This window comes from Capra hircus, chromosome 5, assembly GCF_001704415.2.
Source record: "Capra hircus breed San Clemente chromosome 5, ASM170441v1, whole genome shotgun sequence".
Classification (NCBI taxonomy): domain Eukaryota; kingdom Metazoa; phylum Chordata; class Mammalia; order Artiodactyla; family Bovidae; genus Capra; species Capra hircus.
The window spans coordinates 98211930-98284018 of record NC_030812.1 but is presented as its reverse complement, the minus strand read 5'-3'; the positions used below and the strand labels follow the sequence as shown (position 1 = coordinate 98284018).

The 72089-nt window shown below is 39.9% G+C and overlaps 4 protein-coding genes across 7 annotated transcripts in view; 2 read left to right on the top strand and 2 right to left on the bottom strand.

Annotated features, from left to right (window-relative positions):
* Positions 1-3109, bottom strand: part of CLEC7A (C-type lectin domain family 7 member A) — a 15539-nt gene extending 12430 nt beyond the window's left edge. For all 3 annotated transcript variants that reach the window (XM_018048489.1, XM_013964211.2, XM_005680852.3), the window contains exons 1-2: positions 2908-3109; positions 693-791 (exon numbers count right to left, since the gene is read on the bottom strand). In XM_018048489.1, coding sequence (XP_017903978.1) covers positions 693-791; positions 2908-3010 — 202 coding nt within the window. In that variant the 5' untranslated portion in view covers positions 3011-3109. The remainder of the gene's footprint in view (positions 1-692; positions 792-2907) is intronic.
* On the bottom strand, positions 23680-35233 carry OLR1 (oxidized low density lipoprotein receptor 1). Of its 2 annotated transcripts, none has more exons than XM_005680848.3 (6): positions 35096-35233; positions 32954-33055; positions 31200-31445; positions 25893-26032; positions 25461-25576; positions 23680-24875 (listed from the first exon to the last, which is right to left on the bottom strand). In XM_005680848.3, exons 1-6 carry the CDS (start codon positions 35172-35174, stop codon positions 24731-24733), a joined length of 828 nt encoding a protein of 275 aa, XP_005680905.1. In that variant the 5' UTR covers positions 35175-35233; the 3' UTR covers positions 23680-24730. The 2 variants fall into 2 exon arrangements, with proteins under 2 accessions (XP_005680905.1, XP_005680906.1); XM_005680849.3 differs by having other exon boundaries at positions 35105-35233.
* On the top strand, positions 46311-56391 carry TMEM52B (transmembrane protein 52B). The gene is made up of 5 exons (XM_013964210.2): positions 46311-46944; positions 49189-49232; positions 51615-51653; positions 52204-52370; positions 54147-56391. Exons 1-5 carry the CDS (start codon positions 46891-46893, stop codon positions 54389-54391), a joined length of 549 nt encoding a protein of 182 aa, XP_013819664.2. The 5' UTR covers positions 46311-46890; the 3' UTR covers positions 54392-56391.
* The window catches only part of GABARAPL1 (GABA type A receptor associated protein like 1), a 10690-nt gene continuing 5617 nt past the window's right edge, over positions 67017-72089 (top strand). Inside the window, exons 1-2 of the mRNA XM_005680846.3 lie at positions 67017-67403; positions 71980-72058. Of these exons, the coding sequence (XP_005680903.1) occupies positions 67314-67403; positions 71980-72058 (169 nt within the window). The 5' untranslated portion in view covers positions 67017-67313. The remainder of the gene's footprint in view (positions 67404-71979; positions 72059-72089) is intronic.

Here is a 72089-nt window from a genome sequence, read left to right as displayed (position 1 = left end):
CATCTATTACAAAATAACTACTCAGAATTTCATAAGTGCTTTGAGTATTTCCTGATATTATCCAAAGGAGTTTAAAGATCAGGTGTAAAACAATTTCCTTAAATCATGAGATGCAAAAAATGGCTTAAATTCTTTAGGGAATTTATCTCTTAGGAAAATAAGCACCAATTGCACTTCCCTCACCTCCACTGGTTTCTTTTCATGAATTTATCCTAGGAATTCCACAGCTTTGAAACCAGTTATGCAAAGAGATCTTGTAGATAAGAGTATGAGTTATCAAGACAGATCACCTGCATTTCTAATCATGGTCCTAATGTTAACTAGTTTATGACCCTAGAAATAAAGTTAGAACTCATAACATCAATTCAAAGGGTAGATATTCAGATCCAGTTAGATTATGTTATACTGTTAAAAGAGTGCCTGGGGGACTTCCCTGGTAGTCCAGTGGTTAAGACTTCACTTTACCGTGTAGAGGGTATGAGTTCTATCCTTTGTCTGGGAACGAAGATCCCACAGGCCTTAGGGCCAAAAAACCAAAACATAAAACAGAAGTAACATTATAATAAATTGAATAAAGAAGTTAAAAATGGTCCACATTAAAAAAAAAAAAACCTTTCCTTAAAAGCGTGCCTGAAACATTATAAATGCTTATTAAATGTCTATTGCTGTTCATCTTCCCCACCAATACTTACCCAAGGTACTCAGGACCACAGTTATCACCAGCAGCACTGAGCATAAAATGCCCAGAGTCACAGCAATCAGACGCCAACGAGAGGATGCAGCACAAAGCCCTAGAAAGCCAAAGGGAGCAGAAAGGGAATCAAGAAACAGGATGATAAATCACTGAGCACGCCAGTTTGCAGTTCATCCAAATCTGATACCCAGATAACCTACTCGTCTAGGGTTAGTCTGAATTTTCCTCCCTCTTTAGTGTACCTCTTCTGGGTCAGCAACTGTACTTTGAGCACAGTGCCTTGAGAGCTATGCACTCCTAATTTCAGCTCCACATTGATATCTTTAGGTCTTGACATTACCAGGATTCCCATCCAATCTTAGAAGAGACAGCTTAATGCAGCAGAAATAACACTGGGTAGGAAGGGTAATCTTCCTCTTTCACTTATTTCTTGTCTGTCACTGGGCAAATTACTTCCTCCATTTTTCCATTTCTTTTTGTGAACAATTAGGGTAATGATGCATCGAAGAGTGATTGTGAGGATCAACAAGTAAAAGCACCTGGTTTAGAGACTACTAGCACATTATAGGCAACTCACAGTTTGTCCACACACACCTATAAACACACACACACCTTCATATCTCTTGCTTAACCATGTTTTTCCATTCTTCCCCAAAAGGTTGCCCAAGAAAACAAAACTGTGTGACAAGAGGAAAATAATTGCACAATGGGAATGACCAGAAAGCAGAAGAGAGAAGATGTTGATGTCAAAACCTGCGAATAATCTCTTTCTTGATAACAGGAAACTCACTTTATATTAATATCACCACATCAAGACCGAGAATCAGCAATAGGAGCATGTCAGAAAACTGTCAAATAGAAGACTCATGGAGGAGATTAAATTGCTCACTCAGTGAAGAGAGAAATGTTTTAACGCCCTTCTTCAGATTTCACTTTTTTTACATAATGTCTAAGATTCATGTCCTGATAATGGAATCTTTTATCTAACTCATATATATTTCTTCACTGTTATACAAAAACCTTTTTGTTTAAAAATTTTTTTCCAAATCAATCTCATGATAAACATAAAAAAATCAGATTTGGGATTCTAAACCATATGACTTCTTTTATTTTGAATTAAACTTTTCATTTTGTATTGGAGTATGGCTTCCCTGGTGGCTCAGTGGTAAGTAATCTGCCTGCAATGCAGGAGCCATGGGAGGCATGAGTTCGATCTCTGGGTGGGGATTATTCTTGTCTGGGAAATCCCATGGACAGAGGAGCTTGGTGGGCTGCAGTCCATGAGGTTGCAAAGACTCAAATACTACTGAGTGACTAAGCACAAAAAAATGAATATATTGAAATATAGTCAATTAACAATGTTGCGATATTTCATGTGGGCAGCAAAGAGACTCAACGATACATACACATATATCCACTCTCCCTTGAACTCCCTCCAGTCCAGGCTTCCACATAACGTTGAACAGAGTTCCCTGTGCTATACAGTAGGTTCTTATTATCTAAACCCTGATTTCTGACCTCCCTTTGACCTTTTCCACAAAATCCTGTTGTTTTTCTTGTCTTCTTTCTTTTCTTTTCTAACTCCAATATCCTGATGTTGTCCATCTGCACTTCTTTAGGTTTCCTTAACCTTCATTCTACAATTTACTTTTTTCTGTCAAACAAGTCACTCATTGAAATTCCTTCATCTTTGCATTTCATCACATTTATCACCAACTCCTTACTTTTGAAGTGTCTGTCTCTATAGAACAGAGAAAGTGTGAGTATTTTTTCTATCATCATAATAATTAACTTCAATGCAGTTGATCCTTGAACAACACGGGGTTTAAGGCACAGGTCCTCCCCACACTATACCTTATAGTTGGCCCTCTATATCTACAGTTTCTCCATAGCCACAGTGTGACATCCATGGATTCAACCAACTACAGATCGTCTAGTAGTGCGCTATTTACTTTTGAAAAACATTCATGTATAAGTGGATCTGTGCAGTTCAAACCCGTGTTATCCAAAGATCAACTGTGCTAGTGATTAGCCATTGAATGGTTGCCCAGAGAACAGTCTTAGTCCTCATTCAAATTATCTTCAGTGACTTCTGAAAACCTTTAAAAATATATTAATAAAAGCCTGGAAAACCAGAAGTCTGTCCAGTTTTTTCCACTTCTAGTTTTAGTTATAAGAGTGTGAATGTTGAAGTCAGAAAGAAAAAGATATACCTTTCTCTGAGACTACAGATCTCCTGGTGATGCTGCGAGAGCTGAAGTCTAATTGAGTATATCCATCTTCATCCAAATTTTCTACCGAAGATTGGCATTCCATTGTTAAACTGAGTTTCTGAATTGACACAGCATCTGAGAGCTTTCTTCTCTCTCCTAAGACAACCGCCTGTGGACAAAAGAGGATCTGTGAGTCAAGTCATGTGGGAGACGCATTTACTAGGCTTAAACAAGTTGAGCTAAAGTAGTCCAACCAGATACCCAAAAGCAGGAAATGAAAAACTATACTGTGGTAATTTCCCATTGGTACCTTTAGATCCTGTTTCAGAGACTGATGACTCTTCAGAAAATTATAAAGTAGGACTTTCCTAGTGGCTCAGTGGTAAAGAATCCACCTGCCAATGCAGGAGACATGGGTTTGATCCCTGATCCAGGAAGATTCCACATGCTGAGGAGCAACCAAGCCCACCCATCATAACTGTTGAACCTGTGCTCTAGAGCCTGTGCTCGGCCACAAGAGAAGCACTGCAATGAGAAGCCCGCACACAGCAACTAGAGAGTTGTCTCTGCTCTCTGCAACTAGAGAAAAGTCTGTGCAGCCATGAAGACCCAGTGTAGCTAAAAATAAATAAAATAAAATAAAATTTTAATTATTTAAAAAATTATAATGCAACACAGTAGATAGATCTTTGTTTCAGATCAAACATAAGAAAAATAAACCATTTAATGTTTTATGCTGCTTTCACTATTCTCACGTCTGAATTGGACATCATTAAAGGATTTGACCTATGTAAACCTAACTTATATGCAGAGGACATCATGAGAAATGCTGGACTGGAAGAAACACAAGCTGGAATCAAGATTGCTGGGAGAAATATCAATCACCTCAGATATGCAGATGACACCATCCTTATGGCAGAAAGTGAAGAGGAACTAAAAAGCCTCTTGATGAAAGTGAAAGAGGAGACTGAAAAAGTTGGCTTAAAACTCAACACTCAGAAAATGAAGATCATGGCATCCGGTCCCATCACTTCATGGGAAATAGATGGGGAAACAGTGGAAACAGTGTCAGACTCTATTTTGGGGGGCTCCAAAATCACTGCAGATGGTGACTGCAGCCATGAAATTAAAAGACGCTTACTCCTTGGAAGAAAAGTTATGGGCAACCTAGATAGCACATTCAAAAGCAGAGACATTACTTTGCTGACTAAGGTCCGTCTAGTCAAGGCTATGGTTTTTCCTGTGGTCATGTATGGATGTGAGAGTTGGACTGTGAAGAAGGCTGAGCGCCGAAGAATTGATGCTTTTGAACTATGGTGTTGGAGAAGACTCTTGAGAGTCCCTTGGAGATCCAAGGGATCCAACCAGTCCATTCTGCAGGAGATCAGCCCTGGGATTTCTTTGGAGGGAATGATGCTAAAGCTGAAACTCCACTACTTTGGCCACCTCATGTGAAGAGTTGACTCATTGGAAAAGACTCTGATGCTGGGAGGGATTGGGGGCAGGAGGAGAAGGGGACGACCGAGGATGAGATGGCTGGATGGCATCACGGACTCGATGGACGTGAGTTTGAGTGAACTCCGGGAGTTGGTGATGGACAGGGAGGCCTGGCGTGCTGCGATTCACGGGGTCACAAAGAGTTGGACACGACTGAGCGAGTGAACTGAACTGAACTGAACTGAAACCTAAAACAATTTTAATTCCTTGAGTTCACCAATACTGTGTTATAACCATTCATTCGTTCATTCATGTACTGGCTCTATCAATAAACTTTTATCAGATGCCTATATTTTAAATTGACAGTAGCTTGGGGGCAAAAGGATCAATGATACCTGTGAAGAAGCTCACTGAGTAAGAGAGCAAACCCGCGGACGGGCGTACGGAGGACGCCGCGGACGGGTGTGCAGACGGGCGTACGGAGGACGCCGCGGACGGGTGTGCAGACGGGCGTACGGAGGACGCCGCGGACGGGCGTACGGAGGACGCCGCGGATGGGCGTACGGAGGATGCCTTAAGGAGGTACATTGTTGTAACAACAGAGACAGGAAGCAAATCTCTTCAGCGCTGATCAGAGGTTAATGATACAAAGTAGAAAATTACTTATTCAATAACGAGCTTAATACTATCCATTGCACATGTGTTCTTATACAATTTCAGTTTTCCAATAAATCTAGGAAGTAGGCACCTATAAATTAGTACTATTTTCTTTTTTTAAAAGCATAGTTGACTTACAATGTTGTGTTAGTTTATCATTTACAACAACTCAGTTATATATATATGATATGCATATAATATATATTATTTTTCATAATATTTTCCATTACGGTTTATTACAAGATATTGAATATACTTCCCTGATCTATACTGTCAGACCTTGATGTTTATTCTTCTTTTCAAAACTGAGACATAGAAATTTTATGACAAAACTGAGACATAGAAATTTTATGACAAAACTGAGACATAGAAATTTTAGTCCCTTGTATAGTTTTAAGAAGCTAATAAAAATATTGATGCAAGGAATCAAACCAAACTTTACGCTTACTGTAAAACTCATGATCTTTCCTGTTATGCTACACTGCCTCCTTCACCATTCTGTACACTTATATTGCAAGTGACAGCTTATGGAGAATTCAGGAAATGAAATATTGTGTTACATGCTTAATGTTTCCTCTTTTCCAATTTCCACAGAAATGCCCAAGTTAATGAGATATGGAAAACACTTGTCATTGCTAGAAACTAGAGAGGTACCATCTGTTCACAAGAGTTGGAAGCAGGCAGAAAGAAGCAGACATCTGGGTGTTATCAAAGATAAAGCCAGACTTCATTAAAGCAGTTGGGACATTAATTGTTTCAGTAGCACAGTTACAACAGAAAAGAGGGCCCAGAATAAACTGAACTCAACTTCCCCAAAACAGAAGACAAGAGACTTTTTAAAGGCTGGAGTGTGCTATGGAACAGGCTCTGAGGGTTAATCCATGTGACTAGACCATTCAGATTTGTTAATTGCTGCTTCTTCAGAAGAGAAACAGACTTCCCTTTTTGACAGGAGACAGTGGTTGGTGTTGAAGCAAGGTGGTGCCCCTACCCAAGTTAGACACTTTCCTCCCTCCCATGGGGACTGGGCATGTTATCTCCCTAACTTCCTGGATATTTGCTTTCAGAGATGGCTGTAACAACCCTGAAGAATGTTTTAGGTGGTAGATTTACATCTCAAAGGGCAGAGAGAGGACTTTAATTGCAGGATTTCTGAAGTAACTGCTCTGCGAGGGGTTTCAGGGGTCTATTTATCACCAAGTTTTGACTGGAGCAAGCAGTAAATTCTCCTGGAAACATCGAGTTTTCTCAGGCAGGCATTTTAAAGGGACCTGGGATCATTCCAGGACACAGCCTTAAACTGCTGGAAACCAAGTCAGAGTCTGTCAAATTCCTTAGTGCAGAGGTTTGGATAGAATTGTTCTATTCCAAGAGTTCTAAGAGAGGTTAACGGGAAAAGAAAAAAGAGAGACGTTTCTCCCTCATACCTACTTGCCATGAAAGTTTTATTAACTTTTCACAGACACATTGCGAAGTAGTGGGATGGAGCTAATCTCAACCTCCAGCTCCATGATGCAGCCCTTGAGAAAACAGAGGAGAGCTGGAGAACAGAGGATTTTTCTGAATGAATAAATTGGTTCAAAGAAGAAAGTTCAGTTAACTAAGTAGAGCTAGAGCATAGCAGTGAGGAGAGACTCTTCTACACAGTAACAAAAAGATTTTACTATTGATTCCTACACCCACCCCCCATGCCGCGCATGCACACTCAATGGGAGAATCTTTACAGATTAGTTTTAGATTCTGTAACTGATACTCTATTCAATCACAATCCCACAAAAACAACTGGCTTTCTAAATTGTCAAAGAAAATTTTCCATAAATGTAAACATTAGCCTTTTCGTTTGTCTGGGAAACAGTGAATATGCAAATCATTGACGAATTAGGAAACAATAATCCCTCATCATTTTAAAAGGCAGAAGGGGAAATTCCCTGGCAGTTCAGTGGTTAGTATTCAGAGCTTTCACTGCCATGGCCCGGGTTCAGTCCCTGATAGGTTAGCTAAGATGCTGCAGGCTGCAAGTCATGGCCAAATTTAAAAAAAAAAAAAAGAGCAGGAGAGAGTAAGAGTTTGCATGTGCTGTGTTTTAGTGGCGAGTCCGACTCTCAGCCGTGCACTCCTCCAGGGATTTTCCTAAACGAGCGATCAAACACAGTTCTCGCATGCAGGCGGATTCACCACTGTCTGAGCCACAGGGAAGTCCGAGAGTTTGCATATTCAGAGAAAAATACCCCTGGTCCCCTGGTTAAACTTTAATGTAAGAAACAGGTTAAACATTAATGTAACAAAGCGCCTAACCAATAAACAAACAAAACCCAGCAAATAACAACAATCTTAGTGAGAGTTAATGAAAAACTGTATTTCTACAGCAAGTTTTTTCTTCGAAGAAAAATGAAAAATCTGAGAAAAGTTCTTAGAAGTGAAAATATATATATTTTATAAAATAAAAAGACAATTAATTGAATCGAGTCAAATTGAAAACTGCACCAAGAAAACAACATACATTCAGTACAGTTGAGTTAGCCTGGGAGTGGCAGCCCACTCCAGTATTCTTGCCTGGAGAAGCCCATGGACAGAGGAGCCTGGCTGACTACAGTCCATGGGGTGGCACAGAATTGGACACAACTGAATCGACTTAGCGAGCATGAGAGTTCTCTCATTTCTACATATGTTAAACTGTTGTTAACCCTAGTGTTTGCGCCCAGAACTAAATCTCGAAAATAATAACCTTCTTAAATAAATACCTATTTTGATAGGTTTACCAGAATGAGTGTTACCTCAGGAAAAGGAACATAGGAGATCCTGAGGCATAAGCCCAACGTGACTTTTTGGAAATTTTATATAAATAAATGAGCAAAGAGAAATAAATATATAAATATGTAGAAATAAATGTTATATAGAAAACAAGATTATTAAAAATAAACTAGGCATTCACTTAAGAACCATTGTAGAAGAAGAAAATATGTCTTCAGGACACATTTCAAATAACTTACCTATCACAAATTTAAAAAAAAAAATCCTCAAATTTCACCTCTAGTTTGAATGCAAACTTGGGTCTCCTTCTTCTTTTCCTTCCTCCATTCATAGCAATTAAACATGAGCTGAGCATTTACCATATTTTCAGTAACCAGGATACAAAGAAACATAAGCCCCAGTCTCCATCCTAACTGGTTTCAGATTATATCTGGAGGGTGAAGACCTAAAAAGAAGTTACTTAAATTAGTTAAGAATCCTCTGGTTTGGGCAGACCATAAAAATCACTTAACTTTATTCACAACACTCTTTCCAGTGTTAAATTTATGCTTACTTAAATAACATAGAATGCTTTCTAGATTCCTTAAATTTTTCAATTGAGGCAAAATTCTATCTTTTTTTTTTAATTGGTATACAATTGCTTTACAATGTTGTGTTAGTTTCTGTTGTACAACAAAGTGAATATGCTATATGTATACATATCTCCTCCCTGAAACAGAAGAACACCCTGCGGTCCTTGTTCCGCATGTCTTCAGCCTGCCTCTTGTCTATGGAAAAACTTTAGCCAGGATAAGTTTAATAAGAATAAGTTTAATCAGAGAAGTGAAAACACGCAGCAACAAAGGAAAACAAAGAGACCAAACAATAATAGTTCAGTCTGTGAGCAAAGTCAAGGACTTTTAGTTCCTTTTCAAGGACTATAGATAATATTCTGAGCCATATCCTGTGAGCTATCATATACAATAAATCCTGAAACTCCCACCACGTGAAGAAGTTAACTACATAATGATCAGACTGTAACCATGACATAAGCTTCCACAGTTCCTAGAACTGGCCTCAAGGAAATGGGAACAAACCTAAAACAACCAAGTTGATGCTGGGCAGACTACCAATTGCCAGTTTCAAGACTGGTCTGTCTGAGCTGACTGTGCCGTTTTCTGCATGTAGCCCCCTCCCTTGGGTGGGGGTGGGAGGAAGACTTCTAGACAGACGTCTGTCTCACCACTCCTCACTCCTCCACCCACAGTTGCTGGCATCCAAAATTAAGCAAACTTTCCTTTCCCCCAAACTGACCTCTTTATTAGCTTTTGGCTAGCAAGCAACCAGACTCTACTTTTGGTTACAAATTTGTTGATTAAAACGTTGTGAATAGACACTCAGAGGAAACTAATCTTGTGTTTCCCCTGGAAACAATGGTTGTTCAGTATTCTCTGTGGCTGTATACAACATAACAACCATGAATAATAAGAACTGTGTAGATAAATAGATAAACAGAAAGCTAAAATTCAACTGTTATCACCATAATTGTTTAAAACTTTGGGCAACAAAAGACATTTTCAGGGAATAGTTTATCACTGACGTTGTTTAGTATTGCTGATACATGATAATTATAAAAAGCAAAGTGACTTCTAGAAAATGTTATTATTTTACTTCTCCTCAGACCATTGACCACCTCCTTATTGCCTGCTGAACACTCATTGGCTTTATCTTCTCTATTCTATAAGGGTCTAAATAATCTGATGTCTGACTATCTTTTTAACTTCATGCCTTAGCTGTCTCCCCCTCGTTAACCATGGTCTTGAAATACTGGCTTTAAAAAATAAAAAAAAGTATAGTTGATTTACAATGCTGTGTAAATTTCAGATGTATAGCAAAATGATTCGTATATATGTGTGTGTGTGTGTATTTGGTTTTTTATTCTTTTCCATTACAGATTATTATAATATACTGAATATAGCTCCCTGTGCTTTACAGTAAGTCCTTGTTGTTTATCTATTTTATATATGATAGTGTGGATCTTTTAATCTCATATTCCTAATTTGTCCTTCCCTTATCCCTTCCCCTTTGGAAACCATAAGTTATTTTTCTATGTCCATGAGTCTGTTTCTGTTTTGTAAATGAATTCGTCTGTGGTATTTTTTAGATTCTGCATGCGAGTGATCACAAAAACGTATCAAGGTCAGGGACTTTGCACATATATGTTGGCTGAACTGCTTTGCCTTGAAAACATTGCATGGTGAGGGTTTTCTTGATAATGAAGCAGAATACAACCAGAGCGCCTTCCTTTCACTCTTAATCACAACATATAGCTTTTCTTTTTCTCTTCAAAGTACTTACTGATGTTGAATATATCTGGTCTGTTTATACTTAGACTCTCCACGTCCAGATGTTTGTAAGTCCCATGACTTAGGATTTTGTTTGTTTTGTTTTGGCCACACCACACAGCATGTGATCTTAGTTCCCTGACCAGGGATTAAAACCTCATTCCCTGCATTGGAAGGCAGAGGGAGTCTTAACCACCAGACCACTGGAGAAGCCCCCATGAATTAGAAATCTGCTTGTCTCATTCATACATATAGCCCAAGAAACTAGACTTGTTTCTGATTCCCTGTAGGTTATCAATAAATATATGTATAAAAGATTACGAAGGGGAGGATGGGACAAATTGGGAACATAGCACTGATATATATATATATATTTATATATAAAACCACGTGTAAGATGGCTAATGGGAGGCTGCTGTGTAGCACGGGGAGCTCAGCTCAGTGCTCTGTGATGACCTTAAAGGGTCGGGGGCGGGGGGTAGGGGCGTTCCAAGAGGGAGGGGATGTATATATACATATTGCTGATTCATTTCATTGTACAGCAGAAACTAACACAACATTGTAAAGCAATTATACTCCAGGAAAAAAAGATTATAAGTAAACAAATACTTTAAAAATAATAAAACATGTACAAACATATATAAGGGCCTTCATATGCTATAGTCTAAAACTACCTATATAAACCCCCAAAAAATAAGCATTCTGTCTTTATCTGTGTTCTGCGTCCATTTTCTAAGCCAGCATCTTAACGGTCCTGTCTACTGGGGGAAATAGATAAGAAAGCTAGCAATTATGATTCTTATGAACTAAGAGCTAAGCTATTGGTGATTCCAATTTCTAATCCCAAATCACATCAAGTTGTCTTTAAACTGCCTTTGGAGAGCAAGGAAAAACTAAGTATGAGGGGCGTTATTTTCAAATGAGAGGTTTTTCTTGTATGTGTGTTTGCTTGTGCGTTTTAGATTACATGTGGCATTGTCTCTTTTTTTCTACCCACTGTGGCTCTTCTTTCTCCACTGTATTTGCTTTTGTTAATGGGCCATTAATGTTTTGGTTAGCTATGTTTACTATATTCTCTTCCCTATACCTTTAAATTCAGTATCATCTTTGAAAAGAAGAGAAATATAGCAAAATGTGATGTAGTACAAGTCAAATAGGAAAGTGTCTAGACTGCCCCAGTACCGCTACAAACAGAACATCTCTGATTTTACTGTTTTATATTTGGAAAGTTAATATATAGTTTTATCTAGAAAAAAAAGGCAATTGAACTCATCAAATATTTGGAAGTTCTTCATCTGTTATATGGGCTTTCCAGGTGGCTCAGTGGTAAAGAATGCAGGGGGTACAGGAGACGCAGGTTCAATCCCTGGGTCGCGAATTTCCCCTGGAAGAGAAAATGGCAACCCACACCAGTATTCTTGCCTGGGAAACCCCCATGGACAAAGGACAAACTGTGGCAGGCTATAGTACATGGAATCGCAAGAGTTAGACAGGACTGAGCAACTGAACGCACACACATCCAGTGTATTCCACTCTTTTTTTTTTTTAAGAGGGGAGGCCGCCTGAGATAGGGCAACTGAATTTCAGAGGGGAAAACAATCTCCAAGTTTGGGTAGAACTACCAGATTCAAAGTCTGCATTCCATCTAATGAATTAATCATCTTACCTTGTTGCTTTTTAGGTACCCTTAGTTACAGGGTAACTAAAAAATGAAAATAGATTCCATGTGGTGTATGATCTGAACTGAGTCAATATGAATCGATCAAAAAAATTTAGCAAAATCAGGCAGGGTGCATGAGGTGATGGTGCCCTCTGCTGCTTTGTATTATGAATTTCAAGGCAAGTTAGAGGAAGCTAACGTTTTACTCATTTGTGAGTGAAATTGAATTTTTGCAGGCTGCATTGGACTCCTAATAAAAATGTAACTTTTCAAAAAAAAATGTGGCTTTCAGTCTGCTTAAAGTCATCCATATTTCTTTATTCCTAAGAAGTTATAGCTTTGGGAGTTATTCTATTGTGAGCAGTCACCCCATGGACTATAGAGTCCATGGAATTCTCCGGTCCAGAATACTCGAGTGGGTAACCTTTCCCTTCTTCAGGGGATCTTCCCAATCCAGGGATCAAACTCAGGTCTTCCTCATTGCAGGTGGATTCTTTACCAGCTGAGCCACAAGGGAAGACCCAGTAATTACCAGATATGTTTATTGTATATTTAATTTTCAATGCCTGACAATGTGTTAGTCCCTGGAGGGCAGGAAGCTTGTCTTGTTCACTACAAATTCCCAGCATGTAAAGTAGTGCTTCATACATTAAGAGAATAAAACTGTACATACGTAGCTATTTTTATTTTCTTCCCACACACTAGATTATAAACATCCTGGGAATAAGCTCTCTCTATATTAATTACTACCTACTCTGTTAGCACTAAAGAAAGGAGACATATGAATGAGACTTGTTAAATGAATAAATTCTCACCCACAGTGAGAATAATTTCTAATCGACATCTCTTTGTCACAGTAAATTAGAATAACTCGGGGAAAGCAAAACAGCCTGAAACTATTATTCAGATATTTAGGTCACTTAGGTATATAAGCAGGTATTTTGAAGTGTATATTAGGCATCCTACTTCATTTCCAATATATAACCCACATGCTTAATAAGATAGGCATAATATTAAAGCTGTTCACTTAATTTTTTTTAATGTTTGGGGTTTGTTATAAATAAATAAAAGACAGTGCTGTAGAAGAGTATCCCAGAAAAGAATTTAATAAACACAAATAGTTTGATGCTTATGAATATATTCAGGTAGATTCCTGCTGTCAGCCTTATAGGATGCTTTAGTAAACTTAAATTATTTATGTTCTCTAAAAGGAAAATTATAAATTATCTATCAGTTGTGCTCTTTCTTAATGGAGTAAAAAACTAGGGAAGAGCTGAGTTATGTTCACTGGAGTATAACTTGGACTATTAAGTTTAAATGGGTTCTACAAATGTCCAGTTTAATAATTGTCAAAGTCCCTGAGATTTTCTTATGGTCCATGTACATCAAATGCCTAATACTCTTACTTAAAATTCTGAGTTTTCCCAACTGTGTATATGCTTAGGACCATGTACTTCTGTCTCATTTTAAAAATTTGCTTCCAGGAAATGAGTGGTTGGCTAATTTTCTGGTTTATGGCATCCTTCACAGATTAATACCTTGCACACCACTGGAATGAGTCTGGCTGATCATGGGGGCTGAGTTTGAGGGGATTTTGGAAGTAAATAGAGGTGCAAAGAAGGTATATTTGGAGATATAAGGTATAAAGATTAGATGTTTTATTTTAATCATTTATTTTAAAAAATATTTGTTTATTTATTTGGCTCTGCCCTGGTCTTAAGTATAGCATGTGGGATCTAGTTCCCTGATTAGGGATCAAACCTGAGCCCCCTGCATCGGAAGTGTGGAGTCTTAGCCACACCAGGGAAGTCCCAGGATTAAATACTTTAAATTTGCTCGTTTTACTTGTTAAAATTTAAAAACTTGAACAACAGAACTAGGAAAGCATATATATTCTGCTCATCTCTCCAAACCAGAACAGTTTAACTCTGTGCAATACTCTAAGGTAATTCTATATTTGAAATTATATTCATTTATATGCCATCTATTCCCATTAACCCAAATGCCCTGAAAGCCCTAATAACTCAGAAAATCTCTACAAATAAGAAACAGAAGAACTGTTAAACAATACTCATTATGGTTCAGGAAACAAATGCCAAGTCAAGAGAAGATCCACAGGACACTATTTCAACAACAACAACAACAAATAATAATTCTAAGCAATGTTTATAAACACAGTTAAACCTAAGTTAAGAAGTTATTTGGTCAATTTACTGTATGAGATTAAGAACCTCTACCAAAAACAGAAACACTTGTAGGAGCCTATTAAAAAACAACACCACTAATAGTATAAATAGTTAACATTTCTTGAACTCTAACCAAATCCTAGGCACTGTATGAGTTATTATATAAACGTTAGTTCATTAAATCCTCACATATCTATGAACTACTAGAGAATTTATGAGCTACTGGAGTTATTCCTATTTTTCAGTTAAGGAAAAGATGCTAAATAACTTTCCTTATATAGCAAAGATATATTTTTTAAAAAAGGGATTTGAAATCAGGTAGTCCAAAGTTAGAGTGCATTCCTTTGATGAAAAATAAACATGGTATAAACATAAAGTTGTTTACATCAGGAATCAGCAAACTTTTTCAACAAAGGACGACAGAGTAAATATTTCAGACTCTGTGAATCACTTATAGTCTGCTGCATAATCATTTTTGTGTGTTTTTTTAAACTTTGTATTTTGTATTAAGGTATAACTAACAATGATGTGATAATCTCAGGTGAACAGTGAAGAGACTCAGCTATATATACATGTATCCATTTTCTGCCAAACACCCTTCCCATCCAGGCTGCCACAAAACATATCTGTTTTAATAAAACTTTTAAAAATGTAAAAACCAGTCTTAACCCTCAGGGCATACCCAAATAAACTGCGGGCCAAGGCTGTAGTTGTAGCCCTAATTTAAATAATGACAAAGATAGGAACATGTATATGTTTGGGATTAAGAAGCAGTACTTAAAGTGGAGACATATCCCCAAAATAGATCAGATTAGGGCAATTTCCTCCAAATCTAAAGTTTAGGAAGACAAGTTGCCAATGTCTGGAGGAATTGGAGACAGAAATAGTAGAAGTGACTGAACATTGACTCATAGGCCCTGTCAGCTTGGCTAAAGAAGATAGCTCTGTCACCAACTTTGAAATTTCTATACCAGACACAGAGGCAAGAAATTCATCTTCCAGCCTTGACCATATTCCCCCCCACACACAAAGATCCTTTCAGCTCAACATGTTTTTGTTCAGAGATACCAGTAGTTCCAACAGAAAGAGAAACTAAAGTCCCTACTTAGAAAATCCTTCTCTTGGACATTTGCCTAAAGCCAAATGGAATAACAAATACTATGCCAACTATAAGTTGTCACTTGCCATTTACCTCAACAAGGTTTAAATCATGAGCCACTGCAGCTGCTGACCTTCAACACCCCCTGAAAGGAATTCAGAGGGGAGATTCAGAATAAGGCACTCTGTGTTCTGGGTGAAACTGGCAGAACAGGTCAGGAGAAGATTTTATGACCCCAATTCTTGCATCTCCTTGTATTTAGAAAAACACTAAAATCATTAATGGTGACGTCTGTTCTTCATGACTAGCAGCAAGCATCTGCCATAATGTGTGCTTGACTTGCACGTACTCCTCTTCTCTAAAATCATACATAACATTGATCTTCACCCCCTACCTCTTTGAAGCAATTTCTCAGAGCTACCCGAACTGCTGCCTCTTAAGCTATAGTCCTCATTTTGCCCCAAATAGAACTTAAGTTCCAACTCTCACGTTGTGCAATTTTTTTCAGTGGACAGCAGGATTTACCTTCCAGCCTGATAACAAACAAAACAGACAAAATGCATGATCAGCAGTTTTTAAAACACTGGATATCAAATGACAAAGAAGGACAGTGATCCATAAGAGATGGAAACAAACAAGGTGAGTACCAGGACTGGCCAGTTTATCATGTTTATAGAGTTTGCAGGCCACACACAAGGGAAAGGGGAACTGAGGCATTTGCTGGAAAACCCCTGAATTGAGAAAGACTAAAAGGCACCAAGATTTCAAAGGAAAGTGCAAGAGAAAGGAGAGCTGCACAGAGAGAACCCCACAGACTTGCAGAGAATCTCCTACACATTAGAGCATAATGTGAGAGAATTACCAGAGGGATTGGAGAAGTGAAGTGAAAGTCGCTCAGTCGTGGCTGACTCTGCGATCCCATAGACTATACAGTCCATGGAACTCTCCAGGCCAGAATACTGGAGATTAGCCTTTCCCTTCTCCAGGGGATCTTTCCGACTCAGGGATCGAACCCAGGTCTCCCATATTGCAGGTGGATTCTTTACCAGATGAGCCATAAGAAAGAACTATCAAAAATAAACAAAAGAGGACTTCCCTGGTGATATAGTAGATTAGAATTCACCTGCAAATGCGGGGGACGCAGGTTTGATCCCTAGTTTTGGGAGATTCCACATGCTGAGGAGAAGCTGGGCCCGTATACCACAACTGCTGAAACCCTGGTGCCTTGAGTCTGTACTCTGTAACAAGAGAAGCCACCAAAATGAGAAGCCCATGCATTGCAAGGAAGAGTAGCCCCTGCTCACTACAACTAGAGAGAGCCCAGGAACATCAATGAAGACTTAGTGAAACCAAGAATAAATGAATCATTAAAAAAATAAAGAAAGGAACAAAGGAAATAATGCCTAAAGTTCACATGGGGCAGGAAACACTGCCCTTTCCCGACAACAAGACTAGACAGGATCACAGCTCATGGATTGTTGGATAGGATACTCAGAAAATTCTTCCTTCATAATGGAGAATAATTAACCCCAGACTGAGAACTTCTTTGATACTGCCTGATAATCGTAAAGGCAATAGCCAGAAGCATATCACTGTTTCTATGTAACTTAAATTGTTCCACAATAAAACTCAGGAAGACTTTTAAGAACAAAAAAAAATATCTAACTTTGACCTGATATAACATCATAAGTCAATTATGCAGTAGCCCCTTGAATGACACAGATTTGAAATGCATGAATCCACAAAAACATGCAATTTTTTTTCACTAAATCGATACTACCATACTACTCAATCTGCATTTGGAATGGAGGATGCAGAAGGCTGACTATAAAGTTATACAAGGATACAGGGGACCCAAAGCCAGTGCTTTGTTACAAAGTAGAGGGGCAGGATGGGGAGGGAGATAGGGGGGTGTTTTAAGAAGGAAGGGACATATGTATACTGATGGCTGATTCATGTTGATGTATAGCAGAAATCAGCACAATATTGTACAGTAACTATGCTCCAATTAAAAATAAAATAAAATTAAGAAAAATAAAGTTATATGAGGATTTTCCACCACATGAAGGGTTGGTACCCCTACAACCCCACCCCCATGACTTAAGGGTCAATTGTACTCCAATAAAAAATAAAATTACAAAAGAAAACCCACCTCAGAGTCTAGAATTAAAAGGCACAGACATTAAAACAGTTAATATGTTCTTCATATATTCATAGATTTAAAGTGCTCCATGGGGACATGGAAGGTTCTTTTTCTTTTTTTGCTTTGTAAATGCAGGGTTTTGAAAATTAGTTTTTATCGGAATATAGTCTCTCTACAATGTTTTGCCAGTTTCTGCTGTACAGCAAAGTGAATCGACTATATGTTTACGTATATCCCCTCTTTGGGGGATTTCCTTACCATTTACGTCACTACAAACTGTTGAGTAGATTCGTCTGTGCTATACAGTATGTTCTCATTAGTTATCTATTTTATGCATACTATCAGTAGTGTATATATGTCAGTCCCAATCGCCCAGTTCCTCTGTACCCACCCTTCCCCCTTAGTATCCATATATTTATTCTCTACATTTGCGGACAAGGAAGATTTTTTAAAGCATACTTCTAGAGATGAGAACTACAAAGTGCGAGATGGAGAATATGTGTATATTAATGATAGACACTCAGTACAAGAGATTCACGGACCTGATGATATAACAACAGAAACTATGAAAACTGAAACACTGAGAGAAGACAATTTTAAAAAGGAAAGGAAGGTGTGAGGACAGGAAGGGAAAGAGGGAAGAAAGAAAGAAAGAAAGAAAGAAGAATTAGTATACCATTGTTGTTGTTCAGTCTCTTTGCCACCCTGTAAACTGCAGTATGCCAGGCTTCCCTGTCTATCACTATCTCCCGGAGTTTGCCCAAAGTCATGTCCATTGAGTTGATGATGCCTTCCCACCATCTCATTCTCTGTTGCCCTCTTCTCCTCCTATCCTCAGTCTTTCCAGGCATCAGGGTCTTTTCCAATGAGTTGGCTCTTTGCATCAAATGGTACTGTGGCAGCCCAATATTCATATATTTGGAGTCCTTGAACAGTGCGTGTGTGCATAGTGGCAGGGAGAAGGAAAGAGAGAGAGACGTGGAGTGGAGGCAGGGGTGTTTGGGGAGGCAGGGCAGAAAAAATATTTGAAGAGGTAATGCCAAGCAACTTAAAAATTTTCAAACTTGATGGAAAAGAATAAAGATTTCCTCACAAGCAGACCATTTAAGAAAAATTAAAATATCACATGATGTAATATTGATCTAAAAAGAAAAAGATGAAGAGCACCCAAAATGTTTACTCCATGGGTAAATATTTAAGATTTTTTTGCTTATTGTTTAGATGCCATTAAAAGATGTTTTACTATTTAAGCAAAAATGATAACAGATATAAAAATGTACGGCAATGTTAATGTGAAGGCTGGGAGAAAAGACATGGAAGAATACTAGCTTAAGGTTCCATTCCTAAATGATTCCTATACATGAAGATGTATCATATCTCTTCAACTGCATGCATGCATGCTGAATTGCTTGTCTTGTATGATTCTTTGAGACCTGTAGCTGGTGATGCTTCTCTGTCCATGGGATTTCCCAGGCAAGATTACTGGAGTGGGTTGCCATTTCCTCCTCCTGGGGATCTTTCCAATTCAGGGATCCAACTCACTATCTCCTGCATTTCCTGGCATTAGCAGGAGGATTCTTTACCACTGAGCCACCTGGAAGCCCCATCACTTTAAGATAGATTGCAGTAAGTCACAATCTGTATATAAATCTTGAAACAACTACTAAAATAACAACAAAAAAAGAGTAATGTTAATAAGCCACCGGGAAGATAAAACAGGATAGTAAGCAATATTTCAGTTCAGCCCAGTTCCGTCACTCAGTCATGTCTGACTCTTTGTGACCCCAGGGACTGCAGCATGCCAGGCCTCCCTGTCCATCACCAACTCCCAGAGTTTACCCAAACCCATGTCCATTGAGCCGGTGATGCCATCTAACCATCTCATCCTATGTTGGCCCTTTCTCTTCCTGCCTTCAATCTTACACAGCATCAGGGTCTTTTCAAATGAGTCAGCTCTCTTCACATCACGTGGACAAAGTATTGAAATTTCAGCTTCAACATCAGTCTTTCCAATGAACACTCAGGATTAATCTTCTTTAGGATGGACTGATTGGATCTCCTTGCAGTCCAAGGGACTCTCAAGAGTCTTCTCCAACACCACAGTTCAAAAGCATCAGTTCTTCAGTGCTTAGCTTTCTTTATAGTCCACCTCTCACATCCATACATGACTACTGAAAAAGCCATAGCCTTGACTAGATGGACCTTTGTTGGCAAAGTAATGTCTCTGCTTCTTAACATGCTGTCCGGTTCGTCATAACTTTTCTTCCACGGAGTAAGCATGTTTTAATTTCACGGCTGCAATCACCATCTGCAGTGATTTTGGAGCCCCCCCCAGATAAAGTCAGCCACTGTTTCCCCATCTATTTGCCATGAAGGGATGGGACCAGATGCCATGATCTTTGTTTTCTGAATGTTGAGCTTTAAGCCAACTTATTCAGTCTCCTCTTTCACTATCATCAAGAGGCTCTTTAGCTCCTCTTCACTTTCTGCCACAAGGGTGGTGTCATCTGCATATCTGAGGTTATTGATATTTCTCCCAGCAATCTTGATTCCAGCTTGTGATTCCTCCAGGATTTCTCATTATATACTCTGCATATAAGTTAAATAAGCAGGGTGACAATATACAGCCTCGACGTACTCCTTTTCCTATTTGGAACCAGTCTGTTGTTCCATGTCCGGTTCTAACTGTTGCTTCCTGACCTGCATACAGATTTCTCAAGAAGCAGGTCAGGTGGTCTGGTATTCCCATCTCTTTCAGAATTTTCCACAGTTTGTTGTGATCTACACAGTCAAAGGCTTTGGCATAGTCAATAAAGCAGAAATAGATGTTTTTCTGGAACTTTCTCACTTTTCTGATGATCCAGCAGATGTTGGCAATTTGATCTCTCGTTCTTCTGCCTTTTCTAAAACCAGCTCGAACATTTGGAAGTTCACAGTTCACATATTGCTGAAGCCTGGCTTGGAGAATTTTGAGCATTACTTTTCTAGCATGTGAGATGAGTGCAATTGTGTAGTAGTTTGAGCATTCTTCGGCATTGCCTTTCTTGGGACTGGAATGAAAACTGACCTTTTCCAGTCCCTTGGCCACTGCAGAGTTTTCCAAATTTGCTAACATAATTAGTGCAGCACTTTCACAGCATCATCTTTCAGGATTTGAAATAGCTCAACTGGAATTCCATCATCTCCACTAGCTTTGTTATTAGTGATGCTTCCTAAGGCCCACTTGACTTCACATTCCAGGATGTCTGGCTCTAAGTGACTAATCACAGCATCATGATTATCTGGGTCATGAAGATCTCTTTTGTACTGTTCTTCTGTGTATTCTTGCCACCTCTTTTTAATATCTTCTGCTTTTGTTAGGTATATACAATTTCTGTTCTTTATCGAGCCCATCTTTGCATGAAATGTTCCCTTGGTATCTCTAATTTTCTTGAAGAGATCTCTAGTCTTTCCCATTCTATTATTTTCCTCTATTTCTTTGCACTGATCACTGAGGAAGACTTTCTGATCTCTCCTTGCTATTCTTTGGAACTCTGCATTCAAATGTGTATATCTTTCCTTTTCTCCTTTGCTTTTGGCTTCTCTTCTTTTCACAGCTATTTGTAAGGCCTCCTTAGACAGCCATTTTGCTTTTTTGCATTTCTTTTTCTTGGGGATGGTCTTGATCCCTGTCTCCTGTAGAATGTCATGAACCTCCATCCATAATTCATGAGGCACTCTGTCTATCAGATCTAGTCCTTAAATCTATTTCTCACTTCCACTGTATAATCATAGGGGATTTGATTTAGGTCATACCTGAATGCTCTAGTAGTTTTCCCCACTTTTTTCAATTTAAGTCTGATTTTGGCAATAAGGAGTTCATGATCTGACCCACAGTCAGCTCCCGGTCTTGTTTTTGTTGAATGTATAGAGCTTCTCCTTCTTTGGCTGCAAAGAATATAATCAATCTGATTTCGGTGTTTTCCATCTGGTGATGTCCATGTGTAGAGTCTTCTCTTGTGTTGTTGGAAGAGGGTGTTTGCTATGACCAGTGCATTCTCTTGGCAAAATGCTATCAGCCTTTGCCCTGCTTCATTCTGTACTCCAAGGCCAAATTTGCCTTTTACTCCAGGTGTTTCTTGACTTCCTACTTTTACATTCCCCTATAATGAAAAGGACATCTTTTGGGGGCATTAGTTTTAAAAGGTCTTCTAGGTCTTCATAGAGCCTTTCACCTTCAGCTTCTTCAGCATTACTTGTCAGGGCATAGACTTGAATTATCGTGATATTGTATGGTTTGCCTTGGAAATGAACAGAGATTATTTTGTCGTTTTTGAGATTGCATCCAAGTACTGCATTTTGGACCGTTTTGTTGACTATGATAGCTACACTCCATTTCTTCTAAGGGATTCTCACCCACAGTAGTAGATATAATGGTCATCTGAGTCAAATTCACCCATTCCAGTCCATTTCAATTCACTGATTCCTACAATGTTGACGTTCACTCTTGCCATCTCCTGATGACCACTTCCAATTTGCCTTGATTCATGGACCTAACATTCTAGGTTGCTATGCAATATTGCTCTTTATAGCATCAGACCTTGCTTCTATCACCAGTCACATCCACAACTAGGTGTTGTTTTTGCTTTGGCTCCATCCCATCATTATCTCTGGAGCAATATTTAATTAACATCAAAGTAGACAAGGAAAGCGAGAAAGGCAACAAAGATGAGTTGAAAAAAGTGAAGATGATATCCAGATGATAGACTTAAATCTAATTGCATCAGTGTCACAATAAATGTAATCATTTAAACACACAAACACAGGCAGAAATTGTCAAAGTATATAAAATAGCAAGACTTAACTCTCTGTCGCCTGAAAGAAACACACTCTAAGTACAAAGACAAAAAATGATTAAAAGTAAAAGAATAGGGACTTTTCTGGTGGTAGAGTGGATCAGAATCCGCCTGCCAATGCAGGGGACACAGGTTGGCTCCCTGGTCCAGGAAGACCCATGTGCCGTGGAGCAGCTAAGCCCATGTGCCACAACTACTGAGCCCACATGCTGCAACTACTAAAGCTTATGTTGTGCAGTAAGAGAAGTCACTGCAGTGAGAAGCCAGGCATCGCAAAGAAGAGTAGCCCCTGCTTGTACAGCTAGTGAAAGCCCACATGCAGCAATGAAAATCCAGTGCAACCAAAAATAAATTAAAAACCAGAATTGCCTGTATTCGTTTCATTCAAATAGATTTCAAAGCAAACATTATAGAGCCAAACTGATTTTTTTTTTTAAAGGTAGGGGGAGGCACAAGTAAACAATGTCAGGAATAAGAGAGGTAGCATCATTACAGACTCTAGAAATATTAAAATAATAAGAAAATATAAAGAAAAATGTTAGGCCAAAAACAGAAAAAAAAAATAGAAACTTAGATGAAATGGACAAATTCCTCGAAAGACAGAGCCACCAAAGCTCATTCAAGAATAAGTAATTTGAATAGCACTGCATCGATTAAAGAAATGGACTGTTTAACTGTAAGTAGTTAAAAATCTTATAAAACAAAGAAAAATGTTTGCCCAGATGACTTTAATGGTAAATTGCTTCAAACACTAAGTAAACAAATGGTACCAATCTTACACAAAATCTTTCCAAAACTTGACATGAAGGAGTACTTCTCTGAAGCCTAAACCTGACAAAGCCATTACACGAAAAAAAATTACATATCAGTATCCTTCATAAACGTAGTTGCAGAAATCCTAAGCCAAACTTTAGTGGATCTAAAATTTGGTGATATATTAAAGTGATAATTTTAACCCCAAGAATAATTTTAATCCCAAGAATCCAAATATGGCTTCAGTTCAGTTCAGTTCAGTCGCTCGGTCATGTCCGACTCTTTGCGACCCCATGAGTCGCAGCACGCCAGGCCTCCCTGTCCATCACCAACTCCAGCCTTGTATAATTATACAGTGTAACTTACCTTGTTAAAAAAAAAAAAAAAGAAAACTATATAATGGTATCAATAGATGTAGGAAAAATATTAGACAAATCAATGTGTTAGTCTCTCAGTCATGTCTAACTCTGTGATTCCTTGGACTGTAGCTCACCAGGCTTCTCTGTCCATGGAATTTTCCAGGCAAGAATTCTAGAGTAGGTTATCATTTTCTTCTCAAGACAAATCAATACTCATTCTTAATAAAACCTCTCAGTATTATAGAAATAAAAGGAAAATTCCTCAAACTGGTTAATTTCATTTGTGAAAAATACACAGCACCGTATTTAATTGTATGACACTGAATGACTTATTCCCAAAATCAAGAACAAAATAAAGATATGTACTCTCACCATTCTTATTCAATATTTTACTAGATATTCTAGTCCATGAAATCAGGCAAGGAAAATAAAAAGAAATCACCCAGAAAGGAAAAATATAAAAGTATTTTTTTTCAAATAACAGGATTATATATATAGAAAATCTAATGAAATACACACAGAAAAAACTTACTAGAAGAAATAAGTGAGTTAATCAAGGTTTCAGGGTATAATATTAATATGAAACTTTATTATAATTCTACATACTAGCAGAAGACTTTGAAAATAAGAACTACAAATGATAACAATACCATCTACAGTAGCATAAAAAATGTGAAATACATGATAATAATCTAACAACATCTACACAAAGAACATTAAAAAGCATTCTTAAAGAACATAAGGAATACCTAAATAGAGCAATACACCTTTTTCATGAGTTGAACAAATCAATATTTTTAAGAATTCAATTTTCCCCAAATTTATGTATGGATTCAGTGCAATTCGAAATTTAAAGTTTTTTTTTTTTTTTAGAAATGAACAAGCCAATTTAAGACAGAAATACAAAAGCATAGATTAACCAAACAACTCTAAAAAAGAATAACAATGAATAACTACTACCATGTGATTTCAAGATATATTAAAGACCCATAGAATTCAAAATATCAAGGTGCTGTTGTAAGCCAAGAATAATAAATAAATCAATGGAAAGGAATAGAAAGTCCAGAAATAGACCCAGCTATGTATGGAAAATTGTGGACAAAAGTGCAAAGGCAATGTAGTGAAGGAAGAATAGTCTTTTCAACAAATGTTGCAAAAACAATTGAATCCCCACAAGCCAAAAAACAAAAAACAAAAAAACTTCCATACATCCATATGTCACTTAAAAATTAACCTAAAATAAGTTCTAGATTTCCATGAAAAATCTGAAACTCTACAATGTCTAGAAGAAAGCATAGGACAAAAATGAGAAAAATGCTGTGTGACCTTGAGTTAGGCAACAAATTCTTAGAAACAATGGAAACAGGAAAATTGACTTCTCTGAAGTCCGGCAGGGGAGGACTTGGAACAAGTTAGGGAAAAATATACAGAGGGAATTACAACTTTTGCTATCAAGGTGCCAGGCAGCTGGGCCAGTCTCTGCTAAGGAGTTCTGCACTCAACTAGTAGCAGGCAGTTCCCGAGGCTCTAATGGTTTACACCTAAGTAACGAAGTATAGCTTAAACTCCAGAAGAGAATTCAAAGGTCTTCTCCTTCTTTTCCTCCAGATCCTTCAAATTCACTGTGCTCTCAATATATTCGCCTTCTTTTGACATATACTGAATGCAGTTAAAATACAGTTTTCAGCAAAAACAGTTCGCCTTTGAATATACGCACAGGTCCCTGAAGGATACATATGGGAAACAGCTCCCTGAATTCTAAACCTGCAGGCAGGGAGGAAAAAAAGAGAAAAATCAGATTTACTGCCACCTTGTCTTAAAGCTTCAAGTCAGTAATAAATGTGAGAAGGAAAAGCTTAGAGAAGATCCGAATGGGTAAATGGGCAAGTTGCTGTGTGAGAGAGTTGGAGAGAGAGATTCGGAAATTCCCCAAGATTCTTTCCAGCAAGAAGAGGACACTGCATGGAATGCAGCAGTAACTTCACTAGCAGGTTCAGTGAAGAATAAGAAACTTACAGACTACCCTGGTTGTTCAGTGGATAAGAATCTGCCTGCCAATGCAGGGGGCACAGGTTCGATCCCTGGTCTGGAAAGATCCCATATGTCTTGAAGCAACTAAGCCCATGTGCCACAGCTACTGAGCCTGTGCTCTACAGCCCAAGAGCCACAACTACGGAAGTCCGACCCCCTAGGACCCATGCCTGGCAACAAGAGAAGCCACTGCAGTGAGAAGCCCACGCATCACACGGGGGAGCAGCCCATGCCCACGGCAACTAGGGAAAGCCTACGCAAAGCGACAAAAATAAAAATAAATAAATAAACAACACTGAAAAAGAGCAACAAACTTACAAGTGGGGCATCAAAGGAGTACCATCTTCCCAAAGCCACGAGTAGCTGGGTTTCCTCATTGACAACCCCGTCCAGAAAGGGAAACTGGAATGGGCAATCATTTGCTGGATGAATTCCTGTGGGGAGTAACATTTCTGTGTTGATGAATGAGTGGATGTGGACTTTTTAGATTAGATTCACGAAACTAAAGAACTCAAAGAGAACTTTGACATCCTCTCCATGGCTTTACAGCGATGTCTAGTGGAGCCTAGAAATACTTAGTAACCTGTCCATCCAAGGTCACGCACATATCCAATGGCCACACAAGTCTAGAAATCATGTACGTATTCTGATTCTTAAGCAAGCACTCCTCTTCTGAGGGTCTAAACCAGATCTGCTTACCTATGACCCAATAATCCAGCCCGACACATCCCACACATCCATTACACTCACCAGTTCATCTGTGCTATTAATCTTCAGCAAGTGGGCGTCCAAAGACAAGCAGTTCTCCTGGCTTTTTTCCCAATTAAAAGAGCCAGAGGAAAATTGGTAACAGTTTTCTTCATGCCAGAGCCAGTCTTGGGGACAAGGACCTTGGAAATACAGTATATCTAATCAGTGAGTTGTGCCTGAGAAAAGATATTAATATTTCTACAATTCTTAACTCAGTTCACCTCTCAGGACTCCCACATGCATGCCATCTCTTCTTAGTCAGAATTACACCCAGACTCTGCAAATTCCTAAATAGCCTAGAGTCTTTATTTCTCCTTTTTTTTTTTTTTTTGGAGGAAAAAATATGCATTCTGATTTTAGAAAACTAAATTAAAAAGCAAGGCTTGAGCTGGGATGTAATATTAGATACTGATCTATTTTTTTTAATTATGTTTGGAACTATGGAAATGAGAGGGGATGAATATTTAGTAGCTATTCTGTTACTAAAAGATGTGCTTATATATTTTAAAACTTTAGCTCTTTGAATAGCAAAGTTAGGCTTAGATCCTATAATTCTTACCTCTGGATAGGTAGCCCTATGTGGCTTTTGAGTACTTGAGTCGTGGCTCATCTGCATTGAGATTTGCAGTATGTATAAAATACACCTAATTTTGAAAATTTAGTATAAAAAAAGAATGTAAAATATTGCATGAATAATATTTATACTGATTAGTTTTGCGATAATATTTCAAGTATATTGAATGAAATAAAATATGTCACTAAAATTAATTTCATCTCTTTCTTTTTCATTTTTCCTGTGGCTCCTATTGGGGTGGCCAAAAAGTTTTTCTGTAATATTTTATAGAATAATAGAAGCTTTAATGTTGCATGTGTGGTATCCCCTGTATTTTCTTTTGGACAGAGCTGCTTTAGGGAGAAAGTATATGGAGGCAAAGTGGGCATCTTCATTTCAACAAGATTTCAGTAGGTAGAGAGTTTTCAGCAGCAAAATTCCCAGGAAGTCCAAAAACATCGGGGCTTAGGCGACAGGCAAAAACATCACAGTGTCTGTGTGTCTGTGTGTGTTAGCCACTCAGTCATGTCTGACTCTTTGTGACTGCATGGGCTGTAGCCTGCCAGGCTCGTCTGTCCATGGGATTTTCTAAGCAAGAATACTGGAGTAGGCTGCCATTTCCTTCTCCAGGGGAACTTCCCAACCCAGGTCTCCTGCATTGCAAGCAGACTCTTTACTATCTGGGCCACCAGGGAAACCTGTCTATGTGTTTACAGATATTTTAAACACTCCCCAATTCCTTCTCCTCCTTTCCCTCTTCCTCTCACTTCCCCTCACCTTTTTCTCCCTCTCACCCTTCCCCTTTCTTCCTTTCTTCATTACCATCATCACCATCTCTTCTGTGTGTTAGTAATACTTGGAACCTCTCTACTAGGGAACAAAGCCCTTTGTTCTATGCTGTGACCAAAAATACAAAACTCAAATCCTTGAGAAAGGCAACATTTCAATTTCACTTTGTGGCATAAAATCATCCGATAGTTTTGTAAGAACAGGCTTTATCAGAGAGGACAAAACAGAAGGGCACTGAACTACGAAAGGAGAAAGTGAATGAAAGAGGACATACAGAACACCGGGCTGAAAGCAGAGAATGCAAGATTCTTCTCGGTTTACATAGTCCTGTCCTACTATGTTGAAGGAAAGAGAATACTGGCTTTCTTGAACTAAAAGAAAAGTCTAGGTAGGTTTTCCAAGTCATGAAAAAGTGAAAAAGATGAATCTCATAATGTATTCAAACCACCTGTATTTCTTTAATTATTTTTTATTTAACAAACACAAAAACTGCTAGGTGCCATTAATGGTTGGCAGTAATTTTTATGTATTGGCTCATTTAATCCTCATAACAACAGTATGTATAAGTTCATTCATTTTCTTCATTTGAAAGACAGAGAAAATGAGAATTTGAACTTAGGCAGTCTAAATCCAGCATCTGTGTGTTTTATCAGTATATCCCATGTGTGTGTGTTCAGTCATTTCAGTAGTGTCTGACGCTTTGCGTCCCGCCAGGCTCCTCTGTCCATGGGATTCTCCAGGCAAGAATACTGGAGTGGATTGCCATATCCTCCTCCAGGGGATCTTCCCAACCCAGGGATACAACTGCGGCTCCAGCTACCCCTGTATTGCAGGTGGATTATTTACACACTGAGCCACCTGGGAAGCCCCCATTATATCACATTACCTCTCAAGCTCCTGAGTTTGAATGGATTGAGGAAATACTTCTTGGTGCCTATCAAGATATGTTGATACAGTGTTTCGAGGAAAATCTGGAACTTGCCACTTTTAACAGGCTACTTGGGTGACAATTATGTACACTAAAAGTTGAGAACCACCACTAATTCCAGTGCTAAAATATCTGTTACTTGGAAGGCACTGCATCTTTCCAGCTGGCTGACCTCAAGCAAACTACATATGTGAATTTCTCAGCATCTCGCCCTCTTCATACTTTTATGGAGAATCACAGACTTGTCAGTAAGAAAGATAAAACTTATCTCAAACTTGAGAAAACTGGCATATTTTTCTGCATAGTATTTTGTTGTTGCTTTTGAGAATCTTCTCAAAGCTGCTTGATGAAAAGCATGTCTGCCAGCAAAAGACACATCATCTAGTGTTTTTGATTAGTTGTCTAAACTTGGCATCACTGGAAGATGGTTCTGAACAGTCCTGACATAATTTTAATCCCATATGACTGATAAAAACAAGACTAGTTTATGGCCCCACCTGTGAAATAAACCATTTTTGATATGTAGCTATGTTTGCTTATATAAACATCCCTGTCCTTGATATATTAGGTTCCTTCCTTTAAGCCTTATTTAAGATGGTTTTATTTCCTCAGCTGTTCTTTCCTTAAAGAGATTCAATATACAATTGACACTTGCTTAAAAAAATCAGCTTATCTAAAAATTTCTGCTTATTTTGGAAATTTAAATAACCCTGGTAGAAGAAGCACAAGCTGGAATCAAGATTTCTGGGAGAAATATCAATAACCTCAGATATGCAGATGACACCACCCTTATGGTAGAAAGTAAAGAGGAGCTAAAAAGCCTCTTGATGGAAGTGAAAGAGGAGAGTGAAAAAGTTGGCTTAAAGCTCAACATTCAAAAAACTAAGATCAGAGCATCTGGTCCCATTTCTACTTCATGGGAAATAGATGGGGAAACAGTGGAAACAGTGTCAGACTTTATTTTTCTGGGCTCCAAAATCACTGCAGATGGTGATTGCAGCCATGAAATTGAAAGACACTTGCTCCTTGGAAGGAAAGTTATGACCAACCTAGATAGCATATTCAAAAGCAGAGACATTACTTTGCCAACAAAGGTCCATCTAGTCAAGGCTATGGTTTTTCCAGTAGTCATGTATGGATGTGAGAGTTGGACTGTGAAGAAAGCTGAGCGCCGAAGAATTGATGCTTTTGAACTGTGGTGTTGGAGAAGACTCTTGAGAGTCCCTTGGACTGCAAGGAGATCCAACCCTTCCATCCTAAAGGAAATCAGTCCTGGTGTTCATTGAAAGAACTGATGTTGAAGCTGAAACTCCAATACTTTGGCCACCTCATGCAAAGAGTTGACTCATTGGAAAAGACCCTAATGCTGGGAAGGATTATGGGCAGGAGGAGAAGGGGACGACAGAGGATGAGATGGCTGGATGGCATCACTGACTCGATGGACATGGGTTTGAGTGGACTCCGGGAGTTGGTTTTGGACAGGGAGGCCTGGCGTGCTGCGATTCATGGGGTCGCAAGGAGTCGGACACGACTGAGCGACTGAGCTGAACTGAACTGTACATACTGAGGGCCTCCCAGGTAGCACAGTGGTAAAGAATCCACCTGCCTGCCAATGCAGGAGATATGGGTTTAATTCCTGGGTTGGGAAGATCTCCTGGAGGAGGAAATGGCTACTCATTCCAGTGTTCTTGCCTGGAGAAATCCATGAACAGAGGACCCTGGTGGGTTAAAGCCCATAGGGTCGCCAAGAGTCGGGCATAACTGAGCACATACATACTGAAGGTATTTGTAAACTGCAAAAGTTTACATGAACCTACTTATCATTAAACTTACCTGTGTTTCAACTTTTTGATCTACAAAATTAATGCATGGATATCTGTAAACTGTTACTATGTAATCTTTAGTCAACAAACTTACATGGTTGAGACCATGAGCTGTACAAGCAAGAAGCTAGAGAAATCTCTGTTTATTAAGTGGCAGTTAGGTGCTATTGTCAAGAATAAGATTCTCAGGCACCCCACCAAGAAAGCAAGGTACTACCAAAAGTAACTCCATTTCGCACTTTCTAATGCTCCCTATGACTAAAAGCACATACCTGATTTAATTACACACTGTTGAAAAACTAAATAGTACGTATGGATTAGTTCTGTATTATCAGAGTTCACATTATCCTCTCCTTGTTATAGACGCTACTATTTCTACCTGCCTCCTAGATTCTTAGTTCACTTCGTCGACTGAGATCAACTCAGTTCTTCTCATATGCACTGACTTCCTGGGTCCCTCACATTTTTATCTGATTTGAAGTATCTACTTAACACTTACAAGCCAGCTCACCTCTATTGACTCAACTAATGTTGACGTAGTTGTATACTTTAAGAAACAGTCCCATAGAATAAAGCTGATGAAGAGCTAGGAATCCCCAGGACAAAGGAGACCACTTGGGAAAAGAAATCAGTGATTACCATACACTGGAATGGAAAGAGATGAGAACCTGTACAAAGAAGTGGGAGGATTCTGCCAGAAAATCTCAAAATTAAAATCTTAGAAAGAAAGAGAAGGCTCTTGTGAGGAAGGAAAGCTTAAACCCACCAGAAAGTGTGGTTGATTGAATCAGATAATCTCAAGAATTTGACATGTGATAAAGTGAGAATGACATGGGATAGGGGCTTCCCTGGTGGCTCAGAGGGTAAAGCATCTGCCTGAAATGCAGGAGACCTGGGTTCAATTCCTGGATCTGGAAGATCCCCTGGAGAAGAAAGTGGCAACCCACTCCAGTACTCTTGCCTGGAAAATTCCATGGACAGAGGAGCCTGGTGGGCTACAGTCCATGGGATCACAAAAAGTCGGACACGACTGAGCAACTTCACTCTCCAGAGCAAGGATGACAAAAATAGAGGACCTCTAATGTAGAATCTGAAAAATGAAAAATGACAGATGCATCCATACACCAATATTGTCCTTGGGACACTTCAACAGAAAGGTTAAGATTTACAGATAAGCTTCTACTGTCTCTCTTGACCCCCTCTCTCCCTCATACCTGAATAGTTTGCTGCCTCTTTCAGAACTTCCTGAAGATTCAGGTTCTGGCGATGAAGTTCCATTAGTTTCTTGGATTTCTCATCCAGCTTGTGGGCAAGGGTTTCTATCATTTCTTTGAGTTCCTCCTGTGACTCCTGGGAAGATTTTTCTGATTGGCGCTGGGCTAAAATCTGTCCCTCGAGGATATTTTCCTGGTGAGTAATGTTTGCTTGCTGTTGCTTTAGGAGATCAGACACCTGGGATACTAAATTAGAACTAAATTTAGATTCCAATTCCAATTCCCAATAAAAAAATGCCTCCACTGGATTTTGGTGAAATCAAAGAACAGAATCAAGCCATCTGTTTTGACAACAAAGCAACCCAACTTTACTCAAATTACGGATTTGGAAGTTATTTGATATTTCTGCTATATATATATATATATATATATATTAATGTTGGAGAAATTCTCAGATACTTGTGGTAAAATACAAACAAACAAACAAGAATTTACTTGTTACTGAGAGTTACACACAAGTTAAAAGAAGTCGCAGGTTAAGTCACTCATCAGTGGCATAAGTAAAATGCAGATAATCTAAAACAGTCAGACACCAATCATACTCAGTGACTATTAGTAGCACTTGTCATTAATGAGTTACTGTGTCTTAATTCTGTGTCTTAATTGCCCTCTCTCCACCCTTCCACACTTCCTGATTTTACATAAAAACTGTGACACTCACCCTGTTTTTGAGAAACTCTCCCATGGGATTATTTTAAGCTGCTTTCGCAAGAATATGAAAACAGTTTTTCAATTTTAGCTTGTTTTTTTTGTTTGTTTTTAGAAAGGGTGAAAATGAAAGGAAGGTTGCGAAATCAAGCAGGCAACAAATGTTAAGGGTCCAATGTCTCAATTCTATATAAGTCTGATGGTTCAGTACAAAGTAGACCCTTTGGCTTGAAACCCATATTTGACCCCGTTAAAAAGTGGTCAGAACCTCAGAGGAAGACTCTTCCAATGACCACCACTGAGTCAAGGGCTCTTCTCCCACATCATTAGGAAAAGATTTACAGGTCCAAAGTGTTCATAGATTGAAAAACTAAGTGGTTTGCGACCTTAAACACCAATTGAGGAACAAATTAGCACTTCAAAGGCCTTCATAACTTGGATTCTAGGATTCTAGAGAGCCAAAATAGCTCAAAGCTATAACCTAAATACATAGGTGGATTAGATGTATGATCATAGCCATTTTTTTCCCTTCTTGGTCACTTTCACCTTTTCACTTCTTTTCCTCTTGACATCCCCTCTTTCCTAAATGGCCATATTGTAAATCCGAAGACTGTTATATTTTAAATATTGTATTTATGAAGACTGTGTTTCTGAGTTAACTTTAAATTGGTATTTAACCACTTGTATTAAAACTCAATGTAAACTAAATGAAATGTCTTTTTATGGGGTCCCTCAGGTGATCTTATGGGTTAGTAACTTCAAATTATTTCCCTCCTCATTATTCTGGGATTTAAATGGACTCTATCTATGAAGTTCTGGAAACAAAATCAAACAAAAACCTAATATCCATAATCTTCACCCCATGCCTCAATCTATTTGAGGGAAGAACACAATAAACTCATTCATCTTCCCATTCACTCCTAAAAATAGTCTGCCTCAAATGTATCTAAATCAAGGTGGTTTATAGTTACTATGAAACCAACTAATAAACCGTGTTTATAAGCCCTCATTTTTTTTCTCCCTTCTTTCCCTGCTTCAGCACTTACATTGCAGTATCAGCAATATAACAGTCACCAGTAATCCCAGACAAAGGACCCCTAGGGTCACAGCAGCAGGGTACCACTTCCGAGAAGAAACAAAATGAAGACCTAGAGTGATTCAGAAAGACAAAAATGATGGAGGTAAGTGGTCAGACAATTCTTTGGATCCAGCCTGTACCTGGCACTTTGCACTACTTACTTCTAGTCTTTCCAATGACTCTGCAAATAATTCACTATCCACATTTACAGACAAAAAATATGGGCAGTTAAAAACTGTAAGTAATTTACCCGTGGTCACACAACTGATGAAATTTAGGAGCTGGGATTCAATATCAGCTATTTGACTCCAAGGATCTGATTCTAGTTAAGTTCAGTTTTTTTTTTCTTTTTTCCTTTGGGCCTTGCCACTCTAAACTTCCCTGCCCAGGGACCAAAGTCATGCCCATGACATTGGAAGCATGGAATCCTAACCACTGGATTACCTGGGAATTCTCCAAGTATCTGATTCTAAAGCATATGCTTTGTCTCAAGAAACTCTCAGTTCAGCTTGATTGGATCAACTTCCTCCACAAGGCAGAGTCTGATATTTATAGTATAGACCATGTGTATGTATGCATATGTGTGCACACACACTCACACCCCCCACACACATAACCACAGTTATAAGTAACATATAATAAATGAATATTAGACATCAAACAAGTAAAGTCTTTAGTCAGTTAACAGACTGAGAAAGCCTCAAAGAACTAACATAATTTTATGCTATTCAGTTTTTATTTCATTAAAAATAAATACATCTTGGACTGGGGTTATAGACCAAAGAAAAAATATAAATGAAACTCTTTATTCACCTGTTTCATATTAATATCACGTCTTACACTCACACCAGCTATAGCACTCTTGTTATGAGAAAAAAAATCCCCATTATTATAAAAGCAAATCATGTAGCTCACAAGTGTATGAATATCTTATTATGAAGCCCATCACCAAAAAAGCACAGATACTATTGGTTCAGAAGGAAAACATTTCAAATAAAGGATTTGGACTCCTCACCTTGTAAGATAAACAAATAAGGCACTGAAAATACTAACTCTCTATATGCAAATAAGGAAACTGACAGTTCAGTTAGTTGCCTAAGATCACACAGATGTTAAGATCCAAACAGAGATCTTTAATCCAATTGCGAGTAGCTACATGGCTTGGACCATCACATCACAAAAGCTCCAGTGTGAATGTATAATGATTCAAATCAATCAATAATCAAATATTACTATTTTCACTGAGTTCTCAAGTGTCAAAAGCACTCTACAGATGAATCAAACCAAATAGAAGTTTTGACAGAAAGGAATATGGTTCATTCACTGATTCAAGAGTGATTAAGCTCCTAGACTATGTCTGGCAAGTTGGCAGAAAGGAAGTTGAAGATAATTATGTGTCTTGCAAATAATTGGTCAATCCTGGCATTAGGAAAAAATATCTGGGTAAATCTTTCAATCGACATTTCCCTCTGGTCAATATTCCTCCCATATTATAGCTCAGTCTTAACTCTACCACTTAATAGCCATGTAAAACTGGGTAATTTAGTTAATCCTCCTGATCACCAGTTGAAAGTGAAAATGAAGTTGCTCAGTCGTGTCTGACTCTTTGCGACTGTGGACTGTAGCCCACCAAGCTCCTCTGTCGATGGGATTCTCCAGGCAAGAATACTGGAGTGGGTTGCCATTTCCTTCTCCAGGGGTATCTTCCTGACCCAGGGATCGAACCCAGGTCTCCCACATTGCAGGCAGACGCTTTAACCTCTGCACCACCAGGGAAGATCACCAGTTAGTCCTCTGTAAAAGGGAGATGATAGTAGTCCCAACCTCAAGGTGTAAAGCTTTAATGCATATAAAGTGAATATCATAGAAACTAGCCTATAGCAAATGATCAATAAGAGTTGGTTATCATCACCCTCTACTATATCATCATTCATACCAAGTTAGTTTATCATCAACTTCTTTAATAACCATTATATCTGACTTGTTTTCCTTTTAAGTAAATGTTATTAACTCTAATATCCTCCCACATTCAGGCATTGTAGTTTCCTGCTCTTATATTTGGTTAGTTTACATGTCTAAATGAACTCTGTCCTTGTATTCATTTACCCACCTCTAGTACCTTTTGCTCTCTCGCCATTTGGCTTCTGATCAAGTTGATCTCTCATACTCTTGTGGTCATCAACAGTCATTTTCAAATGTATTCCAAGAATCAGAGAGTGAAGCTGTTGAGGACTTCTACAAAGTAAAAGTTGGTGAGTTCCTCCTGGAGTGTTTAAATAGCTACTGATATCTGGTGGAATGACTCAATCATTGGTAGGAGGAAGGAGCAGCTTTGCTTCATATTGGGAAGTTGGCTGACGCAAATTCTTGAGATATGTTTATTGCAGGAGGGGAAAGTGGTGAATCTGATAGTGTTTCAGGATATTTCACCAAGTAATTTATGAAAGGGAAAATTGTATTTTCCATGAGCCTTAAGAGGAGTGGATGTTTACTCATGCTTCAGATAAGAAAACTGAAATTTAAAAGAGTAAGTCCCACAAAATTTGTAGAAGAGTGTGGATTTAGACTAGATTTTTATTCCAATATCCATAAATGTTTATTTCACTATAACAGACTATCTTTACACTGGGGTCTTTCATAAGTCTCACATTTTCTTTTTTAATTTTGATTCTTTTTTTTTTTTTTTTGTCAGCAATAGGCTTAAGAATTTGGCAGTTAATCACATGACTCACCTCTCTAGCCATGACAACCTTGGTAATTTTAGAACTTAGAAATACTATTTCATACAGTGGCAGTATAGAGAAATTTGCAGCAGATGGAGCTAGTTTGTGTTTTTTTTCTTTACTATTCCCTTGGTCTATAATCTAGGGGAATGTCTTTAGCTATAAATTGGGACACTACAATGTCTACTTGATAATGTAGATTAAGCTGTTGTAGGGATTCAAATAAGATACTGAGTGAAAGTGCTAAGCTTTGTATTTCAAACACAGTAACAACTCAATAAACGATAGCTATTATTATTAGCAGTAGTAACACAGTTCAGTTCAGTCGCTCAGTCCTGTCCAGCTCTTTGTGACTCCATGAATCGCAGCACACCAGGCCTCCCTGTCCATCACCAACTCCTGGAGTTTTTCCAAACCCATGTCCATTGAATCAGTGATGCCATCCAACCATCTCATTCTCTGTCATCCCCTTCTCCTCCTGCCTTCAATCTTTCCCAGAATCAGGGTCTTTTCAAATGAGTCAGCTCTTCGCATCAGGTGGCCAAAGTATTGGAGTTTCAGCTTCAACACCAGTCCTTCCAATGAACACCCAGGACTGATTTCCTTTAGGATGGACTGACTGGATCTCTTTGCAGTCCAAGGGACTCTCAAGAGTCTTCTCCAACACCACAGTTCAAAAGCATCAGTTCTTCGGCACTCAGCTTTCTATATAGTCCAACTCTCACATCCATACATGACCACTGGGAAAACCATAGCCTTGACTAGATGGACCTTTGTTGGCTAAGTAATGTCTCTGCTTTTTAATATGCTGTCTAGGTTGGTCATAACTTTCCTTCCAAGGAGTAAGTGTCTTTTAATTTTATGGGTGCAATCACCATCTCAGTGATTTTGGAACCCCCCAAATAAAGTCAGCCACTGTTTCCCCATCTATTTCCCATGAAGGAATGGGACTGGATGCCAGATCTTAGTGTTCTGAATGTTGAGCTTTAAGTCAACTTTTTCACTCTCCTCTTTCACTTTCATCAAGAGGCTCTTTAGTTCTTCTTCACTTCTGCCATAAGGGTGGTGTCATCTGCATATCTGAGGTTATTGATATTTCTCCCGGCAATCTTGATTCCAGTTTGTGCTTCCTCCAGCCCAGCGTTTCTCATGATGTACTCTGCATAGAAGTTAAATAAGCAGGGTGACAATACACAGCCTCGATGTACTCCTTTTCCTCTTTGGAACCAGTCTGTTGTTCCATGTCCAGTTCTAACTGTTGCTTCCTGACCTGCATACAGGTTTACACTCAACACAGTTGAATTTTTCATCAAAGAATACATTTTATATGTGTTTGCCTTAAGTCGCAAGGATTTCTATGGAATCTCAACAAAGATACTATATGTGCTGCTGCTGCTGAGTCACTTCAGTCGTGTCCAAGCCTGTGCAACCCCATAGACAGCAGCCCATCAGGCTCCTCTGTCCCTGGGATTCTCCAGGCAAGAATACATTCTCTAGTGAAGTTGCTCAGTCGTGTCTGACTCTTTGCAACCCCATGTAGCCTACCAGGCTCCTCTGTGCATGGGTTGCCATTTATTCACTGATAAAATTCCCACCTATCCCCCCTCCACCCCCAACAACTTCCTAACCAGAAAAGAAATGTCTCCTTGCAGTTATTCTTGCTTAAAAAAAAAAAATCCTTATCTATGAGAGATATGTTTTGAATTATTTATGGGCAAAAATGGTGTGATAGCTAATATATGCTTTAAATGATACCAGAAAAAAATATATATATAAAGAAGGGACTATATAGGAAGGCTTCCTTGGTGGTTCAGTGGCTAAGACTGCATGCTGCTAAGGCAGCGGCCCTGAGTTCAATCCCTGGTCAGAGAACTAGATCCCACATGCTGCAACTAAGAGTTCTCATGCTGCAACTCAGACCTGGTGTAGCCAAATAAATAATTTTTTTTTTTAATCAGGGACTACATAAAAGAAGATTGGAGGAAAGTAAATAAATAAAATATCTAGGAAACCATTAGGAAAACTCACAAATATGATAGTTTAATTAGGATTTCATTTCTGTCCCTAAGTTTTTTGCCCTCCCTTTTTCTGCACAGGGTACCTGGACCAAATTGAAAATAGTTTGTCTATCACTTAAAGGGCTATTCTGTGTGACAGTTCAGGAAGGAAAACTCAGCATGTAGCCAATATGTCCTCCTCCAATCAGCTTGTAACAAATCAGTGTTACTTTCCTTTTAACTAAAGACCCATTCCACCTCCCTTGATTGTGAATGCCAGGAAGCAAGATTAAACACATTACTGCATTTGCCACAGTGACTGTTCACATAAACAGAATCTCAGGAAATTATTTTAATGGTGATTAATAAATACTGAAATGACACCACAATGAAATGGAAACCTTTTCATTTCTCACAGTGACAGCTATTTTGGAGGCCATCAATATCCTAGTGGAGTAATATGAGCCATTATGGGCTTCCCCCATGGCTCAGCAGTAAAGAATCTGCCTGTAATGCAGGAGACACGGGAGATATGGGTTCAATCCCTGGGCTGGGAAGATCCAGGGGATTTCCTGGAGGAGGAAATGGCAACCCACTCCGGTATTCTTTCTGGGAATATCCCATGGACAGAGGAACCCAGCAAGCTACCCTCCATAGAGTCCCAAAGAGTCAGACATGACTGAGCACAAATACACTAGAAGGTGAGACATGCAGGTAACTTTGTTAAGGGAAGGGATATGACACGTGTTTCTTAGAGCATATCCCATCCTCCTAGCCTTTACGGGACGTCCTGGGAAGTAATGTATCAGAAGGATGCATGTGAGTACATAGTTAAAATACCCAAAGAAACACACAAGACCAGAAAGAACTACAGAAGGCCTAAGATTGAGCCAGATCTCTCAGAGTTCTGATATTCACCTCCACACTTCACTTATGAGACCCAGAAAAGCATAATCATCCATTGTCCTTTGGGCCAACACTCACAGGAATCTCCCTAAGCAGTCTGGGACTTGGTGCCAAGCTCTACAAATCTTGTACTTCCTTCACAAACAATTATTTTATGTTTTAATAAATCCTCTCAACTTTTAGAGGTTGGATTGTCATCGTCAATTTCCTTTTCCACCTTCATTTCCTATACTCTAACATGCACTGTCAGTTCAGTTCAGTTCAATTCAGTCGCTCAGTCATGTCCGACTCTTTGAGACCCCATGGACTGCAGCATGCCAGGCCTCCCTGTCCATCACCAACTCCTGGAGTTTACTCAAACTCATGTTTGTTGAGTCTGTGATGCCATCCAACCACCTCATCCTCTGTTGTCCCCTTCTCCTCCCGCCTTCAGTCTTTCCCAGCATTAGGGTCTTTTCAAATGAATCAGTTCTTCACATCAGGTGGCCAAAGTATTGGGGTTTCAACTTCAACATCAGTCCTTCCAATGAATATTCAGGACTGATTTCCTTTAGGATGGACTGGTTGGATCTCCTTGCAGTCCAAGGGACTCTCAAGAGTCTTCTCCAGCACCACAGTTCAGAAGCATCAATGCTTCAGCACTCAGCTCTCTTTATAGGACAACTCTCACATCCACACATGACTACTGGAAAAACCATAGCTTTGACTACATGGACTTTTGTTGGCAAAGTAATGTCTCTGCTTTTAATATGCTGTCTAAGTTAGTCTTAACTTTTATTCCAAGGAGCAAACACCTTTAGCGTTATGGCTGAAGTCACCATCTTCAGTGATTTTAGAGCCCCCCAAAATATAGTGTCAGTGTTTCCCCATCTATTTCCCATGAAGTGATGGGACCAGATGCCATGATCTTAGTTTTCCAAATGTTGAGTTTTTGACTTTCCTCCTTCACTTTCATCAAGAGGCTCTTTAGTTCTTCTTCACCTTCTGCCATAAGGGTTGTGTCATCTGCATATCTGAGGTTATTGGTATTTCTCCCGGCAATCTTGATTCCAGCTTCTGCTTCATCTAGTCCAGCGTTTCTCATGATATACTCTGCATATAAGTTATATAAACAGGGTGACAATATATAGCCTTGATGTATACCCTTCCTGATTTGGAACCAGTCTATTGTTCCATGTCCAGTTCTAACAGGCACTGTGTTGATTTTCAATTCCATTGGTGTTATTCCATCTCTCCATTTAAACTATAAACTCTTGAAAAGTAAGGATTGATTGCCTTCTGTTAAGGAAATCTCATTCTTTTCTATACCAGGCATACTATGTAAATTGTGTTATATTCTGCAAACAGTTAACAGTCAGCACATGAGGTTCTCAACTACCAAGACATCACCAGCATGAACTAGATTTTTAAACTACAAAGAAATTTAAGGAAAATCTATCTCAACTGTATTATTTTGAGAAAGTAGAACTAAAGCCATCCCCCCAAACCGCAACTCTATTAAGTGGTTTGCTGACTATCTTTTTTCTGTTTGATGCTACGCAAAAACTCAGTTCACTGTTCTTTCAGTTATATCAGATTATAAAAGACATAGGTGATTTCTTCTGAGTGGTATTATAAATGCAGTATGCTGCTGCTGCTAAGTTGCTTCAGTCATGTCCGACTCTGTGTGACCCCAGAGACAGCAGCCCACCAGGCTCCCCTGTCCCTGGGATTCTCCAGGCAAGAACACTGAAGTGGGTTGCCATTTCCTTCTCCAATGCATGAAAGTGAAAAGTGAAAGTGTAGTTGCTCAGTTGTGTCCGATTCCTCAAGACCCCATGGACCATAGCCTACCAGGCTCCTCCATCTGTGGGATTTTCCAAGCAAGAGTACTGGAGTGAGTTACCATTGCCTTCTCCTAATGCAGTATGAAACTCTCTCAAAGGATTCAGTGAAAGAGTTTTCAGATCACCAAGACAGAGAATATCAGTTTCACACAAGACTTTAAGCATGTTGTCTGGTAGAAGATATCTGCATTCACTTTCAAACCTTTTCTTTTCATTTGTTTTTATTTTTGGTCATGCCTACCCCTTGCAGGATCTCAGTGTCCCCAGACAGGTGCCTGGAGTCTTAACCACAGGACTGCCAGAGAAGTCCTTCAGACTTTTTCTTGATGTCTCTTGAAGAAGGGACACAGAGCTCACACAGAAGTGCCATCATGTGGACAGTGTGAAAAACTAGATCAGTCACTGTCTTCCACGTGATCTAGCTCCTGAGCACGGCCATGCTGAGAGCCATGTTTTGACTTCTGCTATTCAAGCCCATTAGAAATAAGTGGGTTCTTTTTTTTTTAATTGTGATAAATGTTACATAATATAACATTTTTACCAGTTTAACTGTTTTTAGGTGTACAGTTTCATGGCATTAAACACATTCACATTGCTGCCTAACCTTTCACACTATCCGTCTCCATAACATTCTCATCTTCTCTAACTGAAACTGTATCCTTTAAACAATAACTCCTGTGATGGTTGATTTTATGCGTCAACGTGACTGGGTCACAGCCTGCCCAGATAGTTGGTCTGACATTCTTCTGAGTGTTTCTGCATGGGTGTTTTCGGATGAGATTACCATTTCAATATAGGCTTCCCTGGTGGCTCAGATGGTAAAAAAAAAATCTGCCTGCCAAGCAGGAAACCCAGGTTCGACCCCTGGGTTGGTAAGCTCTGGAGAAGGGCATGGCAACCCACACCAGTATTCTTGCCTGGAAAATCCCATGGACAGAGAAGTCTGGTGGGCTACTGTCCATGAGGTAGCAATGAGTAAGACACGACTAAGCAGCTAACACTTTCTATTTACCATCTCAATCAGTAGAGTAAAGCAGATTTCTCTCCATGTGAGTGGGTTTCATCCAATCAGTTGAAAGCCTAAACAGAACAAAGGACTAGCCTTCCTCCAAAAAAGGAAAAAAAAAAAAATTCTCCAAGAGATAGCCTTTGGACTAGGACAGGAACTCACCACTGACTATCCTAGGTCTGGACCCCACCAGCTCACACTACAAATTTAGACTTGTCAGCCTCCATAATTGAATGAGTCAATTTCTTATAATAAATCTCTTTAGGTATATATACAAATTCTATTGGTTTCATTTCCCTGGAAAACCCTGACTCATACAACACCCCACTTCTTCTTCCTCCCAGTTCCTGAAACCACCATCCTATTTTTTGCCTTTATGAATCTGACTACTCTAGGAACCTCATACAAGTGGAAGTTTATGATACTTGTCCTTTTATATCTGTCTTATTTCACTTAGCATAATGTCTTTAAGATTAATCCAATGTTTTAGTATATGGGCTTTTCAGGTGACTCAGTGGTAAAGATCTCACCTGCAGAGCAGGAAATGCAAAAGATATGGGTTCAATCCCTGAGTCAGGAAGATCCCCTGGAGAAGGAAATGGCAACCCACTCCAATATTCTTGCCTGGATGATTCCATGGTCAGAGGAACCTGGCAGGTTACAGTCCATGCAGTTATAGAGTCAGGCATGACTAGAGCATGGACACAGCAGCAGTAACACTGTAGTAACTGTCAGAATTTCCTTCCTTTTTAAGGCTGAATAATATTCCACTGCATAAGTATGTCACGTCTTATTTATCCATTGATTCACTGAGGAATTTTTGGCTTTTTCCTGTTTTGGAAAGATCCTTGGGGATAATTTCTACAATCTTTATGTGGCAGATAGGTGGACAGACTTGATAGACTGTAAGTGGTTCTCATTATTCCTGTGTAATCTCTTCCTCTTAAATGTGGGTGGAATTTGTGGCTTGGGATGAAGTAAAGGTGATGTAATGTATGTGATCATGTATATGTGGTTACATAAGGTATTGTACCTATCTCAAGAAACAAACATGCATGAATTCTGCCTAGGGGAGCTTAGAAATGAATCCTTTCCCAGTTAAGCCTTTCAGTGAGAATGCAAGCCAGCAAGGACCTTGAGTACAGCCTCATGAGACCCTAAGGAGAGGCTGTAACTAAACTGTGCCCACCTTTCTGAGCCACAGATATTGTGAGATAATAAATGTATATCATTTTACATTGCTGCTTACATAATTTGTAGTAATGTGTTACATGGCATCTAAAACCAGTAATTCTATGATAATCTTAATCCTCCTATTTTGTTAAACTTCCTTGAGTCTAGTCCTATTACTGACTTTCAGTGCCTCTGAGGTCGCCAGTCAGTACTTAAACTGCATATTGGTTTGTAAAATAAAGATACTATATTTTGTCTGCAAGGAGATCCAACCAGTCCATTCTGAAGGAGATCAACCTTGGGACTTCTTTGGAAGGAATGATGCTAAAGCTGAAGCTCCAGTACTTTGGACACCTCACGCAAAGAGTTGACTCATTGGAAAAGACTCTGATGCTGGGAGGGATTCGGGGGCAGGAGGAGAAGGGGATGACCGAGGATGAGATGGCTGGATGGCATCACCTACTCGATGGACGTGAGTCTGAGTGAACTCCGGGAGTTGGTGATGGACAAGGAGGCCTGGCGTGCTGCGATTCATGGGGTTGCAGAGTCGGACATGACTGAGAGACTGAACTGAACTGAACTGAATATTTTGTCTTCCTGGTGGAGCTTCCAGTAGTTGTAAGATAGAACTGGTTTCTCCTGTTATAGTATCTATTTTTGAAGATCCGCTGTTCAGTTCTTCATAGCTCACCCTAGATGCCTCAGAGTAGTAATAGTCCTGGCCTCTGTTTTGCTGAATGCTTCCCTAGTGGTTCAGCAGTAAAGAATCCACCTGCCAATGCAAGAGATGAGGGTTCAATCTCTGTGTGGGGAAGATCCCCTGGAGGAGGAAATGGCAACCCGCTCAAGTATTCTTGCCTGAGAAATTACATGGACAGAAGAACCTGGCAGGCTACAGCCCATGGGGTTGCAACTTAGTGACTAAACAACAACAACAGCAACACTGACCTGACCTAGGCAAGGTCCAAAGGAGAATAATCAGAGGAACCAGACATAAAAAATTCCTTAGCCCCACTTATTATAGATATTGTTTTAACAATTCCCTGAAGCATAGGTGAAAAGACCTGTGTACAGTCCCCTCCATTGGTTCCACACCATGTCCTTAACAACCTGGGTACAAGCTAATGATTCACGAGTGTAATGGAACCACAAAATTGTGTAGGGTTGTAATGAGATCATTCCCTTCTGGCTCAGCCACCTGCCCTTCCAATGCAGACTGTCTTCAGTCTTCTCACTTGCATTCTCTTTCCTCTCTCTTCAGTCCCTACATGATGCTTTGATAGAGACTGAACTCAGAGTTAAAACTGCCACAAGGCATAATCACTTCCATTTGAATAAACAAGAAGTTCTCTTTCACTAACCCAGTGGTGGGGGGAGGGGTGGGGGAGGGGAAGCAGCAGCAGTAATTCTAAGAAAAATAACAAGAAGGTCATTAACAGAATTCCATTTGTTCTAAATTGTTAGGAAGCTGGAAGGCAAAGAGATGATGGCAATCACAAGGCAGGAAAGTGCAACTGGGGTGAAAAACGTCATGTTAATAGGAAAACCTGTTCATGCAGGTGACAGCTGGCATGATTGGGAGAGAAGAGGGCCAGGGTAGCAAGGGGAAATATTCAAGAACAGGAATCCCAGAAAAGCTAAAACAAGGTCATGGTGACAATACATGAAGCAGGAGGACATGTTTTGCAGTCTACTGAGGGTAAAAGTCATTGCTAAAATTGAGTGGAAATCAAAATAATCTTGGCTAACACAAAATATTTTTTTCATATCAAGGTTGTATATGTATCCTGGTGGAATACAGTCCATGGGGTCGCAAAGAGTCAGACATGACTGAGCGATTTTTACTACATTCACGGTATACGCATTTCATACACATTTACATATTTAATCTCTTTAAGTGTATAAAAGTTAGTCACTCAGTCATGTCCGACTCTTTGCAAACCCATGGACTGTAGCCCACCAAGTTCCTCTGTCCATGGGATTCTTCATGCAAGAATACTGGAGTGGGTAGCCGTTCCCTTCCCCAGGGGATCTTCCCAACCCAGAGACTGAATCCATGTCTCCTGCATTGCAGGCAGATTCTTTACCATCTGAGCCACCATAAGTGTATGAAGTAACCTGATGCTTTCAAATTATGGTTCTGGAGAAGACTCTTGAGAGTCCCTTGGACTTCAGGGAGATCAAACCCGTCAATACAAAAAGAAATTAACCCTGCATATTCACTGAAAGGACTGATGCTGGAGCTGAAGCTCCAGTACTTTGGCCACCTGATGCAAAAAGCTGACTCATTGGCAAAGATCCTGATGCTGAGAAAGATTGAGGGCAGGAGGAGAAGAGGGCAGCAGAGAATGAGATGGTTGGATGGCATCACCAACTCAATGGACATAAGTTTGAGCAACTCCAAGAGATAGTAAAGGGTAGGGAAGCCTAGTGTGCTGCAGTTCATGGGGTCACAAAGAGTTAGACACGACTTAGTGACTGAACAATGAACAATAACAACGATTATTATTATTATTACTATTATCCATTTTATATAGGATGAAACTGAGCCAACAGAGAGATGTAATATCTTGCTCAAGATCCCACAGCTAATAAGTGACCAAGTATTTCACCCCACAGACAATGTAGCTGGAGTCTTAGCCATGATGCCCCACTGTCTCTTTAACAAGAGTAAGAGAAGAGCAAGTTTAACGATGCTACATCACACTCTGAATAGAAATACTCTAATCAAAATGCCTCCATGTCTCTGATTGTATTTTCTCTATGAAACAACATCGTGGGCAGGTCTCATGGGCATTCCATTCCTAGTTCATGAATCGGAAAATTGAGGACTGAGAAATTATATGATAATTTAGTGAAGGGCTAAGATTCTGCCACCTTTGTCCTGTAAAATGCCTCCTACCTGGCCCCTCTTCTGCTGAAATTTGGAACATACTGTTATTTTTTTTTTAAATGACATAGTGCTCATTGATTTCTGAAAATGAATGATTTTGGATCATCAGTATTGTACCAACTTTTTCTCTATTTGAATTCCTTGCCTAAGAAAAAGAAAATTGAGTTTATATTCTCCATTCTCATATCACATTGTTACGCTGTTTGAGGGCTTTTAGAACCAACTGCCCCCAATGGCCTTCTCTCAATAACTCAGTAAAATCAGATTTTCAGAATTAGAAAGGATACAAAAGTTTTTTTTTTTCTCTCTCAGTTTTTATGAGATAGATCCCTGTAAACAAATGTCCAATTTTCCTATTAAATAATTTCTTTTAAAAAAAATTCTGAATATTTTGTATTAAAAGATTACTGGCTTAAGCACACATCATTTATACAGCATTCCTTTGTCCCTAGAGAGGTGTATCTCTATAAATATTCTATGTCCTTTCCATGGGTACTTATTTTGGCTCTGACTTTAGATTATATGAGAGAGAGAGAGAGAGAGAGAGAGAGAGAGATCTTGAGTCTTGTTTTAGAAACGTCTGTTTGATTTTTCACTATTTCAATGAGAATTGAGGTCAGTGTGGAGGGCAACTTCAAGGACAGCATCCAGAAATTCTAATTTCCGAACTTGCTTTTCCAAAGATGCTATAGCTTTCCAGTTCATTTGGCAACCTCTCAGCCCTACTCCAGTGTCTAGGAATAAATGACCCAGAACCAGGAGAGTTGATTATCAACATAGTGAAGGGCGGTGGTTTCCAAGAGCAAGAGAGGAGGGCTAATCACATTGAGAGCCGGTGTGAATGGAGGTTGGCAGGGTGACTTTCAACCAGCAACAGTCATCCTAGAGTGCTTGGGTGAAGGGCCAAGAATATTACTCCTTTTCTGATGGAAAAGAGACTTTATCTGGTCTCTCTTTGATCCTCCTTCAAGCCCAGTGTCTCACCACTGCCCAGAAAAATACCTAATTCCCAGGACTTACATGTCCCTCCTGAGAGTTGTCCTTTCGGAGGCAGTGTGGAAAAAACTTCAAGGCATCTAGAAAGGACTAAAAGTAGAATGGAAGAAAAGGAGGGGCAGGGAAGGAAATGTAGAGACCTTAAACCCAGGGGCAGAAGTAGAGAAAGAAGCTAGGATGAAAGGGGAGAGAAAAATTACAGAAAATACCAACTACAGAGAGTGAGAGGACAGAAAGAGACAGAGGAGGAAAAACCAGCTTATTGCTGAGAGAAGTTTCTCTCCTTAAGTCCTCTAGGTCAAAAAGTCAGACATGGCCCGGAGCACAGAAGGGAGAAGCCGGATGCCCAGTGCTTGATCTGGAGAAGTAAGAGTCCAGCCAGATGGGACTGCAGTCCCCAGCCCTGATGGCCTCTGCCCTGGTGTATTTCATCCAGGTGAGTCGTGAAAATGCGGGAATGAGACTTTTGTTTGTTTCTCAGATAAAGCCAGCTTTCAGAAGAACCTGGGGGTAAAATGAATGAGGAGGAAAGACATATACTTTCGAACCAAAGGGGTGGTAGGGAAAAAGAATTAACTGGAATGTTCCCTTAGTGACCTGTGACGAATGACATCAATGAAAAGAAGGACATATATACGAGTAGGATAGCGAAGGCAATTTAGAAGTGTCTGTTATGTGTATTTCTCTCTTTTAGCATCTTACTAGCCCTCAAAATCTCAAGTAGATTATTGAGACTTTCCTGGTGGTCCAGGGGTTAGGACACCATGTTTCCACTGCAGGGGGCAAGGTTCAATCCCTGGTGGGGGAATTAAGGTCCAACAAGTAAGCCACTCATGTGGCCAAAAAAAGAAAAAATGTTCTCAAGTAAATTATTAAAACTAAGGACATAATTCTCCTAAATGGTATGTCCCACATCAGCCTTAATACCACTCTAGCAGTTTAGGTGCCCCCCGGTCAGAGATAAGAGAAAGAAAACTCTTTAAGAGTAATTTGGACCTTTTATTTCTCTCCATTGAGAAGCAGGAGATTCTAAGTAACTCAATTGAGAAAGGGTCATTGGACTGAGGGATTCCAGACCATTGTCAGAGAGAAGTTTATTCAGTTATGAAATCTACTAAGAAGAAAAGCAAATGATGAAATGGGTTGGTTTCCAATTTCTGTATAGCTCCTAACAGGAAGGTTGCTGTCTATTTGCTTCCTCTATACCAGTTAATTGAGTGCCTGAAACCATATCTTTCTCTTGTATTTTCTTTTTGCTTCCTCTTCTCTTCTGTCCTTCCCTTCCAAATTTCTTTTCTCATTTCTTCTCTTTTTGCAACAGGCTTGAAAAGGGATGTTTTATCTACTAACCACCTTAGGCTTTTTTATTTTTATTTTCCTTTAGTAAAGAAAACAAAACAAAGTCCCGTGGATGGGTGGAGGAAACCCATACTTTGTCATCTTTAGTGAAACCAGGGGTTTCTCAAGTGTTTTTTGCAAAAGTCAGCTGTTAGCCCCTTTACAAGTCCTTTTCACCCGATGTCATGAGTCTGCTTGTCCCTTGCTCCCAATTCTCAATAAGTACAAATTTCCATCTCCTTAGGGAAATTTTGTGGCATTTATTGTTGATTTCCTGTAATATCAAATCATCCAAGTTACTGGAAGAGTGAAACATTTTTTAGAACAAAAATTTACCTAGAGAGTCTTAGAAGGAGAAAGTGAACTGAAACATACCTAGAAGAGGCAGTGGAAGATTTCTTTCCTGGGAGGAGAAGGGATCTGGCAGCAATGTCAAGGAGTTAGAGCAGATCTGCCTCCGGTTCTAGTAATTCATTCAACATGAACATACGATAGAATTTGGTTTGGAATTCTGGCCAAATCTATAGGTATGTGCAGTTGTCATGTCACTTAAATTTCTATGCCTTAGACGCTTAACATTTCAAAGTAAAGTACCCACTGGCATGGTTATTGTGCTGAAATGTTATGAAATCTTAAAAATTCTTAACAATCTGGCTGGCACAGAGCAGCTATTCAATAAATAGTTCTTCCACTCCCTTCCCCCCTCCTTCTCTTGTATGGTGAGTTTTTGCTTCTGTTTTAATATTTGCCCTCTGAACAAGCGGAATGACATACTAGCTTAATCTTAAGTCATGTTTTCAAAATGCTTTACTCAGATTATAAATAGTACTACACAGAATTAAATACAGAACCACCACCACTAAGGCACTGAGTTGCTTTTTTTAACTTTTAATTTTAGATTGAAGTATTGCCAGTGAGTTATTGATGTACAGAGGAAATTAAAAAAGAGCACTGGGGTTGAATTCAACTTGTAAATGAGACAGAATTTGAAGGATCTGTCTGGGGGACAGATGAGAAAGTTTCTAAGATGAACAAATTGGTGTAAACACTGCATCTCATTCACAAAGTCAGGGATGCTCCCTCACCACCACGAAAAAAAAAAAGAAGAACCAGATCAGAGTAGACATTTGCTCTTGCAGGTTTTCCCACTTTGAATTTAATAAAGATCAGGCATAGGAGAGATGAAAACAGTCCTAACCACGATTGACCCTATGACCTTTTCCTTGTATTTGCTTCACTCTCACCCACTCACCTGATGGCAGAGTCATAAGGGTGACACATAGGCTGCTGAGCAGAGCAAATGAGACCATTTCCCTGTCTGAGATTATTTCCCTTCCTACAGCTTCCTCGGGCAAGATGTGAGGAGAACTGTGTCAGTCCTGAACAGTAAGTATCTGAGAATGCTCAGTGGAAGGAAGGCGAGACAGACAAAAACATCAACACCCCAAACAGGGTCAAATGTCATGAGATAGCTGTGATTTCCCTAATTCTACTTAAATGGGCCTCCACCCACTAATCTCACAGACGGGTTCTCCAAAAACAAACAAGCATTCCTGTCATCCTAAACACTCAAAATAATACTGCTGACAGCATTTTTTCCCAAGGCCAATCTTCCTATCAAAACTTAATCTCAGTTTATACAGTCACAGAGATTTGTGAAAGATTTTCTTTCCCATGCTTCTCAGTGACTCACTGGGACAGACAGAATTCACTAGACTCAGACAGATAAACTTGGGTCATTGCCAGAGTAGAACCACCATTTCAGATATGCAGAACATTTCCTATTTTTTAGGGCACGTTAGTATTTATTGGACTTTCCTGGTGGCTCAGCAGTGAAGAATCCGCCTGCCAACACAGAAGATGCAAGAGACGTGCGAGCTCAACCCCTGAGCCAGGAAGATCCCCTGGAGAAGGAAATGGCAGCCCACTCCAGTATTCTTGCCTGGGAAATCCCACAGACAGAGGAGCCTGGTGGGCTACAGTCCATGCGGTGTCAACAGAGTAAGACAAAACTTAGAGACTAAACAACAACCACAGTGACAACATTCATTGCAGGTGTCACTTAGCTCTCACTTTGAGGTGGTTATCCCTCCATCTAAATCTGTTACAATTAGGTCTCACATAGACACAGGACACCAAGATAAAAAAGGGAAGAGATTCATTCCTCTTGGAGATAAACTGTTTTAAGGAAGCAGGGACAGTTTGAATAAAAGACTTACTTAGGCTGAAGAAAAATACATATTTAGCCACGGAAAGAGTTTCCCAACAGCCAAGTCTGTTAAACCTAGGAGGAATGGCAATGGCCTTCATTACTTGTCACATGCTCTTTGAGGTTTTACACACCTACCGCTGCAGGAGGGCTACTTTTAATAGAATCAGAATCATAAAACTGTAGAAGTGGAAGGGGCTTTGAATGAATGAGAAATATTAGGACAGTTAGAGACACTGTTGATTGATAAAACAAACTGCATGGTCTACAACTGTGCAGAGAGGATAGAGAAGTAGATTGCAATAGATTTCAACAGATCACTATATCAGAAAGGATTATTAAATGCATTAATAATTATCTTCAGTAACAAATGTTTTCCTTCCCCTCCTCTTCCCACTTACAAACTTATCCCACTTCTTGTCCCACGCAATCCATATTTTCTTCATCCTGTAGAGAAAATTGACAATTACTCTAGTTCATTCAGAGTATTTAATTAGCTTTCATCATGATGGAGTTGGTTTTTACATTTTTTTCCCACCTTTCTTGTTTGGCCTCAGTGGATATGCTTATCAGTTTTGATCCTGGATGTGAAAATTTAAAGCCCTTTTTATAGTGGGCATTTTTATGGTTTTATTGTGACCCTCCTTTTTCTTTTTTCCCCCTTTGTTTCTGCTTTTTATTTTTTTTAACAAAATATAGTTGATATATAATATTGTGTTAGTTTCTATGGTACAGCAAAAGGGTTAAGTTATATATATATATATATATATATTCTTTTTCATATTCTTTTCCATTATAGATTATTACAGGTCATTGAATATAGTTCCCTGTGCTGTATAGTAGGACTCTATTATTTATCTATATGGTCCCCCATTTTGCAACTGCTTGTAAAACAAATTATAAATGTTCATGCTTATAATTGAAATATTCTTTATGTTTAAGCTATTGACTTCAAATATATACAAACCTTAACTGTCACATTCATTTTTACTCTTTGTAAGCTTACTCTGCAAATTCTTTCTTGATAATCGTCATCAAAACTGTTTACAATGATTGTGGTTACATGTTCCATTAACATTACTTTAATGATAACTAGTTTAGCCTGTCTTATAGTGATTTACATGATGGTATAAACCACTTCTGGGCTTCCCAGGTGGCACTAGTGGTAAAGAACCTGCCTGCCAAAGCAGGAGATGTAAGAGACTCAGGTTCGATCCCTGGGTCAGGAAGATCCCCTGGGGGAGGGCATGGCAACCCACTTCAGTGTTCTTGCTTGCAGAATCCCATGGACAGAGGAGCCTGGCAGGCTACAGTCCATAGGGTTGCAAAAAAGTCAGATACAACTGAAGCAATAACATGCATGCATAAATAAACCACTACTAAAGTAGCATCCCATTTCATGATTGATTTAGCTGGTTACATTGAAGTTAACATAACCTGTAATGCTTTGATTATAAAGGTATCATACATTTTTGTAACTCATATTTCTGATTCTGAAAGTATAACAGGTATTGATTACATTTTTATTGCAAAATAAAATTATTATTCTTTCTCCATAGCTGCCTGACTACAGACTGGGTACATCTCTGGTATATATGGTAAGTTTCAGCTATGTTACCCAAAAAGACATTTAAAAGGAAGCTTCTCTCAGGGGTATTACTTTTTAAGGTTTTTTTTTTTTTCATTTTTAAATATATTAACAACAGAACGGAAAAAATCTGAGATATCGAGCCTACTTGCCTAACATCTCACAGAGTAAAGCCTCTTTTCCTCATCACTAACCTATGTGACAATATAGCAGGATTTCCTATTTCAATACCATCTCCTGGGCCAACATCAACAGATTGTTGTGTATTTTCTCAGGGTCAACTCTAGAAATAGCCACAGAAAGGAGACTGCTTCAGTAAAATTCTGCCCCTCCAAAACGCATTTAAATGTCTCATGAACTGTTCAAGTGAACTGACAGTCTTGCTGACAAAATAAGGAAGTGTATATATGACAGGAAAGCCTGGGAACTGAAATCTAAAAAGCATTCTAAAAAATATTCAAGCAAGAATTAAAATGCAGACGTTGATTATGCAAACTGGTTTTAAAAACAAAGCAAAACAAGGAGCACAGAGCTCTCACTACTCCGTGGGGCCCTTGCAGGTTGCTGGTGGTCATCGGGGCACTGCTTCTCCTGTGCGGCCTGACTTCTGTGTGCTTCCGCTGCTGTCTGGGTCGCCAGCAAAATGGGGGAGAGGAGGGCCGGGCACCCTATGAAGTGACGGTCATCGCTTTTGACCATGACAGCACTCTCCAGAGCACGGTCACTTGTGAGTATACGGACGTGTAACACGGGAAGTGAAGCCAGGTTTAAAAGAACACCTAGTGCGAAGGTGTAAAAACATTGATCAGACAGTGTTAGATTTATTTACTTATTCACGTATTATTTTTGCTTGCGCTGGGTCTTCGTTGCTGCCTACGGGCTTTCTCTAGTTGCCCGGGGGAAGGGGCTGCTTTCTGGATTAGGTGGGAGGGCTTCGCAAGGGGATGGCTTCTCTGGTTGGGGAGCACGGGCTCTAGAGCAAGCAGGGTTCAGCAGTTGTGATACAGGGGTTGAGTTGCTCCGTGGCATGTGAAAGTCTTCGGGGACCAGGAATGGAACCCTTGTTCCCTGCATTGTCAGGTTGATTCTTTTCCATTGTGCCAAGAAATAAAAAAGTCACTCAATTGTATCTGACTCTTTGCGATCCCATGGACTATACAGTCCATGGAATTCTCCAGGCAAGAATACTGGTGTGGGTAACCTTTCCCTTCTCCAGGGGATCTTCCCAACCCAGGGATCAAACCCAAGTCTCCCGCATTGCAGGTGGATTCTTTACCAGCTGAGCCACCAGGGAAGCCCACTGTACCAAGAGGGAATAGTATTAAAGATTCTAAATCTTGGGGCAGCTTTAATTTCCAGATGCCTGATGGTGTGGTGACCTTGCCTCTCATGGATGCTGTACTTTTGGCCTGATGATGGAATGAAGGAAGAAATGAAATGTTAGAGATGATATTGGAAATGTCTTATAGGAAAAATTTCCAAGTTTATAAACAATTACTTTGATAAAACCATTTTAAGCACTGCACATATCCCTGTTTTGAAAACATCTTAGATTTTGTGAAAACCAAACTTATATTTTCTCTTAACTATACCATATTTTTTATCTTTAGAAAAATTATTCATGGCATACTTTCAATTCTTTATTCACCAGGTCTTACTCTGTTAAATATTAGGCCCAACACTTGATAGTTATAAGACATTTTCCTTTATTTCCCTCTGTTCTCTTCTTTGGATTATATTCTTTACTAATATTGGAGAGTGACCTACTGGGCAGAACAGCAGGTGGCAATATCCTGTGATATTTATTTTGAAAAAAGAGAGCTCTATAGCATATTGTTTGCCTTTTCCTGCTTCTTTTCTCGCTGTCAGTCCACGGGGAAACATGAATAGGCAAAAACAATTACTTCTAAGGGACCTGCAACTTCAGTGGGTTGGCATAAAGGGTTTTAAATTCGTAAAGGGGAAAGAAAGGGGTTATGAGATGTGAGGACACATTTTAGATTATTTGAGAAAGCAAAGAGGGAAGTTGGTTTCTACACAAGCTTCACAGGACTTTTATAACATCTGTTGCCAAGAGTGACGATGAGTTTTGACACTTGTTTAAAATGAAGGGGGATTGGGCTTCCCTGGGGATTCAGTGGTAAAGAATCTGCCTGCCAATGCAGGAGGCATGGCTTCAGTTCCTGGTCCAGGAAGATCCTACATGCTGTGGGACGACTAATCCCGTCCTCCTCAGCTACTGAGCCTGTGCTCTGAAATAAGCGAATCCACCGCAATGAGAAACCCACACACCAACTAAAGAGTAGCCCCTCTTCACCACAACTGGAGAAAACCTGTGGGCAACAATAAAGACCCAGTGCAGCCAATGAGAAATAAAGAAAAGGGACAGAGGCTAGACACCCTTTTCATAAAATAATAGAAATCAAGGGGAACTGCTTGTGCTGTAAGTCTCTGGTTTCTGAAGATGCTGCATGCACCTGAACTCCGGTTCTTTCCTGCCTAGCCCTGCAGTCAGTGTTCGGCCCTGCGGCTCGAAGGATCCTGGCTGTGGCTCACTCCCCCAGCTCCCTGGGCCAGCTGCCCTCCTCCCTGGACACCCTCCCAGGGTATGAGGAAGCACTGCGCATGACTCGCTTCACTGTTTCAAGGTGCGGGCAGAAAGCACCTGATCTACCATCAGTGCCAGAAGAAAAGCAGCTGCCCCCGATGGAGAAAGAGTCTTCCGGAGTACAACACTCTTCTAATTGATGGGGACCTTTTTTTTTTTTTTTAACCATTGTATTTTATTTAGCTGTAACAAATCGAATTACTAAAACTTTTGTTTATGTTAAATTTGAGATAAGCCTATAGACCCAGCAAGAGAAATGTAATTATAAACAGACATGGCCACTAGTTGTTAGTAGTAACAGTCACTATATTACACATATTTTTTCTTGTAATATGTTAAACATTCCTTCTTTGGTTCCTGTTTGCAATGCAATTTAAAATTAGCACACTAAAATAATTTACATTTATAAGTGATTCACATTACATTTCTAAGTGGTTTATAGGGAAAACATTACATTTACAAGTGGTTTAAATTCTCTGTAATTTAATGTCTCATCTGCTGAAGTATAGTAGTCATAGCTTAGAAGTTCCTTTTTATTTTTCATTGTAGGATAATTGCTTTATAATGTTGTGTTGGGTTCTGCTGTACAACTACATGAATCAGCCATATATATATATATATATATATATATCTCCTCCACTTCTTGAACATCCCTCCCAACCCCCGAAATCTGGTTTTATTAATGGAGTGGAGGTGTCCTCAGGGTTGGTAGATATTCACAGACAAATGGAAATTTTTTTCCTAACTTTCAGAAGGGTTAGGATGGCATCTAAACATCATTCTGTGGGAAAGATAGATTCTAACTCTTCATTTCCAGATGCATCTATTTTCTGCTATTGGATGCTCTTATTGAGAACTCTTCTTTATCCAGTGGTAAAAAAATTTGCAATTAACCTGAAGTGATGCTGATTACTGCTGAACAGGAAAGCACCAGAGACGCCTTGGATTCCTTCACCTATCCAGTTCCTTTCCCCAGAGGATGCTGCAAGTTTCCCTAGCAGCAAACAGGTGTGTACGCTTGTGGAGAAAGACACTCGTATAGGCACAGCCAGAGCTGTTAATGCACTGAATTCACACACCCTTCCTCTCATGAGAACATTCACTTTTATGCTAAATGACAGTGATAATTTGAGACATCATGTAATACCTCACTGGACATTCAAAATCCAAGGGTGGGATTGCAGGCATGGGCTAAGAGGGCACAGTAAAGCACTGAAGTGCAAATATCAAGGTCCTTCTTTCATTCTTCTACCCACGAACAGTATGGGAAACTGAATAGAATGCAGTAACAGTTCCATTCATTTTTCAGTTCCTCTGCCCTGCCAATACATGCATGCACATGGAGGCATGCACACATATGCACATGCATGCTTTTGTAGTTCTAAAAGAATAGCATTGTTTTGCCTCTTTCCTCGTTCCTGCTTTGCCTGCTTGCAAGTCCTATCTCTATAGTGACAACACTTGCTTCTGGTGGTGACCTTCCCTGCCACCTGGTGGAGCCATGGTAGAAATGCATTCTCCTATTGGCACCTAAAGCTTGTCTGGTGGCTCAGCGGTAAAGAATCCGCCTGCCAATCTAAGAGACGTGGGTTTGATCCCTGGGTCAGGAACATCTCCTGGAGGAGGAAATGGCAACCCACTCCAGTGTTATAGCTTGGCAAATGTGTACCTCTCCAATCTTTGGAGGACTAACTGCTTGGAGTCCTTCCCAGGGCACCATCCTGCTGTTGCATTGCTAACCTGTCCACATAACACACTACCTCCAAAATGTCCTATTATTGGAAAATTTAGGAAATGAAGTAGATTTGGGGAAAAACTACTTGCCAGTGACTTTAGGAAAGTTACCGAACTCTTTCAAGCACAGTTTCTCATTTATAAAATAAGGGATAATAACACCACTGATGATAGTTGTGAAAATCAAATAAACCATTTAGAAATGACAAGATTTGTAAATTATTATACACATGCATTTGTTACTCCTACTTTTGACAATTTATTTTCACTTGTCTCCTATGATGCTGCTGAGAATTATATTCTGATTTGTCCTTTTGCCAGTCAGCCTGCTGTGTTATTGCTAAGTCACCCCTCATGTAGCTTTATTTCATCAATAAATATTCTTTGGTTGAGGTAAACAGCTGGAGACATGTGATCCATCTTAATATATCCTGTATAAAGATAAGGAATATTTTAGAAAATTTGCTTATTAGTCAATTAGCTCCATTTCAGGTAGCAATACAGACCCAGGGGTGGCTGATTAATGCACCACCTCATTAAGCCCTTTCTTGGAACGCTCACTGAGCCAGGAGGGAAAATGTTCTAAGTAAGTATAATCTGCTGGTGATCTACTTTATTCTGAGTCATTTAAGACACTGCCTCTGGAAATTGTTAAATGCATGAATTGTTAATAACACCCAAGGGGGCCTTGTTTTGCACTGCCAAATGAATCTCTTCAGTGTCAAATATTCCATAAAGTACTCTAGATCCTTTCAACCTTCAGGATGCTACAGCCTTAAAGAAGTGAAAATGTCCTCAGGTACAAGGAGATCTTGAAAGAAACCCTACCTGTAAGGATCTTGTTCTAAAGAGATCTATCTGCCTCACTTTTCCTCCCTGCTTGCCCTGTCCTTAGCCACATGGAGTCTCCCACCCCTGTCCTCCTCCCATTTTGTCACAAGCCATTAGCAGCTATTTGGCTTCACTTCTTTACCCAGTCTAAGACATCTGCTCATCAGCTCAATCACTTTCACCACTGGTCTCAATTTTGTTTCACTCCTTTTAACTATCCTCACAGGTTTCTCTGCTGGCATAGATGGTAAAGAATCTGCCTGCAATGCAGGAGACCCTGGGTCAACCCCAGGTCAGGAAGATCACCTGGAGAAAGATCCACTTTCAGAATTCTTGCCTTTCAAACTTCAATACCCATCTTTCAAACTTTAAATGTGGGTTCGATGAAGCTAACTGATCTCTCCCCAAAGTCTACATCCCTGAGCAGTGCTGCAGTCAAAAAGATATTCTGGGGACAGGACTTGCTGATGGATTGGGTAGGGAAACTTTGTAAGGGAAAATTAAATTCTGCATCAGTGACCTGAGCCAATGTGTGGAAGGTGTACCTATCTTTGAGGATGCAGAAGACTAGTGGAGACCTCATTTAGGGAGAAATTAAATTCAGGGATTTCTAAGATGGGGAAAAGGCAGCTGATGGTAAATATAAACCAAGTTAATCTGAGATAAGGTCTAACACAAGAAAGCAACAAGGAAGATTCAGATGTGCCAATGAGAAAATCATTTTCCTCGTGAGTGAGGGAATCCTCAATTTGTAAAAAAAAAAAAAAAAAAAAATTCCATATTGGACCTTTACACTTTGCAGTGTTAATAAAATAAGCCACTGGAAATGGCCAGAGATTGTTGAATTTGCTAATCTGGGTATTCAGGGTCTGGGCAGGAGGATGTAAGTCTGGAAGCTCTCGAGTTAAAATGTTTATATACATATATATATATATATATATGTAAGTTAACCAGTTCTCCCTTCTCCTTGTTCCTCTTGCTTATTTTTCAATTGTTCACTTTCTATCATTTCTTCCTTTTACTGCACATTAGTTTAGTATGAATTATATATTCTAAAAAGAAGGGTGAGCATAAGCTGAAGAAGAAAAACATCACATTGCTAAGCCTGGTATTCAGTAAGCCCTACACTGAACTTAAAGACAGCCATGAAAGTCTTTTAGGAGAAGAATTCCATGTGCTCAGTGTTTAGAAAGACACTGATAAAAGTCTAAGGTCTTAGCTGAAGTGTGAAAAAGCAGGTCTTCAATCCAGACAGGAGCATACATTGTAAAAATCCTAATTAAAAGTGATTAGGTTTTAATCCTAATTAAAACCTGAAAAGGGATGGGGGACTGGATGTGGAATGGTGGTGATGAAATGAATGATACTCACTTCATCTCTTCAGGAGAACTCTAAACTGTACTTAGATGGAAAACAATGAATAATAGAGTAGTTAGGAAATACGACTTTTACATTATTGTTCTCTAGGTCTTTCCTGTCATTTTAAGCAGTGAAGAATCTCTGCCACCCATTTCTCAGTCTAAATGGCATAAATATGAAGCCTGCCTATGAAACTTCATTATCCAAACTCTATAGCTTAATTTATATATATATATATACATATATATATAGCTTAATTTGGGTTTTCTAGGGTGTTTACCAGTCAAACCAGTCAATCCTAAAGGAAATCAGTCTTGAATATTCATTGGAAGGAGTGATACTGAAGCTGAAACTCCAATACTACAGGCCACCTGATGCAAAGAACTGACTCACTTGAAAAGACCCTGATGCTGGGAAAGATTGAGGGCAGGAGGAGAAGGGGATGACAGACGATGAGATGGTTGGAAGACATCACTGACTCGATGGACATGAGTTTGAGTAAGCTCTGGGAGTTGGTGATGGACAGGGAAGCCTGGCGTGCCACAGTCCATGGGGTTGCAAAGATTCAGACATGACTGAGCGACTGAACTGAACTGAACTGAACTGGGGGTGATTACACTAAGTGGGGGAAAAAAACCCCACACTTTAAAAAATCATTTTTTATTTGCCAAAACTGAAATATGTCCAGTGGGACATGAATATCTGAAAAGGAAGTGTCAGTATCTACATGAATGGAGAGAGTAGCACGGAAGCATATACACTGCTGCTGCTGCTGCTAAGTCACTTCAGTCGTGTCCGACTCTGTGTGACCGCACAGACGGCAGCCCACCAGGCTCCGCCGTTCCTGGGATTCTCCCGGCAAGAACACTGGAGTGGGTTGCCATTTCCTCCTCCAATGCATGAAAGTGAAAAGTGAAAGGGAAGTCACTCAGTCGTGTCTGACTCTTCGCGACCCTATGGACCTATATATAAAACAGACAGCCCATGGACATTTGCTGTATGCGTCAGGAAACCCAAACTGGGGTTCTATCACAACCTAGAGGGGTAGGAAGGGGTGGCAGGTGAGAGTAAGATTCAAGAGGGAGGAGACATATGTATCAGTTCAGTTGCTCAGTCGTGTCCAAATCTTTGCGACCCCATGAATTGCAGCATGCCAGGCCTCCCTGTCCATCACCAACTCCTGGAGTTCACTCAGACTCACATCCATCGAGTCAGTGATGCCATCCAGCCATCTCATCCTCTGTCGTTCCCTTCTCCTCCTACCCTCAATCCCTCCCAGCATCAGAGTCTTTTCCAATGAGTCAACTTTTCACATGAGGTGGCCAAAGTACTAGAGTTTCAGCTTTAGCATCATTTCTTCCAAAGAACACCCAGGGCTGATCTCCTTCAGAATGGACTGGTTGGATCTCCTTGCAGTCCAAGGGACTCTCAAGAGTCTTCTCCAACACCACAGTTCAAAAGCATCAATTCTTCAGTGCTCAGCTTTCTTCACAGTCCAACTCTCACATCCATACATGACCACTGGAAATACCATAGCCTTGACTAGACGGACCTTTGTAGGCAATGTAATGTCTCTGCTTTTCAACATGCTATCTAGGTTGGTCATAACTTTTCTTCCAAGGAGTAAGTGTCATTTAATTTCATGGCTGCAATCACCATCTGCAGTAATTTTGGAGCCCAAAAAAATAAAGTCTGACACTGTTTCCACTGTTTCCCCATCTATTTCCCATGAAATGATGGGATCAGATGCCATGATCTTCGTTTTCTGAATGTTGAGCTTTAACCCAACTTTTTCACTCTCCTTTCACTTTCATCAAGAGGCTTTTTAGTTCCTCTTCACTTTCTGCCATAAGGGAGGTGTCATCTGCATATCTGAGGTTATACCCATGGCTAATTCATGTTGATGCATGGCATAAACCCATGCAGTAAAGCAATTGTCCTTCAGTTAAAAATAGGAACAGAACGCTGCTCAGTCGTGTCCAACTCTTTGCGACCCCATGGACTCTAGCCTACCAGGCTCCTCTGTCCATGGGATTTTGCAGGCAATAGTACTGGAGTGGATTGCCATTTCCTTCTCCAGTGGATCTTTCCGACTCAGGGATCGAAACCGGGTCTCCTGCATTGTAGACAGATGCTGTACCGTCTGAGCCACCAGGGAAGTCCAGTTGTTAAAAATAAGTAAATTTAAAAAAAATTAGTCAACAATTAAAAAACGAGATTCATTATATAAAAAAATATATATCTACAGAGCAGAAGGGGAAGACTCCGTGAGCATGAAGCTCCCAGTCTGAGAGAGATGGACCAGATGTGGACTAGTTTACACAAGGATGATACAGGAGCTCCTTTCTGTGGGAAGATGAGTCTGAGAGAAGATTGACTGGGTTGTGATGACTGCTCTGCTCTGTGCTTTTGAGGGAAACAGAACAGCACAGGAAACCTTGTAGTGGTTTGTTTCTGGTTCAAGTCTAGGTTGGGATTTATAGTGTTGAATCTTGTTGAGTTGGCCTTATAGGTCTGGCTGGGAAGACTATAAAAGAGTTTGGTTAGTTAACACATTAGGAGTTACATGTATATGAGAGCATGGAATTAAAGCAAAAATGAAATTTATGTAACAAATTTAATAGGCAGGGGAGAAAAACTGCAAAGTCTGGGAACAGCCCAGTTTTGTTTTCTTTTCATCGGCTGAACAGATTGGCTGGAAGGTAATAAAGAAGCCAGGATGGAAAGTCCGCCCTTGAACAGACTGACAGGGAAAACAATTTCAGTGATTTATGGGTTGTCCAAGATACATTTGTGGAAGATAATTTACAAGCTGTGTCTGAATAATGTTGGCCAATACCCATCTGTTGGCACCTTCACCTCTGTTAAGCCAGAATTCCACTATTTCCCACCTCAGAATTGCTCAGAACTTTAGAGTTTGGAAAGGGTGTCATGAAGCAGTCGTGTCCGAGTTGAAACCTGAAGGATTATAGAATGTAAACATCAAATATGCATGATAAGTCCATTTTCTGTCTATGACCAAAGATGGGAAAGATGGAAATGCGAATCATGGAGAGTGTTAAAAATCCCAAGAGTAACAGAAAAAGAAAGGTTCTGAAAAGATAGGCTGGGATCTTTTGATGGCAATTAAGTATTACATAGTATGAGGCTTCCTCAGTGGTTCAGCCGTAAAGAATCCGCCTGCAATGCAGGAGATGCAGGTTCAATCCCTGGGTTGGGAAGATCCCCTGGAGGAAGAAATGGCAACCCACTTCAGTATTCTTGCGTGGGAAACCCCACAAACAGAGGAACCTAATGGGCTATAGTCCAGGGGGTTGCGAAGAGTCAGACACAACTGAACGACTAAACAAACAACAAATTACATATTATAACTGTGTGCAAGCTTGGCCGCTTGCTGCTCAACAGCCAATAAATTGAAGGGCAAGCTTTGATAAAGAAGAAAAGTCAGCAATCTGAGGAGATGGTGGGCTTATGTCCAGAGACCAACTCTGATGATCCTGCTCAGTCATGACAATTTTTAAATGGAACAAGGAGAAACAGTCTTAGTTAATCATTAAGGCAGGAGCTCAGATTCTTCATCATCTTTCCACTGCACGCAAACCTGCTGATGTCTCTTCCTCGGAACATTGTCTTGCTCCCGTGGTCCACCTGTGGTTGGGTGTTCTCTTGCCTGTGTGATCCACTTGCGCTTGAAAGATCCACCTGCAAATTTACTAAAGAGGAAGCTAGGGAGAGAGGGTCAGTCATTTGTTAACAACTCAATTCTTCATTCTTACTCCTCCAAGAAAGCAATCAATAGATTCAGTAAGGTGTTACATATATTTAGTAAAGCAGAAATCAGGAGCTAAATTATTAATGAGCTAAGTTATTAATGTCTAATGGTCTCACCTTCATGATCAAGGTCTAAAGGAAACAGGGATGGACAAACAGAAAGGAGAGGCAAAGGAGATACCATATGAGTTTAAGCAGTTTGGTTTTTATCTTGCATTGTATGAAAAGCTATTGAAAGTTTTTGAAGAGGGGAAAAAAGATCATGTAACCTGTAAGATTACTGTCACTAGAGGATGAATGGGAGAAGTGAGATGTAGAATACAGGGAGACCACTATGGCTATTCAGCTACCACAAAGACAACACTCCAATATCTTTCATAAGAGCTTGGTTACAGACAAAGTTATGAAATAAGGCAGACTAAATTTAATGCCTCTTCATTGTGTTTCAGTTTCCAGGTAGAACACAGACTAAATGTTTATGCTACCCTTTGGTTCTTACTGTGAAGTGTAGTTGCTCAGTCGTGTCCGACTCTTTGCGACCCCACAAACTGTAGCCTACCAGCTTCTCTGTCCATGGGATTTTCCAGGCAATAGTACTGGAGTGGATTGCCATTTCCTTCTCCAGGGGATCTTCCCAACCCAGGGCTCGAACCCGGGTCTCCTGCATTGTAGACAGACGCTTTACCATCTGAGCCACCAGGGAAGTCAATGATATCAGTGTTCTGAGTGCATGGACCTTTCTTGGTCCCAGTTTATATATCAAACTTGCTTATACAGGATTTGTGTGGTACATCCTCCTGAACTAGACTTAGGACTTGATTTTCCTTCCAATGTTGATCTGATTACTATGGTGGGTGGAATTAGGTCCTATCTTCTCTCTCTCCCCAAAAAAGGCGTAAATTCAAACTCAGTGAACACCAAAGTAGATAAATGCAAATCCAATTCAAAGTGGACAAAAGTTCATGAGGGGTCAAACAATTAGTAAGTAACCATAACCTTCTGAATGCCTACAGGGCCCTTTTAATTTTCCAAACAATGTGCTCCTTTGGGTCAGCTTTTGAGACTAAGTTACAGAGAAGTGATATGACTGGCAGAAAACTGAGTTCCTGAGCTGGCTTTGAACTCAATTTCCTCAGACTTTAAACACCAAACTGAAAAACCTTTTGCTGTTAGTTCTTTAGTTTAATTTTTATTCCTTTTACTCCTTCAGATAGATTGCAAAGTCAAATAGCTCTACAAGGCTTGTGAAGAGAAGCACCTTTCTACCACACACATGTAAAATCCCTACATTTTAGCTGACTTTTAAAATCTACTTTACTTCAAATACTATGCATAAGTTTATATTCCTTTTTTTTTTTTTGAAGTATAGTTGATACACAAAGTTGTGTTAGTTTCAGGTGTACAGCAAAGGTCCGTGTAGTCAAAGCAATGATCTTTCCAGTAGTCACGTACAGATTGGGAAGTTGGACCATAAAAAATGGCTTCGGGCTGAAGAATTAATGCTTTCGAACCATAGTGTTGGAGAAGACTTTTGAGAGTCCCTTGGACAGCAAGGAGATCAAACCAGTTCATCCTAAAGGAAATCAATTCTGAATATTCATCGGAAAGACTGATTAAGCTGAAGCCCCAGTACTTTGGCCACCTGATACAAAGAGTCGACTCAATGGAAAAGATCCTGATGTTGGGAAAGATTGAGGGCAGGAGGAGATGGGGGTGACAGAGGATAAGATGGTTGGATGGCATCATCGACTCAGTGGACATGAGTTTGAGCAAACACTGCGAGACAGTGAAGAACAGGGAAGCCTGGGGTGAACAACAAAAATGAAGTATGAAGTTAGTTGCTCAGTTGTATCTGACTCTTTGAGACCCCATGGACTGTAGCCTACCAGGCTCCTCTGTACTGGAAAGGGTAGTTGTCTAGGTTTGTCATAGCTTTTCTTCCCAGGAGCAAATGTCTGTTAATCTCGTGGCTGCAGTCACTGTCTGCAGTGATTTTGGAGACCAAGAAAATAAAACCTGTCACTGTTTCCAGTTTTTCCCCTTCTATTTGCCATGAAGTGATGGCATCAGATGTCATGATCTTTGTTTTTTGAATGTTGAGTTTTAAGCCAGCTTTTCCACTCTCCTCTTTTACCATCATCAAGAGGCTCCTTGAGGCTTCCTCTTCGCTTTTGGCCAAGTCAAGCAGGGGTATGTAATAAGGATCAATGCAAGGAAGTCTTGAGTTCTTCTTTCTTCTGCAAAGTTTCAAAAGGATGGGCTTGCTGACAAGATTAGGGTGTGTTGAGGGTCTTAGGTAGTCCAGTCTCTTAATCTTAATGAGCCTCTCTGGTCCCTTTAATCTTGTGGTTTTGTGACTGCTCCTCATTTGAAAATCTGCCTTTTGTGCAGGAGACCTGGGTTTGATCCCTGGGTGGGGAAGACATCCTGGAGAAAGGAAGATACAACCTGGAGAAGGGAATGGCTACCCACTTCAGTATTCTTGCCTAAAGACTTCCATGGACAGAGGAGCTTGGCAGGTCACTGTCCATAGTGTCACAAAAGAGGCTGACTTGACAGAGACTCAACAACAATAATAGAGTAACTAAGAAGTAATATATTGGAATAAATAGAAAAAGATTACTTGTCATGACATGTATGTGCACCGGTGCCAAGTTGCTGCAGTCATGTCTGACTCCTTGTGACCCCATGGACTATAACCCACCAGGCTCCTCTGTCCATGGGATTCTCCAAGCAAGAATACTGAAGAGGGTTGCCATGCTCTCCTCCAGGGGATCTTCCTGACCCAGGGTTTGAACCCATGTCACTTACATCTTCTGCATTGGCAGGTGGGTTCTTTACCGCTGGAGCCATCTGGGAAGCCCTGTCACGACACATGTGAACTAAATTTTGCTGTATTGTATTGTTAGAGTATGTCTGCTGCTGCTGCTAAGTCGCTTCAGTCATGTCCGACTCTATGTGACACCACAGACAGCAGCCCACCAGGCTCCCCCGTCCCTGGGATTCTCCAGGCAAGAACACTGTCTGGTTTCCCACAAAACCACCAATTGACTTTGAAAGTTGTCGTCATTTAGTTGCTCAGTCGTGTCTGACTCTTTGTGACCCATATGGATTGCAGCCTGCAAGACTCCTCTATCCCTGGCATTTTCCAGGCAAGAATACTGGAGTGGGTTGCCATTTTCTTCTCCAGGAGATCCTCCCAACCCAGGGATGGAACCCAGGTCTCCTGCATTGCAGGCAGATTGTTCACTGTCGAGCTACCAGGGAAGCCCTTACAAAATTACCTTCTGTATAATATTTTAAGTGTTCTGCTACAAGTATATGTAGCAAGCTGTAAAGGGTTGACAGAGTGGCTAGTCTGTGAAAAAGTATTTGCATTTAGAAAGGCCTTAAGGCATAAAAGTTAATGAAATTTCATCTCCTGAGTATCTTTGTTATGTAATCTGCTACTGTGAATAGGTATTTTTAAAATAAAAGTTAAAATCATTTTTAAACTAGCTGTGATTGTTTCCAGTAGATTTGATGGGAAAACAACACTCTTCTCCACTGATTTTAAAGTATTCCTTTGAGAGATTTGGCTATATTTGGGTCCAAGCTCAAACAGCTAAAATAACCAATTTGAGAATAAGGACTAAACATTACAAAAATATAATGTGATACAAGAATTCCTGGATTTTCATACATAATAAGGATTGAAAAACGCCACGGAGAAAAAGGATTAGCATTAAAAACAAAGGCTAGGGACTTCCCTGGTGGTCCAATGGTGAAGACCACCTTGCAGTGCAGGGGTGCAAATTCAATCCCTCGTTGGGGAGCTTAGATCCCACATGACTTGTGAACAAAAAACAAAACCATAAAAGAGAAGCAGTGTTGTAACAAATTGAATGAAGATTTTTTAAATGGCCCACATAAAAAAAAATCCTAAAAATAAAGAAATGCAGGGCTATGCAATTCATTTTCCTTGTTTCTTTTCATTTGTTGTTGTTGTTTTTTTTTAATCAGAGATCCTGAGACCTTGATGAAAGATGACAAGTGACCCAGGCCACTGTTGTCATTTTTCAGAACTTCCTGGACTGGCACAGCAGCCCCTTATTCTGTATCTTCACTCTTTTTTAATATTACACAACAGCCTCTTATTCTATATCTTCACTCTTTTTTAATATTACAGTATCTGCTGCTCTTCCCTTACAGGTCCCTATAATCACTTGCTAGTAGTGGTTGGAAAGGCCTTATTCCTCTGTCTTAGCGGGGAAAGTGGAGGGCCAAAGGGAGGCGACAGTTACCTTCAGTTTTCCACCAGCCCTTCAGGTGGCACTCTGTATTCATGTCTGGAAAGGAGTACTCTCCTCCGGTGAATTTTTGCATCAGGGGGAAAATTGAGGACTACCGAGTTAATCGCCTGAATCGCCTGATGTTTTCTTTTCCGAAGACAGACCTAACTTCTGAGAACGGTCATTCATTTCCATAGCTCAACCTATGCAAAGTTCTTAGTAGTAACGACTGACGTCACTTCCCTGGACCTTGATCATACCTCATGCCCTTCACCTGCTACATCTCTTCAGTTCCCTGAGTCATGCTCTGTTTATGTTGCTGCTCTAGGAGCAGATTTGCTGCGAAAACCCAAACATGACACCAACGTGGTGAACGAGAGGTCAAGGGGCGGAGGCAGCCAGCCCAGCATCCGAGGCACCAGTGTAATCAATGAACGAGCAAAGGGCGAAATACAAGCCCGGGGCACCTCTGAATGGGCCAAAGGAGTTCGAGGACCCCCATCCCACCTCTTTCCAGACTCCAGATCCCAACAGGCTGAAAAAAAGCTGGATTTTTACCATCTGTATTTGTTTCGGGGCCCAACCAAGAAATGGCGGAGAGGGTAGAAGACATCTTTAGAACATTATTTTTTGTTGTTGTTTTATAAACACCTCTAATGTCACTGTCACAATAAAATAAAATGTGAAAATTTCTCGCGTTCTAATTGGACTGTATTCGGGGAAACTAACTAGAATGAGAAAACACTGAAATGGACTGCGCCTGCCCACCCCCATCCCGCGGTCCAAGGTTCGCGGGGGCGGGGCTTACTGACGTCACAGGATCAGCCGGCCGTCGTGTTGTTTTTGTGCTCGCGGCTCTCGGGCAAAGCGACCGGGAATTCTTTACCTGGCCCTATCCTGTCTTGGAACCCAGGCCCTGAGTCCCCCGTTTCTGAAAGCTCTGCCGAGCGGCGCTGCGACGTGGGCTGGCCTCTCGGAAGCGAATCTGAGACTCATTGCGAATTGCCCAAAGGGATCATCAAAAGACGGGAGAGACGCCTTCGTCCGCGAGGGAGGCAGGCCCCGTCCGGGGATTTTAGAAATCCTGCGGTTCATCATGAAGTTCCAGTATAAGGAGGACCATCCCTTTGAGTATCGGAAAAAGGAAGGAGAAAAGATCCGGAAGAAATATCCGGACCGGGTCCCTGTGAGTGTCCTAGGGGGCAGAGCGGGGGATGGGGATGGGGACGGGGGAGTCGTGATGGCTGCCCAAAGGCACAGAAGGGTGGCCCCTAAAATTACTCAACCTGCACGCCTTTCACCACGGGGAGAGCCAGTGGAATGGACGTTCGGACTGCGAACCTTTTAAAACTCGTATCCCTAGAGCCGGTCTCCATCTTTTAGAGCTGACCGCAGTTTTAGAACGGATCCTACGATTGAGTGACTCAGCAGTGTTCAGTGGATGTGTTGGCTGGGGTGTACTCAAAATGTGGCTTTTTGGCGCGAGAATGATGAGGTCAGGACCACCCATATGCTGCCTTAAGATAGCATGGAAGTGTTCAGGAATGACAGATCCAGGGGATTTGCTCCCATCAATTTCCGCCCTTAGGTGGTTCTCCGTTAATCGGAAGGACTTTGGCCCTTTGTAGCCTTGGGTTTGGGAGGGAAATGTTCGCAAGCCATTGGATCTTTTATTTTATTCTGTGAGGATTAGGAAGGGAAGGGGACGCCACAAGAGAGGCCTGGCCCAGAAAACAAGGTCACGTTCTCTGCGCAGCAACCCGGTTGCCTCATCATTCTTGGCTCCAGGGTGTGTGGGCCGGTGTTTATTCTGAACACATTGTACCTGAACACAATCAGGAAGGACTGAGACCTTCTTCTCGGGTTTTTAGACTCAGGTTTATGTTCTTAAACCTAGTGCAGGCGGAGAGAAGGAACAGGGAAGAAATACCAAGGTGTCTTTTTGCATCCGGGCGTTTTTCCTGTCACCCTTCCCCCCGCCTCTTGCCTGGTTTTCGCTAATGTGGGCTGCGTAGCTGGATTTGAGGGCAGAAGGCTTTTGAAGTGTGATAGAGGGAACAGCAATCCTTGAGTTTTGGAGATAGGAGGATTAGAGACCCTAAGACTGTGTTGTTTATCTTAGGGCAGGGACTTGAGGATAAATATTACAGGTAATTTACGGGTAAAGGAATTTCAGTTATCTGATGGTGAATTCCTTTCCAGTCTTCATCTAACTTTTCATGTTCTTACAGCTGCCAGAAGCAACGTGGGCCGTATAAACCTCTTGCAGTACTTTTTCTGTAAACTAAAGGAGACATGAAGGCTGTTACATTAGAGGAATTATGTACAAAGGTGTTTTCAGCTAAAAAGGAGAACTAGCCCTATTACCTACTAAAGGATGCTTCGCAAATTTCTTTCCTGGTCTCTGGATCTTGGATGACTGTTTTAAAAGTTTCCCACCAAGGCTTGGTGACGCCCATCCTAACCCTCTTAAAATATTTTCAAGTGACAACTAACTGATTGATAGCTTACCAGGTCCCTGGGAATATCTTCAGTGCCCTGTCTGTAGCCATTCACTTAGTCCTCACACCATTATAATCCCTTTCTACAGATGAAGGATCTGAAGAAATGGAGTAACTTCCTGAAAGTGGCTGATGTGTGCCTGAGCTGGGATTCTGATCTGGCTGTTGGATCCTCCAGGCCATAGTGTTTCTCAAGGTCCAAGGCAGTTCATGATTTAAGAATGATTTAAGCGTGCCTTGTGCTGTCAGGTATTGGAAATAGAGAAGTCAACTGTTGCTGCCCTCAACAGTTAAGATGGCAGTATGATGCCAGAAAAACATTCCAGTAAGCAAAATGACGACTGTTTGTTTTTTTTTTTTTTCAGAACTCCAAGATTAAAGCTCTGTTCCAATAGTTCTGTATAAGCTACAAGCTCAGAATTGTACCTGTTCCAAAATCTAGTTAAAATTCTCCTATATTTCCTCAAAACAGCCCTTCCCATTTCACTTATTTCCATGCATTCACCCAGACTTTCAGCTAATCCCTGTATTTTTTTCTCATTGTTTGCTGTTAAATATTTTACTTATTTGATAATTTGTAAGCTCTTATGACTCACTCAGATCTCATGATTTCTCCAGTTGGATTTTACCCAGTGGCCAAACTCCTGCCAGCTGCTCAGTGTGTGGCTTTCTTTCTGATGACCAAAAAAAAAAAAAAAATATATATATATATATATAAAATAATAATAAAAGGAGCTTTGCTCTTTGAATCCTGAGATTTGGTGTTAGTTCTGGGCAGAACTCTGCATCTCACTGTGCTGAAGTGTCATGTTGACAGAAAAGAGGGTTAAATGATTTCCAAAGCCCTTTCTCACTGGACTGTTTTGTTATTAAAGCAGTCACGTACCCTGATTCAATTGCACTTGTCTTTGTTGCTCTCTTTTCCTGCTCCCTTCTTGTGGTTTCCATCTCGTATTAATTGGGGCTGGAGCTGCCAGGTCTCAGTTCCTGCGTAGCACAATGCTATACTCCTTCCTTCCCTTTTAATTTTATTTACCTGCTGCCTCATTGATGGATCTTCAGTGGTCTGTTCCTATGCTCTTCCCACTTTCATTTCTGATTCATATATCAGTACTCCAGGTTTAAGTTTTATTTTTATTTTTTCTTCTGGTTTTATAGAAATATAATTGACATATGGCACTGTATACTTATAAAGTGTAGAGCATCATGATTTGACTTACATACCTTATAGAATGATGGTCACAATAAATTTAGTGAATATTCATCATCTCATACAGATACAGAATTAAAGAAATAGAAAAAAAAAGTGTGTGATAAGAACTCTTAGGATTTACTCTCAAAGTATAATTGACCTACAACACTGTCAATTCCTGTTACACAACATAGTGTTTTTTTATGTACATTTCAAGACACCATGATAAGTCTAGTTATGACAATATCACTGTGTTGGTTACTACTCTGTTCCTCATTTTGTGCCTGTGACTTACTTAAGTGTGATAATGTCCTTCTGGTCTTCCTGGTGCAGAATTCTCTTTCTCTGCAAAAATAAGTTGGTTTTTCACTATTTTAACCTATCCCCTTAAATTTAAAAGCTTCAGATTTCTCCAAATCTTTATTTTTAGATCTTTACAGTTTACAAAGCCTTTTCACATAAAAGTTTTATGGATTTATGGATTATTTGAGTTTGTTGGATCCATTCCATGTGTCTGTAAAAGGTGTGTTTGAAGGTTACCATGTTCCTTTTTATTGGGCTTCCCTGGTGGCTCAAATGGCAAAGGATTTGCTTGAAATGTGGGAGACCCAGGTTTGATCTCTGGGTTGGGAATATCCCCTGGAGGAGTGCATAGCAACCCACTCCGATATTCTTGCCTGGAGAATCCCATGGACAGAGGAGCCTGGTGGTCTACAGTCCATGGGGGTCACAAAGGCTCGGACACAACTGAGCGTTTAAACATACATACGTATTTTACTCCTTGGAGTGCTGAAGTTAAGAGAATTTATGTGACCTGTGCCCAGTGTTTGTTTATACTTTAACTTTTCTGTACTTTCCTTATCTTCTACCTAAAATGATTATATTTTCTAGACTAAAAATCTAAAACTGATGGTTTTATAATCAATTCAAAGTATTTATAATTTAAATCAAATTACATATTATATCACTTATATAGTATATAAATACTGAATGTGTTTTTGTAATATTTAAATTTAAGTACAGTATTTAACTTATTGCTTGAAATTTTATTTATAAAATATTTCCTGTTTTATACATCTACATGTATAACTTATGTATCTTTTTTCCTTTTTTTAATTATTATTTTTATTGAAGGATAATTGCTTTACAGAATTTTGTTTTCTGTCAAACACAGGTATACGTATATCTCCTCCCTTTTGATCTTTTTTTCCTTTTCATTACAAAAATAAATGACCCTTCTAAACTTGGAAGTATTGTAGAAATATTTAATGTAGACACTGAAAATCTCTTAAAATTCTAACAGATAATCAGTATGGGTTATTATGGGTTATTGTACCGACATTCTATTAATATAAGGACTATTTTAACACTTTTTTCACTTAATAGTGCCTTGAATGCAATTTTTTTTTACAGTCACTCTCAAAAAAATTTTGATGAAGTACAAAATTTAAACCACATTATCTGTACCTTTACAGATAAATATCATTTATGAGAAAGAATAAACCTAGTAGGTACTCAGGACCACTTGAGAAAATCCAGACAATTTTCTTGGTGCTTCAACTAAATGCCAGAAAGTATATGTCCTATAACAAAGTACCTGCCTACCAATGCAGGAGCCATAAGAGGCTCTAGTTTCATCCCTGGGTCAGGAAGATCCCCTGGAGGAGGACATGCCAACCCACTCCAGTATTCTTGCCTGGAGACCTAAGGAGAGAGGAGCCTGATGGCCTATAGTCCATAGGGTTGCAAAGACTTGGAAACGACTGAAGCGACTTAGCATGCACACACACACATCTTATAGGTAACTTGTAATTAAAATCAAGGTCCTCTTTACTTTTCATAATATCCCTTCCCTATCCTCTTGTTGTTTCAGTAATAAAATTATAACCTTATTAAGAAAGTTTGTTTCCCCGTACATTTTGTAAAGGGTAAGAGAGAATAAGAGATGGAAAAGTTGTATTGCGCCTAGAGAAACTCACTTCAGATAAGGGCACTTGTAGGGTGTAGAAAGAAGGTAACATTGGTTGGATTCTGCAGTTTTCATTCCCACCCTTTGTCTGTCCTCCCAGGTGATTGTGGAGAAGGCTCCCAAGGCCAGGGTGCCTGACCTGGACAAGAGGAAGTACCTCGTGCCCTCTGACCTCACTGGTAATGCTCTGTCCCCCCCGACCCTTCCTCC

Excerpts from the sequence above, each read along its gene's own strand:
- OLR1 (XM_005680848.3), bottom strand. The coding sequence starts at position 35,174 with ATGACTGTTGATGACCACAAGAGTATGAGAGATCAACTTGATCAGAAG. Across the intron at positions 26,033-31,199 it reads AGAGGCAGCAAACTATTCAG|GTCCTTGTCCCCAAGACTGG; the intron begins GTATGAGGGAGA and ends TGTATTTCCAAG. Across the intron at positions 24,876-25,460 it reads ACTCCTTTGATGCCCCACTT|GTTTAGAATTCAGGGAGCTG; the intron begins GTAAGTTTGTTG and ends CCCTGCCTGCAG.
- TMEM52B (XM_013964210.2), top strand. The coding sequence starts at position 46,891 with ATGGGACTGCAGTCCCCAGCCCTGATGGCCTCTGCCCTGGTGTATTTC. Across the intron at positions 46,945-49,188 it reads CCCTGGTGTATTTCATCCAG|CTTCCTCGGGCAAGATGTGA; the intron begins GTGAGTCGTGAA and ends CCCTTCCTACAG. Across the intron at positions 51,654-52,203 it reads GTACATCTCTGGTATATATG|GTTGCTGGTGGTCATCGGGG; the intron begins GTAAGTTTCAGC and ends GGGCCCTTGCAG.